At 41.7% G+C, this 72,089-nt stretch overlaps 1 protein-coding gene across 1 annotated transcript; it reads left to right on the top strand.

Moving 5' to 3' along the window:
- Window positions 1–14,017: 14,017 nt before the first annotated feature.
- On the top strand, window positions 14,018–26,419 carry CCR3 (C-C motif chemokine receptor 3). The gene is made up of 2 exons (XM_057705988.1): window positions 14,018–14,067; window positions 24,953–26,419. Exon 2 carries the CDS (start codon window positions 24,964–24,966, stop codon window positions 26,035–26,037), a length of 1,074 nt encoding a protein of 357 aa, XP_057561971.1. The 5' UTR covers window positions 14,018–14,067; window positions 24,953–24,963; the 3' UTR covers window positions 26,038–26,419.
- The last annotated feature ends 45,670 nt before the right edge of the window (window positions 26,420–72,089 follow it).

The following is a 72,089-nucleotide window of genomic DNA, read 5'->3' as shown; positions in this document are numbered from 1 at the left end:
TGAAATTTTAAAATTTGTCAGTTTTAATTTTTACTGCAGTAAACATTAGTCATCCACAAAAACAAAAGCTCTTTGATGTCTGCAATCACACCTTAGAGGATAAAAATTCCTGAGGAAAAGCTTGAGAACTCCTGATCTAGGGCAGACCAATTCTAATTTACTTCAAATTCCTGTTTCCCCCAATTAGTAGCTCATGACCCAGGGTAAATTAACTGTTTTTCTGAGCCTCGCTTTTCTCATCCATGGACATGAATACAATGATGCACATAAAGCACTGAGCACATAAGGTAAACAACACAATGGCTACTGAACCCTGCAGTAGACTCAGGCTCCCCAACTCCACCTTCACCTTCGGTGCTGTGAAGTCTGCAGCTTGAACTCGGCCACGGGGAGAGAGTTTATACCAGGGAAATTGAAATCAGCAAATACAACCTGTCGATGACTTTTTTTCTTTTTTTCCCTAGTGGACTGTTAAACATTTACCAGCACATTACTGCTACCTACAGGCCATGAACGTACAGGAAAGATGTTTGCATCTCTTTCATCTTAAAACTGCAAGAGCAAAGCGATCTGATAACATAACAGGTTTTACATCTCAGTCCACAAATCTCTGGTTTGGGCAGAAACTGGCTTTTATTTAAGTGTCTGCCTTCATACAGCTAGCTGGGGCTCAATTCCCTATTTGCAGGGGAATTCCTTACATTAGAGATGTACCAGCTCACAAGACCACCAGCAGACCAGTTCTCTTCCTGGAGGGAGGTGTAGGTCTTGCCCCACAGTCATCTTGGGTGGGCTCTGCTTCATGCCACACAAACAGAAGTTCAAACCACAGGTTTGTGCCTAGGGGTGAGGCACCTTGAACCCAGTTCATACTTCCCTTTTCTGGACTTTCTAGTCTCGTTACTGTCTTCCTTTTCCCTCTGTGGGTTTTTTGGGGGGCAGAGAGGTGGGGTTGGAGGTATTTTGTTCTGTTTTCTAGACTTTTTTTTTTAATTGAAGTATAGTTGATTTACACTGTGACATTAGTTTCTGCTGTACAGCAAAGTGATTGTTTTATATATATATATATATTCTTTTTCATATTCCTTTCCATTATGGTTTATTACAGAATATTGAATATAGTTCCCTGCGCTATATGGTAGGACTTTATTGTTTATTTCATACATAGTAGTGTATATCTGCTAATTCTAAACTCCTAATTTATCCTTCCCACTCTTACCCTTTGGGAACCAAAGGTTTGTTTTCTACCTCCGTGAGTCTGCTTCTCTTTTGCAAATAAGTTCATTTGTATCACATTTTAGATTCCACATATAAGTGATATTTGTCTTTCTCTGTCTGACTTACTTCACTTAGTATGATCACCTCTAGGTCCATCCATGTTGCTGCAAATGGGCCTTCATTTTCAATGTTTACTTTCTGCCAAGCACCCCCTGGCAGTTCCCGTCATTGAAGTGCATGTTCAAATTTTCACGCGATTATCTTCTGTCCCTTTCCCCTTGCAGACCAGACCTACCCAAGGCCACTGAAGACAAGGAGGGGGTGGATCCACAAAGGGATGTGTCTTCTGGGGGCCCGACCTCTGTCCCGTGCTTAATTCTGCCAGCTTTTCCTCCTGCACTTCCCTCCCACCACCATGTGCCCCCCACTCTCCTCCAGTGCCTCCCCCTCCCTCCCTCTTCACTGCTCTGCAGACAGTGCTCCTTTCTCATCTTTAATTCCCATTTTTGAGCATCCTTTTCCTGATGCTTCCAGTCATGCCTGTTCCACGATGATGCTGCTGTAAAGGGGACGCTACAAAGGCCTTTACAAAAATGGTCATTTCGGGGCCTCTGTGGGTTGGGGTAAACTTGAAGTCAATTGAGCCTCCTCACCCTCAGCTTTTAGTTTTCAGTGGCTTTAGTTAAACAGAGGACTGGGGAGGGATGATTCCTGGGAGAAGGGACAAAGCGCTCTGATCTTTCTTCCACAAGCTCCAGGAGGGAGGCCTGTCAGTACGGCCCATGGAGTCCAACCACTTAACAAATTACAGCACGAGGGAGAGACAGAGTCAGTGGGCTGCCCCTCCCAGAGCTGTGCAACAGAGCAGAAAGGACCAGGGCTCCAGGTTCCAAGGCCCAGGACGCGCCCTCTGGAACGACTTGGGCTCTGGCAAAGGCTGCCTCCAGGTCCTGACCCTGAAGACTCCTCCTGGGTCTGAGCAGTGTCCAGATACACAGGGCCTCCTAGGCGGCCCCCGCTCTGGGGGATGGGGGTTGGCAGTCTCCAGCTCAAAGGGCCGACGTCTGAATTCCCGTTTCGGAACAATGAGATGAGAGGAAGGAGAGCCGCGTGCCACACGCCACTGCCAGTCCACAGCAGCCCAGCGGCCACGGCTCCACTCCCCACGGCTCCACAGGATGGCACGGCTAAGACACTCCTGGATGGGCACTGTGGAGGTGGGCAGAGGGGGATTTCACGAGACAGAGGGACGTCCCGCCAAACTGGGCACGTGAGGGATCAAGCATTAGAACTGGGAAGTTACAGGCAGGGGGGCTGACAGAAAGCCTGGCTGTGTTACCTTCTCTCATCTCATTTGCTTCCCTCTTGCTCCTGCCTTGCTATCCAAAGCCACCTGTCAGGCAGCCTTAGGCCTCCCTTGAAGGGTCTGTCCCTTCTACTGGGCCGTGCCTCAGAGACCTGGTACCCCAGGGCCTGGGCTTCAATCTCTGACACTGTGAATGGTCAGGCCCACTGTTGCCTTCCCCTTGTCCAAGCCACAGGCAATGGCAGTGTCTCACAACAAGCAACAAGCACCCCAGCATGTCAGACCTATTTGAATTATGGCTCCATCAGATGCCACGTTTTTTCTTTACCACATGCTTTCCCCAAGTGTAAAACAGGAGCAATAATATTCCCTTCTCAGAATTATGGCAAGAATTAAATTGATTTACTACGTGCCTGGTACTTGGTAGGTGTTCAGCTGATGCGAGCTATGTAGCTATCTATTTCTTCAATCCAAGTCTCAACCAAATCAGCCAACATGCGTTGAATGTCTCCTATGTACAAAAAAGCTGTCCAAGAAACCCCCTCCCCCACACCCATGTTGAAAAGGGGAAGGAGAGAGTATCTCAAGGAAGTGCTCTAAAAACTTCTCGTCCAGGGCCAGCCTGAATTAGCACTTATGGTCTTGCATACCCATGCTCTTTGATTCTGAAGTTAATGTACTATCTGATATGCACTATTTTATTATATCACATAAGCTGTATTACATCTTTTCCCTCCAACTCAATTGTTGGCTTCGCAACAGCTGGACCCATGTCCAGTCCTTCTTTGTGGGTTTTCCACAGTGCCCAGCACTGAACTGCATGCGTAAGATGCAGCTGATATGAAGCCTTGTTGATTAAGTTTGATACCTTGATGTGTGTGTGTAACCACAGGTAAGAGTATAATTTGACATTTTTTATTCAGAGCGACATTATCATGTATCTGCCTGAATAAATCTGTTTCCCCTTTTCATCCTGCCTCAGTGAACAAGAAATCTTCCTGCTCCTGAGAAGTAAGTGAAAGCTGAAGGGACCAATGAGAGATTGGTTTTGTATCCTATGGCTGGCCCAGAATCTGGGCAGGGGCAGGCAGTGTGCTAGTGTGAGACTGAGACAGTGATGGAGGTACTGGAGAATGGTTGGTGACTCCAGCAGGATTTGGAAACTTAAGCCTAGAAATGTTTGCAAACAGAATCTCTATCAGGAATGACAGGGGTGGGGGGGAGGCAGGAGCTGCCAGAAGTGCCTATAGCCAGAAATAGGTCAGAGACACCTCTCCTGGATAGAGAACTCATATACAGAATAGATCACAAACTCCTACAAGTCAGTATGAAAATGACAAACAACCTGATTATTTCTAGATCAGCAAAAGATTTGACTAGGCACCTCACAGAAAGTGATAACCAAATAACCAACACATATGTAAAACGGTGATCAATACCACTAATCATTTGAGAAATGCAAATTAAAACCACAAAGAGATAGCAGCACATACCCACCACAGGAGCTAAAGTGTAAAAGGAAAAAAAAGCAAAAGCTCTAACAAGAGACAATACCAAGGGTTACCAAGAATGGGGATCAACTTCAACTCTCATACATTGCTGGTGGAAGCATAAACTGGTACAACCACTTAGAAAACTGTTTAATGGTACGTAAAGCTAAACATATGCCTTTTCTATGACCCAAAATTTTACTTCAAGGTATATACTCCAGAGAAAGAAGTGTTATATGAACCCAAAAGATATGCACAAGAATGTAGCTAGTAATTTTATTCACCAACAGTCTCAAACTGAAAATCCCAGATTTTAATCAACAATAAGTTGGGTAAATTATAGTATCTTCATGCAAGAAAATACTATACAACAAAATAAAAGAACAATCTACTACTACAACATACTGGTCGACTTCATATATATTGAGTTCCAGAACAGTCAAAACTAATCTATAGTGACAGAAACAAAATAACAATTACTCTGTGAATACAGACTGGGAAGAAGCACTAAGGAATGGTCTGGGGTTCTGGCAATGTCCTCACTGGTGGTTACATGGATGTACACACATGCAAAAACTTAAGACTACTGTACTTCAGGCATTTTAACATATGTATGCTACACTTCAACTTCAAAATCTTACAATTTTAAAAATTTTGAGATTAAGTGCTCAAGAATGTGATTGCTGGATTATACTGTAAGCACATGTTTTGGTTTTATAAGAAACTGCCATACTCTTTTCCAGAGTGGCTGTACTATTTTATATCCCCAACATCAATGTAGGAGTGACCCAGTTTCTCCCTATCCTTGTCAGCATTTAGTATTGTCACTACTTTTTATTTCAGTCATTCTGAAAGGTGTGTCGTAACATCTCATGGTAATTTTAATTTGCATCTCCTAACATCTAACGATATCAAACGTCTTCACGTGCTTAGTTGCTATCTGTATGTCCTCTTCAGTGAAATATCTGTTCGTGTCTTTGCCCATTGTTTCTTTTTTCTTTTAAATCATCTGAAGATTCCTTTATTCATTTGAGATAAGTCCTTTTAAAATTTCTTCCTTGTTGGAAAAAAAAATCTTTGCCCATTTTCTAATCAGATTTTTGTTTTAAAATTTTAAGAGTTCTTTATACTTTAGACAAATATTTTATCAGATACGCTGTTTAAAAATATTTTCTCTGAGACTCTGGCTTATATCTTCATCTGCTTACTGGAGTCTTTCACAGAGAGAAGTTTTTAATTTTGATGAAGCCAAATTTATCAATTCTTCTTTTTATGGGTGGCACTTTTGGCATGAAGTCTAAGAACACTTCCCCAAATTTTAGATCCCAAAGATTTCTCCTGTTATCTTCTAATGTTTTATAGTTTTACATTTAACAATTAAGTCTGTGATAAACTGTGTTTATTTTTGTATAAGATGTGGGGTTTTTAAGTTTTATTTTCATTGAAGTATAATTGATATTTATTTAAAAATTTTATTGAAGTATAGTTGATAAGACATGAAGTCCAGGTTGAGACTGATTTTTTTTTTTTTTTCTGTCTATGGACATCTAATTGTTCCAGCACTATTTGTGGAAAAGGCTACTGTTCTTCTGTTGAATGGCACTGTGCCTTTGTCAGAAAACAACTGGATATATTCATGAGTTTAGTTTTATAATACTCTATTTTGTTCCATTAATCTATGTGTCTACCCCTCTGCCAAAACCATACTGTCTAGATTACTGTAGCTATAAAGTAAGTCCTGAAATCAGATAAAATGATTCCTCCTACTTTATTTTTTCTTCAGCTATTCGAAGTCCTGTGACTTTGCATATAAATTTAAGAATAACAAGCTTATCTATAGCTACAAAAAATCCTGGATGGGATTTTCATATAAACTGCCTTAAACCTACAGATCAATTTGGGGAAAAACAGACATCTCTACTATGTTGAGTCTTCTAATCCATGAACACAGTACATTTATTTAGGTCTTCTTTCATTTCTTTCATTTTGTAGCTGTTAACATATAAGTCCTGCCCATTTTTGCTAGATTTATACCTAGGTATAATCTAAAAGCTTTTGGGAGCAACTGTAAATGGTATTTTGGTTTTAATTTTGGTTTTTAAGTGTTCACTGAGACATAAAGATGTGACTGATCTTTGTTGGTTTTTTTCCTGCAACCTAAACTTGCTGGTTCTAAGAGTTTTGGGGTGGATCCCTTGGGATTTTCTCTGTGGACAACGTCTTCCTCAAATAGGGACAGTTTGTTTCCTCCTTTCCAATCTGTATGCTTTTTATTTTGTTTTCTTTCTCATTGCACTAGCTAGGACTTACGGGTGGATAGGAGTGGTTAAACGGACATCCTTGCTTTGTTCATGATCTTCGAGGAAAGCATTCATCTCTCACTGTTAAGTATGATGCCATCTCTAGGCTCCTTGCAGATGCTGTTTATCAAGTTATCAGTTTGCTGAGCATTTTTTATCATGAGTGGGTAAAAAATTTTGTGAAATATCTTATCTGTGTTAATAATCAACAAATTGGTGTATTTCTTTTAAATTGTTGCACTGAGGGGCATAAAGTTGTTCACGGTATTCTCTTATTCTCCCTTTTAATGGTGGAAGAATCTGTAGTGATATCCCATTTCATTCCTGACATTTCTGATTTGTCACTCTCTCTCTCTCAGGTCTTGCTAGAGGTTTATCACTCACTTTTAATGACTTTTCAAAGAACCAGCTTTTTGTTTCATTACCTTGCTCTATTGTTTGTGTTTTAAGTGTTATTAACGTGTACTCTTAGCTTTGCTTTTCCTTCTCTCCGCTTAATTTGGGTTTATTTTGCCCTTTCTCAGTTCTAGAGGAAGAAACTTAGATTACTGATTTGAGTCTGTTCTTTTCTAATGCAAGCATTCAGGGTGGCAGTATTTTCCTCTCAGAACTGCCTCAGTTGCACCCCACATACCTTGATATATTATGTTTTTGTTTTCACTTAGTTCAAAGTCTTTTTTATTTCCTTTGAGACTTCCTCTTTGACCCATGGATTATTTAGAAGCATTTCATATTTTTCACTGGTTTAAGTGTTTTTTACCTTTCTGTGCTTAATTTTTAGTTGACTGCATTTTGGTCTCAGAACACATTCTGTATAATTTAAATTTTAAAAACTTTTTGAGGATCTGGATATGGTTTCTCTTGGTGAATGTTCCATAAGCACTTGAAAACATTTACCAGTTGTTAAGACATTGGGATCCTATGCTAATTCCCTTCCTGCTCAGAAGCCTTTTTCATGACCAAACCCTAACTGATATAGGAACCTTACATCGCACACTACACAGCAACCCATCCTGAAATCCTGCTTAACTTTCTGTCTTCTTTTCCTAAATCCTTTCTCATCTGCTGCCCCCCTTGCTGGGTGTCTTCCTTTCTTCCTTCTGGCCTCACACAGGCATTCCAGTCTCCCTGGTGCCAGCCTCATGTTTCTTCCCAGATCTCCCGTCACACCCACTTCCCATCACTCTCTTTTCTTCCGTAGGGAATAGTTTTTTTGTTTGTTTGTATTTTCTCTCTCAAATTAAAAAATGTGGCTCTTCCCTGTACCACTGCCATCATCTCATTAAGAGTTTTCTTTGTGATTCACCCACCTAAAAATGCAGAGGGGATGGTAAATAGAAAATAACTTTCTTGCTCTCCTAGGGCTGAATTTGACCCCACCCTTGTATCTGTGGTGCAGGTGTCTTGCTGGCCATCTGTCCTGAGGTCTAAGTTGTGGGAAGCTTATTCACTGGTCTTTCTAGAATCTCTGAATAACGACAGATTCTTGATATTCTTGATGCCCTGGCTAATGCTGAAATCTGCTGCTGATAACTCGAAGCTCTCATCAAAGTGGGAAAATGCTGTAACTGATTTGTTCTACCTCATGCTAATCACAGAACCTCAGGAGTCAAGAAAAACTTGCACACAAATTTATCCTCTGCTGTTCAGTCTGTGGCCATTTGGCAATCATAGTGGGTCATATAACCTCCCACTGCTTTAATCCTCATCTGGAAATTGCACACCTATAGCACTGTGAGGCTAAACATGAGAAAGCACTTGGTATGAAACTTCTCAGAAGATGACAGTTACTCTTCTAGTGTGTAATTTTGTTGTTATGTTGCTGTTGCTGATGAAAATGGCATTATATGTCAGTATCTCTTCTTTCTTCTGCTTTTGAGCTTTTACTTTTGTGGTCAGATAGCTATACACACACCGTGAGCATCAGTAATTTCTGGACACACAGACAGACTACATTCCAGCCTCTTTTGCATTTATGCATGGCCACATGACTGAGTTCTAACTGACGGAACGTGGACGGAAATGATGAGAGCGATTTCTCCACCAGCTCACTCACAAAACCCTTCCACGAGCATTCCTTCACACTCTGCCCCTTCCTCTCGGGTGATGCAGCCGTATACATCTGCATCTTGAATGCCAACTTTAGGGACAGCAGACACAGTATGTAGGTGCCTAGGCCCCTGAATGAATGCCTGGAGACAGACTGCCATGAATTAATAATCCTGATTAGCTGTATGTGATCAAGAAATACACTTCTACATGTTAAAGCTCATTGTACATTCTACTCTGTGTGTTAGTAGCTAGCATTTTCTAAACTAACAGAGAAACTGGCACCCTGAAGTAGTGCCATACAAAACTCTAAGATATATATATATATAGCACTGGCTTTATGTCCAGGTAGTGGGCTGCAAAGAAACTGATCTTAAGAACTGGAAAGATGTGGCTGCCTGGAGTGGGGGCTGGAGGGAGGCATGGATTTCAAAGGGGCACAAGGAATCTCTTGGAGGGGATGGAAACATTCATATCTTGACTATGGGAGTTGTAACCCAGATGTAAAAGACTGTCAAAATTCCTCAGATTGTGGACATTACGTGGATATACTTCATTGTTCAAAAATTATATCTTAATAAGCTGTTGGGAAAAAAAACAACTCCCGTCTGTGTTAAACGCCCTATCTCATAAGCATCAAGTTCCCAGACCCTGAGGCGAGGATTCCTCCGTGAGTGCCCTCAGAAGACACCAGCAAGGGAGTGAGGAGCAGGACAAGGAGGGAGGAAGCAGCAGAAGGGTGGTCTCAGGCAGAGTCCCCCCAGGGGCGCCCGCCTAATTGTGAGGAGGGCTCTGGGGCATGAGCCTTACAGTGCTTCCTGCCCCAAGACAGGGCAGGAGGAGGGGTTCTCCCTGGCTCTGTGACGGGGGGCAAACGGCTTCCGCCGCCGGAGGACAGTCCTCCACAGCAGCTCACACGTGCAGAGGTGGGAAACAAAAGAGCACAGAAGCTGGGGAAGGAGAGCCGGAAACAGGAGAGGGACTCAAGGGGATCCAGCAGAGCACTGCCAATATGCATTACCCACTCCTGGAAGGAGAACTTGTTCCTTCTTGTAATGAAGTATAACATGCCTGCTTGCTTTAGGTTTTTTCCTAAATGCTGAACTAAAGCAAAGGTGTTCTGACATGAAAATCATGTGCTCAGTCTTGGGCATGGACCACAGCAGTGGGAAGAAGGGCCAGCACAACGGACCCACTGCAGCAGCCCAGCCCCTCGTGCCACATCCACAGACCCCCAGGGACAAAGGAGACACAGTGGCCGGGGGAGGGGGCTGGAAGCAGACACACAGGGCCTCCAGGACGAGCCCCACCATTTGCTGGTGGTGTGATCCTGCACTGTTGCTCAACCTGCTCGCCTCAGTTCCTCCTCGGAGAAATGGTCAAAACAAACTCATTTACCTCAAAGGCTCACCGAGAGGTTTAAAGAGACAAAACACGTAAGGCCCTTAGCAGATCCCTGGGGTGACATCTCACACAAGCGCTGAGGAAAAGCTGTTTATATTATTGAACAATAATCTCTCTCCTCCCCCCACACCTTCCCTGCCGTCCACGGCAGCCCCCACCCGGTCACTCCTGGTCACCGTCTGAGTCCACGGATGCCGTCTGGCTCTCAGGACTGACACATCTTTCCTCCAACCCCCTCGCTAGCTCTTCTATCTTTTCCAGAGCAGAGGCTCTGGCACATTTTAAGATTCATTCAGAATTTGCACAGCTCAAAACAGAGGCTTGACACGTTTAGAAAGTACCCAGATTAATCTTGGGGGTGGGATGCAAAACACACCCCAAAGCAAAACTAACCGTCCAGTCCTCCCCACCCCAAGCTACACCTCGAGGTGTCCTTCTAGCCACTGGGGTTTACAGAAACCTCCAAAATACCACATTACTTAGTTGTGAACAAAGCAGAAATTAAATTTTCTCATTTGGTGGAAACATTTCTGGCTGACATTTGGAACAAAGGAAGAGATTAGCTTAAAGATCTATTATCTCTCCATCCATCCATCCGTCATATTTTCTGTTTCTCTTGTCTGTTTACCTATCCTTTCTCTTCCTTGTTCTCCTCTCTTACCTATCCAAGGGCCCATCTCATAGTCTGAGATACCAAAGAAGAAAAGACATCCCTTATTCTACCTGACAGATATTAGGCAGGTTTCCCCAGTTTATGCAGAAGTACTTCCCACACCTTGGGGAGAAAACTGTACTTTCTGCATCACTTCTAGACCCATCGTTCAGTTTTCTCTTCATCATTATATTTATTTGCTAGTTTTGATACCACGTGTAGATTTTTTTTTTTTTCGATATTGACATAAAAGAAGGCAACAGAGCAAAACGAAACACACAGGGGAGTTAGATCAACAACAGTAACAACTGAATTTCTCATGGAAATGGCCTAAAGGGACCTATTTTGAAGCTAGTCTGAATATGCACGTTGTATTAGTCCAGACCTCTGAAAAGCAGACAACCAGCAGGTTCTACACCTTTAAGAGAGGAGGCACCTGTGAGGGAAAATGGGCAAGTGCTCGTCAGACCCTAAGTGAAGTAGGGAGCAAGGGAAGGCTGGAGGAAGACTCCCAGCCTGTTGTGCAGACTAAGGGGGCTTTGGCATGTCCACCGGGGAGTGCTGGAGCTAAAGTCAGCCATCAGAGGAGGCCACGTCTCCCAGGAATGGGCCTGTCTCAGTTTCCCTGTGGGCTGGATCAGGGTGGTGCAGGCCATAGGAAGCATGGCCTTGAGGCAAGCAGAGCATTGGTTTCAGAGCCCAGCAGCAGGACTTGGTCAACCAAACACCCTGCAGCTGGAGGGATGCCAGGTGCATGCTCACGGCAGTCTGGTGGGTGGTTCAGTGCATCCTTGATTTAATACTAGATTTGAGTTGGAGGCCAATATTGAATCTAGACTCTGCTCTTCTGTTCAAGTCTTGAGGCATCCACTACCTTCCCAAATAACACAGCTTCCACGTGGTCACTCCAATCTGTCTTGTAGAAGAGTGTATGACAGGGGAACGTTCTTTTTGTAAAGGCTTGTTTCCGTTGGTTTTGGGGTTTACAGAAGGGCAGGGTGCTGTCGATGGAGGGGACTCAGAAACACCCTCGACCACCCTGTGCCAGAGGCAGGCACCACTGGCTGCATGAATCCTTTCCTTCACTCCGCTGGCAACATGTCAGTAAGAGGAGGTCAATGGCTGGAGCCCACCTTCCTGCCCCAGGTACCTGCACCCTGCAGCTGGTGACCAAGACGAGGGTAATTAAAGGAAGCAGTGTACTTCCCCCTGCTGCTCTGGCAATCACTTCCTTTCACACGCTCAAGGCCAGGCTTGACGTGAGGCCTCCTGCAAGAAAGCTCTGGCCCTTTCACAGCTTCTGAACATCTTTTGTTTGTTTGTTTGTTTTCCACTCAGATGCTCCTATGTTCCTAAGCTTCTCCGTTTGGTAGGTGTTGCTGCTGTTTTGGCTGTTTCTCCTCCAAAATGTTTCTGCTTTCGTTTATGTGCACTGGTCTGAAAGACCAGAGGTATTAGTGTTTGGCATCAGGTCTTCCTGTATACCTTGTGAGCCTGTGAGCTCAGTGCCTCGAGCAGCCTGAAAGAAGCACCCAGAATCTCCTGTCCATCCTGGGAAGGGCCAGACAGAACAAGCCACTCTGGACCGGGGGAAATCACTCTGGGTTCTGCCTTTACGTTCTGCCATCCTCATCCGCAGCTGAAGGCAGCGCTCCTTCAGATGGCGGGACAGCGCAGGATGAGCACCAGTGAGCAGTCTAAACTCTGGGGTGGAGACCAGCTCTGCCCTTGGGCCTCTCTGTGGTGTCTGCCAAGTCCCTTGTTGAATCTCGTTGCCTCATCTACAACATGGGATAATAAGAGCATCCCCGCCAACCTCGAGGGGCTGCTATGGAGACGCCTGTCAAAATGAGAGGATGGGCTAGGACTGGAAACTGTACTGTGCTGTGCCCACATGCCGACCAGTCATCAGACCAGCACCCTCCAGAGTTCTCCTACCCAATCCTAGCCCTGAGGGATGATAACAGGTGTTATTTGGGGGAAAAAAAATGTTTTTCTCGACCTTAAAACTAAGTTTGAGGAATGCAAGGTTTACAACGTTTAAACCTGTTCCTAAGACTTTAATGTCCTGTGACTCTCCATGAGTGTTTCCACACAGTGTCTGAGTGGATCTGCTTTCTGTGCGATCCTGTGGGCTTCCACACCACACCCTTTGTTGGAAATGCCACATTAGATAACATGAGATAACATGATGGTCCCCAAGTGGAAGACACAGGTGTCGGAGTTGGTGCCAGCTTCCATGCTGATGCTTGGATCATGAGAGACTTGAAAGGCACCTGAGTTCATTTAACCAATGGAGAGTTGATGAGGGGCCACAACCTGGAAGACCGAATGCTCTTGATACCAAACAAAGCCCAAGAGAAATCCCTGATGTGCGTGACGAACCTGACCAAGATCTCCCAGAGTCACCAGTGTCCTTGCAGAGTCCACAGAGGCTCCTGAGTCACATTTCTAACAACAGTCTTATGGGATTGTGATTCTCGGGGAAGAACTTGCCATGGGAAAGGCCAATCTATAATAACAAAAAGCAACTGAAGACTTCTTATTTTCTTTCTCTTACTCAGAGCAGAGGCTTCCAGTTCTACTAACTCTTCTCTGACAAGGGTTCTACTGACCACCTGAGGTAGAATGCTGGCTGTGAAGCTTCCTCAAACTGGGGTCTTCAGAATGCCTGTGAGCCCTCCCAGCAGTCTTTGTCTTTTCTTCATCATTTGAAGCATACAGCACAGTCCTGCATATATAGCAGATGTTTGATAAACACTTGGTGAATTTCACTGTCTTGTCCACTTAGCCAGTGTATCACAGATCACACCATCCATGGTCAGACTTCTTCCCACAAATATTGGGTGAGCACCTGCTCTGTGCCCATGGCCATCCTAGGTCTTGTGGACACATCAGCACATAGAGCACGCACACGGCTCTGCCCTGTGAGGCTTATGTCACAGTGGTGTTCTACCACCCCTTACGCTTGCTTAGCTGTGGAGAGTCCACGGAGCCTTTTTACATATTTATCTTAGTTAGTTCCATGGCAACCCTATGATGTAGTTATTATTATTCCCAGCTGACAGATGAGAAAGCTTAGGTCCAGGAAGATTAAAGGATTAACCCAAGGTCATGCAGCTGTGGGCACCCCAATGAAATTCAAGTTCAGGTCTTCTTGGATTATCTAAACCTGTACTACAGCTTGCCTCATCGAAGTCTCCCAATGAGCTCTGCAGAATAATTAGGTGATTCCATAGTCATCAGTCTTTCTTTACAAGGAAATCCCAATTTCATTTTTTATCCTGTCTCCTCTAAGGTCAAAGCCACGCTTATTCAAAAATTATTCCCCCTTCCAAAACAATAGGCAATTCCAAGGGAAGGCAGAAACCCTAAAATAGCTGCTAAACATCAACAGCGTTCATCTCAAGGATTACTCAACTGAGTGCTTAGTGTGTGATCTCAATCATAGAAAAGAAGAACTGCCCTTAAGCTCGATTATCTTTTTAAAAATTTGCAAAACCGGAGAAGTAAGCCTATTTGAAACAGGAAGCTGTGCTGCTTCCTTACTTACTAATGTCTCTGGTGGTATCAGATGGTATCTCCGTTTCATGAGTGGCAAGACCTAAGCTATCACTGGACGCATAAAGGACTTTGCTAAATTAGCAGGTACCACTGTCTTCTTTCTGTTCTCATCTGGGCGAGAACTTATTAAATGCAACAGAAGTTGTTTATTCAGGAGAGGTTTCCAGGTAGATTGTCAGCTTCCTAGGAAAAAGGAGATGGAGTGGGGGGTCTAGGCAGGTGGAAGCAATACCTCGCAGGAGTGCTCCTGGATAGAGGAGGTAGAGAAGGAGGCCCGCTGCAATACAGTGGGTAGTATGGGGCCAAAGTGGGAGAGTAGATTGTGAAATATGTCCATTTTAATTCCTGCTTTCTCCCATTCTGCCTTTCTCTCACCTGTACCATGATGCGTTTGCCTCTTCCACTCATCCAAACTTGGCCTTTTATCCTCTTCAGTCAACATGTGCACGACTGTGTCCATGTTGCCTACCCTGTGCTTTCATAAATTCTCAACTATTGAGAGGATGACCACTCCGAAAGGTTTACATTTAGTAGTTTTGTGTTACTGATATTGATTTGTAAGAAACATTCAGTGAAAGTATAATTGACATATGTGTGTGTGTACATATTTGTTTTGTATATATACATCTATATTTCAATTTTTCATTGAAATCCACTGTCAGGCTATTAGATGAATCAGCTGTTCAGCTGATTTAGTGTCTTTTTATCTGGATCTACAGAGTTGACTGTTAGCTTTTCTTGGATCTATATTAGCGGGTAGGAATAGAAAGCCTTCCTAATTTTCTGGAAAACCTTCGACTGGTTGGGGATGAAAGTTAACTGTTGTTTGACAAGTGTTTTGAGGGGAGGCGAGGGGAATATGGGGTCTTTCGTACATGGAAGTGATAAGCGTTGAAGTGTATCTGTAGCTCTTTTCAGAAAATGGTGATGATTACCATGAACTATGCAGACTGAGTTACTTCTCCTAGGGGAAGAACTGTATGACTTAATTAGAAAAAAGCAGATATACCCAGCAGAATAAAATGGGTAAAGGGCACAAACAGATAATTCACAGAAAAGGAAATACGAATGACTAATAATTGCAGCTAAGAAAAAACCCTCAGTAATTGTTAGTTACATAAATAATGACATCCTTGTTGCCAGTAAAATTGGCCAAGTAATTTTTTTCTTTTAGATCTCTGTATTATTAATGGATGCTTGCTGAGACTGGCACCATTACCTACTATTATATTTTTTGCTACACACCTTCTGGAAGCAATTTGGCAAAATGCATCAAGAGCCTTAGAAATATGACTAGAGGTAGAAATTGAGTTTTGGGAAATCTACTTTAAGGAAATAAAAAGTACAGACAAAGATGTTTACTGCAGTATTATTTGTAAAGGTGCAAATTGGAAACAATCACACAACAGTAAGACAACAATTAAATGATCATAAATATACAATATGTTGAAGCTGTCACAAATTATATTTTCAAATAATTTTTAGCCACATGGAACTAGCTGCAGGGTATAAAATTTTAAGTATTAGAATACAAACAAGCATACAAGTGTAATATCAACTGTAACAAACATGGGGCCTGGAAAAGAGGCAGCGGTTCTCTCTCCAAGGCACACGCGTAGGTGGAAATACCAGGGGCCAGGAAGCTGACCCTCTAGTATGCTGAACACCCCAACCATGTTATTTTGGTTGCACAGGCATAATTTCCCCATAAAACAATTCTTCATGATCATCTCTTTCAACTAAATAACATAGCCTGTATACAAACGCTAAAAATCAGCCACGTTGGAAACACCTGCTACAGGAATATAAAGAGTAAATCTAATCTTTGAACAGGGAAGTTGGTAAAAATATCCAAAGTCACTTGGCAGGTGGATGAAACCAAGTCACTTAACTGACTACACTCCAAGAATGGCGTGTAATCTTTGCTCTAATAACTAATAATAATGATTGGCAGCTGTGGAAGAGCCCACGTGCTGCTCTAAAATACAAAGGCTAGGAGATATCTGCAGCTGGGAAAAAGACTGCATTTATTCATGATTTCAACCTTGAGAGGTTCTTGTGTATTTCCAGGGAGGGGGCTTACTGGCTCACAAGGCAGTCCATTCCGTTCCTGCACAACTTCGTTCTCAGAAAGTTCTTCCCCATGTGTGACTGAATGTAGTTTCCTCCAACACCATCAAACTTCTGCTCTCTGGAGAGCCTACTCCCTCTTCTAAAGGAAAAGCTATCACATCATAGACTTTCCCATCTCAAAGGAACTCAAAACAGTGCTTAATTCAATTCTTTGATTTAAAAAAAAAAGATTAGAAAACTTTGGTCCAGATCAAATAGGTACTAATATTGGAATAAAAAGAAAAAGAAAAGAAACTAAAATAAATCTGAAGACTTTTATTTTTCATACAAAACATTCCAAGTTCTGCCAACTATGGCTGATGTTTCTGGACCTTTATCATCCTAGCCTGTCCTATGCTCCAGGTTGATATTAACCCTCTTAAAATGTGGTACCTGGGACAGAACCTAATATTTCAAATGTACAGTCTGAAAAGTGAAAAGCAAGGTAAAATAATTCTGTTCCATTCTTCTATTCATTTAAGAAGCATTTACTAAGCAGCCATTACTTGTCGGGCACTATATGGGGCATTTAGCCCTGCACTGTGCAATATGGTGACTACTTGCCACATGTGGCGATTCCAATTCAACTTAATTAAATTTAAATAAAATGAAAAGTTCAGTTCTTCAACAGCAGCAGCCACATTTCAAGTGCTCAAAAGACATATGGCGTGTATGTGCTTTATTGAACAGCACAGATACAGAACATTCGATCACTGTAGAAAAGTTCTATTGGGTAGTGCTGTACCTGATAATTATTTTTTCTGACTATCCCAGGTTCTTTGTGGAAAGAAGTGAAGTGGGGGGAGAGAACTGGCTTAAAACTGTGTACGTGGGAAGCTGTTTAAGGAGCTAGATGGATATGTAATTAGATGAATAAATGAAGGGACAGATGGAGAATCAGATGGGTATATTTCCTTTGTTCTGGATGATCTATTAATATAGACGAAGACTGAATTAGCTCTGGGGTTGGCTTCTAAAGAGGCTGCAATTGAGGATACTCTTAGTTCAACCCCTAAATTTCCTCTTTTCTTCTCACTTAAGCTTAAGGAAGTTGGAGGGATGTAACTCAGTAAACAGATTCAAAAAATTTAGGAGGGTGCAGCCTGCCTATCTACCTATCTACCTATCTATCTATCTATCTATCTATCTATCTATCTATTCCTGTCATCTTTGTGAAACATAATCTAACCTCGGCGATTCTTCATTGGGATGTCAGTAAGCAGTGGATTCATATACTCTTGGGTTCCTATTAGGTTATTTAATTTGGTTGAGATTCAAAACATTTGTAGAAATTCAAAGTTCTCATTTACTGTAACTAAATATTTTAATGAAAGCTGAAATGTCTTGTTAAAAGATTACTGGATACCAATCACTGCGTTTTCTATAACCTCGCTCCGTCACCTCCCTCAAGACTTTTCTCAAATGTCATTTTACAAGCTCCATGTTGACCCCCTCCAATTTAAAACTGTACTTCTCCAACTCCATCCTACTGCCTTCCCTCATCTTCTACTTTATCTCTCTCTGTAGCACTCATAACCACCTGAAACACTGTAGTTTTTAGTTATCTATTATTCCCCGACTAGAATATAAGCTTCATGAGGTTAAAGAGTTTTGTCTATTCTGTTCACTGATGTGCCTGTGTGCCTGGAACAGTGCCTGGCATAACAGGTGCTAATAAGTATTTGCTGAATGAATGACTGGAGAACCCCATGAGCTCTTCTTATCACCAGGTTACACATAAACATTCTAAGGCACAGAGAGGTTAACCTACTTGCTCTAGGTCACACGGTCATTTCTTCAGACTCAGGAACTGAATCATTATCCTAGACTTAGGAGGACCAAGGATATATAAGCAAGATAATCTTACGACTATGATTCCTTGGCACCAAGTACCCCTGAAACCAAAAGTATCTAGGTCCTTAGGCATGGAGACTGATCTTAACAGCAGGTGGTCCTGCAGGAATGATCACCATCAGGAGTCACCTGTGGGCAGAGCTCTTCCAGATGGACAGGCGGATTCAGGATGGTAAGCAGTGACTTCACCCTTGCTCTTTTCTCTATATTCTTTAGGTGATTTACCAAGTTCACCTGAGAGGCTGATCGCCTCAAAGAGATTAAGCACTTACACAGACACACACACACACACTCCACCCACCCACCAGATTAGTGACATTACTAAACTGGGATATCATTCAGCATGTGGCCTTCTATTGGACATGCCTGGTTTTAACCAAGCTCCCGCTACTGTCAGGGATCAGCACTCTTCATCACAGGCATGACAGTTTTTCACTTCAGCAAAGTTCTAGAATAAAATGAATTTCAAATTAATAGTATCTTTTTTGTACTTTGGGAACTTTGTAAGGTTGGGGGAGGATGTCCAATTATAATCAAGAACCAGACAAACATACTAACAGCACTATTATCCAACATCACTGTGGAAGTTCCAGTCAAAGCAGTAAGGTGAGAGAGACAAACGAGAAATAGCAGAAAGGAGGATATAATCTTATCACTACTTCGAAGATAATATGATTATCTATCTAGGAGTCCTAAAGGATAAAAATCAGTAAGGAAGGTAATCAGCTTAAAATATATAAAATAATTTTCTTTCATACTACCAACAATTGGTTAGAAAATTTGTTAGGGAAAAATATACCATTCACAGTAACCTCAGAATAAAGGTAGATAAAAATTTAAAAAGAAACATGCAAGACCAATAACTTAAAGCCCTATGGTTAAGCAGAGTAAGCAGACATAGCATGTTCCCAGATATAAAAGCTTGATATGTAAAGTTATCAACTCTTCCTAAACCTATTTACAAATATAAAAAAATTCCACTCAAAATTATGTTTTTGTAAGTAACTAACCAAGTGACCCAAAAGTTTATCTTACTGGGACAAATGGCTCTAACAGATAAGACATACTGGGAAATGAATAACGAAAGGAGGTTGTATAATTAGATAATTTATATAAATAATCTAATAAATCTACAGTAATTAAAAGAGTGTTTCTGGCACATAAATCAAAGATCAATGGCATGTAAAGCACACACGCAGAATCAGGAACATGAAGGAATATATGGCAAAGATGATGTTTCCAGCCCAAGGGGGAGAGAGAGTTATTCAACACACAGTGTCTTTAAATTGGTCAACCATTTTATAGAGAAATAAAACAGAAATGCACATCATGCCATATATCAAACCAAACTAAAATGTATTAGTGATGTGCATGTATAAAAATGGAACCATAAAGACACTAATATATATATAAACACTTATGTAATCCTGGGGTGTGGAGGCCCTTACTAAATGGAACCCTAAGGCAACAACAGTGGGGGCTCTGGAGACATAGAGTCCCACCCTTCCATGCATGAACGGAATAGTGACTGAACCTTGCTAAGCCTCTGTTTGCTCATCTATGAAATGGGGATATAGAAACTTTCCTTGCAAAGCTGTGAGGACAAGCAAGCCTGTATAAAGTGCTGGCCTAAGGAAGGCACAGTTATTACTGACTCATCTCATATTAGTTATGTGTAAAGAACGTAAACTTCCTGAACTCAGAGACGTTTTCTTCTCAGTATTTTTTCCTTCCCAGGTGGTTGTTGACAATAAGTGGGAAAAAAAAAAACCCGCATCATACAAAGAAAGCTTCTGATGATATCATGCATTATTTGATCCATGCTGAGAAATAAATATTTATTCTATTCAGAGGCACTGTGCTGGCTGGGGCTCAGGACCAAGGAGCTGGATGCCCAGTGCACTGATTTGATTTGGGGTGTCTTCAGAATTTAATAAGACTCTTTGAGTGGATTCTTATTAGAAGGGGTTCTGGCTTGCATTTGGGGAGGTGGTTGAGGGTCCAGAAAAATGGTCTCCACATCTTCAAAGATAGGAAGGTTTGAACTACTGTAAACCCCGGGGGGTGGCCTTCTGATGTTCACTCTGGATATTTAAGCACAGTGTCCAGCTACACAGGCTGAAAGGCTGGCCCAGCAAGAGAAGAGCAGGGGCCCTGTGAATATCCTCCAAGTACAGAATTTGCCAAAGGCACTAAGAATCGCTGAGTGGGAAGAAGAGGAAATGTGGGCGTAAGAGTATCACACAGCGAATGATTTGGAGGCATCCTGGGAGCTGGTGTCCTCGCAGCCCACCTGTCCACAGGAAGGCGCCCACCGTAGTCATCGGAAAGGCTGTCTCACTCTTCCTGTGGAGGCTGGCTGAGCCCCAGCCGACCTGTCTCAAGACCCTAAAAGACGCCTCCCCTCCCCCAGTCTGAGTGGTTGTATGTCAGTTCCACCCAAGATCAAAGGGGAGAACCTAGCTACTAAGATCTCTAAATTTCAAAACAAAATTCAAATGCTTTACCTAGTGTGCCCTCTTCAAGTTCTTAGATCTCAGTTTGTGGTTTCAAGTTCTAATGAGTTAACCACCCTTCATCTTGTAATTTGCCTAGGTTTTCAACCCAATTACCGTTAGAAAATGTGTCTGCCAAATCTTCCAGCAGTCCCTGCCTAAAAACACTAGCTTTCAATGACAGTGTATTTGATAAGGGACTATAGAAACATTTTTAAATTTTACAGCTTTAAAAATGATAATCCACCTACCTCCCACAACTATTTTGATTATTTGTCTGTTGCCTTTTTCTTTGCCTGTTGGCTTTTATATGTACACATAATTTCATGTTGTAATCTTCGTTTACACACTTTACATTCTCTTCATTTTATAAACATTTGTCTGTGATTCTATCTGGTATCCAAAACTAGTTTTAACGACTATATAATAATCTATAGTGTAAATGGACTACAATTTATTCAAAATATCCTTCATGTGTCAAACATTTAGATTGTTCCCATTTCTTGTTTTTCTACTATGAAAACAATGCCACAGTGAACATCTTTGTGCACATTATGTATTGGTTTAGTCAACCTTTTCCCCTTAGGGTACATTCCCAGGATTAGAACTATGGATCAAAGCCATGTGTCTTGATTGTCTCTGTTATATATAAAATTTATTAAAACAAGTTATATTGCATCAGCAGTGAATAACTACTCCAGCAATAAGGTTCACTGCAAACTTACCAGCATTGAGTATCATCATTACGTTTTTTTTGATAATTAAAATGGCATTTCAAACTTATAAATATATTTTCTAAAGAAGGGTCTCCAATTCTAAATACTTCTTTTCAATTCAACTTTGCAACATTCATTACAGTTTTACACTGGTGAATGTGAAATTATGAAATTACGAGGTATCTATTACCTCATACCACTTACCACAGTATAAATGAAGGCTGCATATACTTGTATATTTAGTTAGATCTGGTCAGACAAGAATGGCAGGGAGAGAGCTCCTCTCCTTCTGAGTCCAGGAGTTGTGAGAAAAGAGGCCATGGAAGGAAGCAGTCACATCTATGTGTCCCTATCTCTTCCCTCCAGGCTTTGACCAGAGTTGGGGGTGTGTGTGTGGAGGGCTGTCTGATAAATTGGGGGGACCCCAAGAGGATGTCTCTCTGCAAGGCACCTCTTACCCACATGAGGTGGCCAGCGCAGTTAAGTTGGTGGTCAGGCAGAAAATAGATCTGATTTGCAGTTTTGCGTGTCCCTTTGTTTGTACATGGCATAGACATGGAGTCAAGGAGGAGCATGCCTGCCTGGGTGCCTGCCAGTTCAGAAGAAAGAGCACAGCCTGGGCCAGAAACCTGATGGAGATGTGGTTCTTCATTACAGCCAAAGCTGAGGGAACACTCCATCACATGGGAGAGGTCACTGTGCCTGGGGAGGACTGAGAATGAATGGATCCTCAGGCCATTAGCTACAAATCACTGCAGCAGATGCCAGCACAAGGCTCAGGGTTGGGACTAGGTTGACTCCCCTCAGCAGACATCAGCAACATAAATCTAGTACCAACAGGAGACTAGGGTACCCCCTTCTCCCTCTGCCCATGCATCAAGTCATGCCAGCCCTTCCGCCATATCGACACTGCCATCTTAGAAAGGACCAATGAGAGAAGACAAGGAACTGAAATTATAAGCTGGCAACAGAGGATGAGTAAAAGCTAAAGTCATCATTCAAATGAATGGATGGATCAGACTAAATTTAAACCACTTGGGACTAAAATTTGTGAATACTTTTTCCTGCTACCCGGCAGGTGGGAAGCTAGTAACAGAGATCCAAATAGTTTTGGAGACTAAAGAAACTTCATTTACATGCATGGCTGAGTTGTACTATGAGCAATTTTAGTGAACCAGCCAAAGGAGTATCATCTCAATTTTTGTAAAACTTCGTGTCCATGTATGCGTATCTACATAGGGAAATGCTATTGGTGGTAAACTCATCATGGTGAGATCTGGGGTGATTCCTTCCTTCCTCCCTTCCCGCCTCCTTCCTCCCTTCCCGCCTCCCTCCTCCCCTCCTTTCTTTTCTTTTCTTTTATGTTGTTTATTATTACTGTATCATTTTTCCAAACTGCAAGGACTGTGATTAGAACTGCAGACAGGTAAAAACCCCGTATGTTTTCGTAACTCTGACCCTATGTAACTAATAATCAAGGGCTTGGCTTCTGACTCTACAGAACTTGCTTGCTTCCCTGCGCTTTGCAGCATAGCGCCACCCACCCCCACCCCCCCGCCCCGCAAGAGTCTATAACCTTATACTGATCATGTTGGATTTACGGAAGTGACACATGAATTAAAGATGATCCTCAAGTTGAACAAAACTTCAGTGAAATTTTTTTTAAAAGTTTGACATATTTTTAGATCCGTCTGGGAGAAAAGGAAAGAAAATACAAATAATTAATGGTGAGCAGAGGCTCTGTTCCCTTCCTGCTTTAGACATGAAGGTGTAGAGAGACACTGCCATGATTGAAAATGCGTAACAGACAAAGTGATGGGTATTTTTTCTCAGCTGCTGTGGATTACGCCACTAGGAATAAGAATGCTGATACGATCATACAAATCAGTTGTTCCTCAATTCCATTTTTCACCTCAAAAGCTTGAATGTGTCACTGATCAGTAGATGACGTACCAGGACAGAGCTATGAAAACAGATCAAGTTCTATCCAACGCACCTACTTTTTCCTGATTTCATATGAAAGGGCTCTTCATTGCCACTCTTTAACTTCTGCTTCTGACCAATTTTACAGTTTTTTTTTTCTAGTTTAAAATGTGATCTCATGTAGACGCTCTGATTTGATGCTCACCGCAACCTTGGGTACTATCATAATACTTATTTTGTAGATGAGTAAACGAGGCTCAGAGCTAAAGGCTTGTCCAAGTCCTATTGCTGGCAAGCAGAACGGCCAGGAATGGCTCCTGTGTCTCCCCACTCTCTACTCTCACTTGGATGACACAGAACCCTGACAGGTGCTGACCTTTGGGGTCCCAGGTATTCTCTTAAGAAGCAAAAACAATCCTTGCCGTTGACTCCGATTATTGAATTTCTAAGACTTGCCTTGAGAAATACCTGTTGACATACATTCATGACCTCACACTGTGCCTTCACAGAAAGGAGAAAGTTAGTAGGACTCCTTCTGAAGAGGCAGTGTGGGGATTAACTGTCCTTCGTGGACTCCTCCCTTGTCTGTTTTTCCTTCTTCTCCAGCCAAGTCTGTAATCTTAAGAAAAGCAGGCACTGGCCCTAGGGATCTTGTTCTAAAAAGCATCAGATCTAATAAGAAGTCCCATTAGCCTACACTCAGTTCCTTTATGAAGAAGAAGTTCTAAAGGGTCTGCTGTAGGCACATGGGGACTGGCTTATGTCCACATTGTCAGAACAGGAAAAGGGAATGCTGCTTATAGTTGTTACAATAGTTAGTAATTATTACAATAGCTACATCTTCAAAAGTTAGAAATCACTGCACTTGAGGGACTTCCTAGGTGGAGGAGTGGTTAAGAATCTGCCTGCCAATGCAGGGGGACACGGGTTCGATCCCTGCTCCAGGAAGATCCCACATGCCACGGAGCAACTAAGCCCATGCACCACAACTATTGAGCCCGTGTGCCACAACTATTGAGCCCATGTGCTGCAACTGCTGAAGCCCACGTGCCTAGAGCCCGTGCTCTGCAACAAGAGAAACCACTGCAATGAGGAGCCCGCGCCCCACAATGAAGAGCAGCTCCTGCTCGCTGCAACTAAAGAAAGCCCATGTGCAGCAACAAAGACCCAATGCAGCCAATAAATTAATTAAGTTAAAAAATCACTGCACTTGAATCTAGTGATGACAGAACTAGACACAGATACTGAAGATTTAGCCTGAACTTTTGCAATTACTTACTAGAGGATTTAACGCTAACTATTAAATTTTTTCAAGGTTCAATTTCCCCATTAGCTATGATGAACAGCACACTGTTATGGAGCCATGGAGAGGAGGCAGTTATTTCTAATGATAATGACCATTATTATCATTATTACTACTCCTATTACTATTATTAGCATTTGGTTTTTAAATAGGTAAGATGATCTTGAAAGTTATATATAAACCATAAAACATAAAATGCAAAATGCCTTAAAAGATAAAGTAATAATAAAACGATGATAATATCATTGTTACCATTACCCAACCTGTCTCTTCCTGTTTTGTATTTCTTCTTTCAAATGCTTTCAGAAATCAACATTCTCACTCTTCACCACCACCCACAATGTTTCTGTTTCCTTTCCCATGCTGACTTTCAAAACATTAGATCTTTCATTCCTGACGTCTCTCCCCATAGCATCTCTGATACACCTTTGGAAACACACACTAAAGAATGTATAGGCTGTTCATCCTGTGTGGTTTTACTGAGTAAATGAATAAACCAACTGGTGTGGGTCACAAGGAGTGGTCATGGCTAATTGTGGGGTTGCTTCTTCCTTCTTCTACCACAGGGACAAGGAAAATGGCAACCTCACTCAGTGGGATTGAGCCTGGGAGTGAAGCTGCTGTGACCACACCCTATGACTATGAGGAGGCACTGCCATGTGAAAAAAGCAACATCAAGGAGCTGGGGGCCCAGTTCCTGCCCCCACTGTATTCCCTGGTGTTCACGGTTGGTCTGCTGGGCAATGTAGTGGTGGTGGTGATCCTCACAAAATACAAGAGGCTCCGCATTATGACCAACATTTACCTGCTCAATTTGGCCATTTCTGACTTGCTCTTCCTATTTACTCTGCCGTTCTGGATTCACTATGTCGGGCTGAATGAGTGGGTTTTTGGCCACCACATGTGTAAGCTGCTCTCTGGGCTCTACTACATGGGCTTGTACAGCGAGATCTTCTTCATCATCCTCCTGACCATCGACCGGTACCTGGCCATCGTCCACGCTGTGTTTGCCCTTCGAGCCCGGACGGTCACTTTTGGCATCGTCACCAGCGTCTTCACCTGGGGCCTGGCAGGGCTAGCAGCCCTCCCTGAATTTATCTTCCATGAGCCCCAAGAGCAGTTTGGACAGACTTTCTGCAGTCCTCTTTACCCGAAGGACAGAGAAAATGCCTGGAAGCGTTTCCATGCTCTGAGGATGAATATCCTTGGTCTCGCTCTGCCTCTGCTCGTTATGGCCATCTGCTACTCAGGAATCATTAAAACACTGCTGAGATGCCCCAGCAGAAAAAAATACAAGGCCATCCGGCTCATTTTTGTCATCATGGTGGTCTTCTTTATTTTCTGGACACCCTACAATCTGGTTATCCTACTTTCTGCTTTTCAAATACACTTGGAGACGGACTGTGAGCAGAGCAGACAGCTGGACCTGGCCATGCTGGTGACGGAGGTGATCGCCTACACGCACTGCTGTGTCAACCCTGTGATCTACGCCTTTGTTGGCGAAAGGTTCCGGAAGCATCTTCGCCACTTTTTCCACAGGCATATGGCCATCTACCTGAGCAAATTCATCCCATTTCTTCCTAGCGAAAAACTGGAAAGAACCAGCTCTGTCTCCCCATCAACAGAGCAGGAACTCTCTGCTGTATTTTAGGTCAGATGCAGAGCATTGCCTAAAGAAGATGCACAGGACAGAAGAAGCAAACACACTGACCTCTGCACCAGTCCTTCGAACTTTCAGCGCAACACTGAAGCTCTTAAAGACATTAAAATATATACACAATGATGGCAGTATAACCATGCACCCCAAAGTCATTACCCAAGTCAATGGCTGGGCAGTGACTTGCTGTCAACCCTGAGAAGCAGAGCTTTGCTTAATTCTCCCAAGAGTTACATAAATTTTAATGCACCTGAATGTTACATAGTTACTATATGCAGCTACACACAGGTAAAGCTTTTTATATCTTAAAACTTAACTTCAGCCAGTTATTGTATAAATGAAACATACTTCACAAAATACAATAAATCAATTACATTACTTCCTAACGTGCCTAGCTCTTTCCTTCCTTGATGAAAAGACTTGTAAAAAATTTATGCATATGTACTGCCAAGTACTGTAATGGCATGTCACACTTGTTTTGAATATTCTTAATAATGAACAGATCTCCTGTTCACACTGAATGATCACATTTCCCACGAGCAACTCAACAGAAGAGCAATTTGGTATTTTCAGTATACAGAATAAAGGCCCTGCTCACAGAAACTTCCCAGAGTCCTGAAATGTGCATACACTGTCCTCTTTTATGCTAGTCTCACTGTTCATCCAGTAATTGTGTGTTAGGTGATACAAACAGGATACACAAACACTGCCTTAGGTTAAGTGAAGGATGCAAAATTGTGTAAGACAAACACAATCCTCACCCCCATGAAACTTTCCCTATAGTAGAGGATGTTTATTTAAGACAGAAACAAATAACTCGATGCTACACCTGGGCCAGGAGGAAAGAGACCATTTCCAGCTGGAATCTGACAGAGGAAGACTTCATGGAGGAAGTGGCTTTTGAGTAGGTCTCTGAAGGAGAGGCAGGATTTAGAAAGGGAGAGGGTTAGGGGAAGGGACCCTAAGCCAGTGTAACACCCAATACAAAGGTGAGAGGGGAAGGCACGAATGTGTGGATAGCAGGATGAGGTGGGAAGGTTGGGATGGGGGATGATTTTCAGGCAGAGCATCTTAAGCTTTATTGGGAAGCCTCTTAAGGGGAACAAAGCAATCAAAATGGTGTGTCAGGAAGACAAATCTGGTATCACATAGAGGACAGAGTAGAGGCCCCAGAACCATGCAGGGAGGTAAGTTAGGAGACAAGTGCAAGTGTGGAGGCAAGGAAAGATCAGTGGCTGACCGAGAGAGGTGCCAAGAGCACGCAGAGAAGAATTTTGCCAAGAGACAGTGTGAAGGAAGAGTTAAAGCACCAGGGACAGTAAATGGTTCACTGAAATAAAAACAAAAGGCAAAACAGAAAGTATGTCAAAAAAAAAAAACAACAAAACAAATTTTTCATCGTGCTTAGATGCACTGACCATCCTCTTAAAGGATACAAAAGAAAGCAGTAACAGAGATCATCTTTAGGGAGGGGCACATGTAGAGAACAGGAGAAGGAGGGTGCTTTCTCTGAATACCCTCCTGCATCTTTTGGATTTTGAAACATGGGAACACATTTTTCAAAAAACAAACAACAATATAGAATTATATAAAAAAATAAAAGCCTAGACTACTATTCAGATGTGATATCCATTCTACTAGCCATAAAGAGATTAGAAGCCCTCTGCCATGAAACAGACATTTCTCCAAAGAAGATATACAAATGGCCAAAAAGCACATGAAAAGATGCTCAATATTGCTAATTAGTAGAGAAATGCAAATCAAAACTACAATGAGGTATCACCTCACACCAGTCAGAATGACCACTATCAAAACATCTACAAATAAATGCTAGAGAGGGTATGGAGGAAGGGGAACCCTCCTACACTGTTGGTAGGAATGTAAATTGGTACAACCACTATAGAAAACATAATGGAGGCTCCTTTAAAAACCAAAAATAGAATTGCCATATGATCCAGCAATCCTACTCATGGGCATATATCTGGAGAAAATCATAATTCGAAAAGATACATGCATCCCAGTGTTCACTGCAGCACTATTTACGATGCCAAGACTTTGAAACAACCTAAATGTCCATCAACAAAGGAATGCATAAAGAAGATATGGTATGTATGTGCAATGGAATATTACTCACCCATAAAAAAGGCTGAAATAATGCCATTTGCAGCAACATGGATGGACCTAGAGATTATCATACTAAGCAAAGTAAGTCAGAGAAACAAATATGATATCACTTATATGTAGAATCTAAAAAAAAAATGATGTAAATGAACTTATTTACAAAACAGAAACAGACTCACAGATTTTGAAAAATTTGTGGTTACCAAAGGGGAAATGTGGTGGGAAGGGATAAATTACGAGCTTGGGATTAACATACATGCACTACTATACATAAAATAGATAACCAACAAGGATCTACTATATAGCACAGGGAACTCTACTCAATATTCTGTAATAACCTATATGGGAAAGGAATCTGAAAAAGAATGGATATATATGTATGTTTGTATAACTGAATCACTTTGCTGCATACCTGAAACTAACACAACATTGTAAATCAACTATACTCCAAAATAAAATAAAAATTAAATTAAAAAAGAAAAAAAATAAAGAAGCCCTCTGCCATGAATTAACTCTGTGACCTGGTTAGATTATCTCTAAGCCCCCTTATAGCCCAAGTAAATTCTGATCTTGCTAAAGTTTTAGGAGCTGGATGCTCAAAGTCTACAAAGTACATTGTGAAAAAAAAGGATGTTGGAGCCTGGTGGACAATTCCACAGCATCACCTCCTACTGGCCATGAGAACAAGTGCATTTCCCATCGTTCACTAAGGTATACTCAAGTTTCATGTGTTCATTCATTTATCTGGTCACTTATCATTCATTCATTTGGTAAACATTTGCAGAGCACCTGCCATGTTCTCAGTTAAGTCCCTCGGGAGGCTCACTGTCAGATTGAATTGGACACTGTTCTATCCTACACTGTCCAAGATCAAAAACATGTCTTAAAAAGAAAGCTGCCAATACTTAAACTCAACCCAAATGAGAGAGACTTCCACTGTAAGACCAGAAAACATTCCATTTCCAGAACATTTCACATCCTAATCAAATGGTTAGAGAAGGGATGTACATGCTCTTGGCCACCCATGCCATCAGGCCTCGACCGCTGGTGACTGGCCTTGATTTTTCTTACCTTCACCCCTGTCTGAAAGGTCCTACCTCAATTCAACCCTACATGAGCAGCACAGGATGTGAACTTTGGAACACTAAACCACGCAACACGAGTCTCAATTTGGCTAGGAAACTTTGAAGTTACTTTTTGTCTTTTTTGTGGTTCAGGCAAAATGTAAATAAAGCAATCATTTAAAAACTATACATCACTGGTTCTCTCTTTCATTGTGAAGTACAGTATTTGCCCTTAGGTAACCACACATGCAGGATATAGGTGCTAGTTCATACCCCACTGATCCCTGAAAGCTTTAGGAGCTATGTGACCGACACAAAACTGCATGGAACCAAATCACGGATTCAGTGTGTTCCCCAGCCCCATGCTGTCCGATGGAAGCATTTACAATAACAGAAAAGTTCTATATTTATGCTGTCCAATATAATCACCACTGATCACATGCCACTATTGAGCACCTGAAATGTGGCTAGTGAGATTGAGGAACTGAATTTTTCACTTTCAATTTTAATTGAAATAGCCAACATGTGGCTAGTGGCTACTACATGTGGTTAGTGGTGCAGCACTAGCCCCTTCAAACTTGCCTCTTCATATCTATTCTGCCTATGCACCAAGCTTCCTATATTCAGCAATCACGTCTCGAAAACTGTGTGACAGGCTGTGGAAAATGCCAGTGACGCAAAGATAAATAAGATTCATTTCTAGAAAATTCACCATTCAGTGGAAAAGACCCATCTGACTCAAATGACTATAATGAAATGTGATAGGTGCCCAAAGGCCCCTGCAGCAGAAAGCAGAATGGAGTCATTGAAGAAAGGTACACAGAGAAAGTGATATTCTGTGCTTAGGCTGGGTTCCCCCAAAGCAGTTCCTGAGCAAGAAGTGGAAAGCAAAGAGTTTATTTGAAAGGAAACTCCAGGAGGGAGTGGGGAAGTACCACAGAAGAGGAAGATGCCAACAAAGGGTACGTTACAAAGTACCTTCCACTAAGGGGTGACTGGAGCTCAAAACCACTAGACAACTCTGGGAAACAGTGTAACTCACACTCCTCAGCTATCTCATTGGAGGGGGGAAGACAGTTGGGGTATTAACACTCCACTCCTGTTGGTCACTGGCTAATTGCTGCTAATTCCTCAGGACTTCCAGCCTGCCTGGCTCTCAAGAGGCCTTCCCAGCTTTGGGGAAAGCTCCTGGGCAACAAGATGCAGATACTAGATACTGGAAGCCAGCTGGGCACACTCAGTTAAGGCTCGAGGGATAAAGCATTTGCTACATACTTGAACGACTTTTTCATGAACCAAAGGGTGGAAGTGAGAGCAGTGTCCAGGCAGGTACGTCAATGTGTTGGCAGCCACAGTGGTACAAAAGTGCACTAGTGAGAGCCTGCTGTGGTGAAGACTAGGGTGACCTTGACAATGGCAGGTGACCTTGAACATGCCTCAGTGTTGACTTCCCTGCTGCTCCTCTTTTTTGTTGAGCATCATAATCTGCTGGTTTAAAAAATATGATCCTTTTCCATCTTGAGTTTCTGAGGTTTTCTTCAAATTCCAGAGCAAAAATTCTAAAGTATTCACATCTTCTGAACAAAGCAGGTTTATGTTCCATGGACTTGCAATCACTGAGGTTTTCTTCCCTTTCTGCCCATATAAATCCCCCGTATAGTTAAGGTCACCATTTCTCTTTCTCTATTCACGGATCTAATCCAGGGATTGGTGAACTGTGACCCATGGGCCAAACGCAGCCCACTGCCTGCTCTGTAAAGAGAGTTTCACTGGAGCACTGCCATGCTCATTTGTTAATGAATTGTCTGGCTGCTTTTGTGCTACCACAGCAAGTTGAGTAATTGCAACAGAGACTGTACAGCCCACAAATCCTAAAGTATTTACTTTCTTATCTTTACATAAGAAGTTTCCTGATCCCCGATAATCCATGCCCCACAGGATCTGGGGCTTTGACATGCACAGCCATGATGAGGGAGACCAGATTTTTTTTGGGGGGATGGGGGTGGGTACTCAGGATGTGAGATCTGTGGACAAGCTGCTTAAATCCCCAGGTTAGTTCCAGTTTGACCCTGGATGCAGTTCTAAACAATCAAAATAGGGTTAGATTGTGTAGTAGTCAAATGCTGCTCACTAATGCAAAATGCTAATAGTCTGTACCAAGAAAGTACATTGGAAGTTTTAACTGGGGCAGCCGGACCCCACACATGACGCATTTCAAAGTAAGCTATACGCAGAATTGACACAGGAATTGTTAAAACACATTTCACAATTCTTGAGACCCTTCACCTCTACTGGTGACAAAGAGATCAGATTGATGACAATTAGGGAGATACTTGAAAAGGAGCTCTTTGTCGAGGGCTGCTGGTGCCACCTCTACACCAGGGATGGGGAGGAAGGAAGGCATGGTGGGTGCTGTCCCTCACTTCAAGTCTAATAAGAGTGATGCCATGGGACCAAGAGCTTGATACAAGTCACTGAGGTTAAAGAAGATCTGACTCTTATCCAGGAAACTGGGAGAACAGAGATAGGCCAGCCAGCTGCTTTGCGGGGTAGAGTAGAGAAAAACTGCCACTACTCTGGGACAGATCTATGCTTTCAGAGTTGATTCTGGCAAAGAACGTGGGATTCTACTCCATAAACCCGATGAGAAAAAGCTGACTGGAGGATTTCTACTCTTGCCCAAGAAGATTGCCTGGATGGAGCTTATCTGTAGGACGAGAAAAATGTGTGCAGTGGACTGCCGCAACAGCAGGGTATCCCTGTTATGCTGAATATGAATATTCCCAGGGATGTCTTCAATGACTCTACAAAATCAGTGCATGAGAGAAAGAATCAACTTTCACACCTGCCAGTCCCAGGAGGGGAGCTGGGGGTGAAGTCATCATCTTACGACAGGGCCAGTCAAGCAAAAACTTCCCTTCCTTTCCCAGTGCTCAGCAGTCGGGGGACTAGAAACCATGCTTAGCAAGCAGGAGAAGGAGTAGAAATGCCAGGGAAGGAGAGAGACAAGTAGGACAGCACCACCATTCCTCTATCCTGAACATGGTTCATCCCTCAGCCAGCTGGAAGCTGGGGGCAAGATTTAAATGTCAAATCAAGTTTTGATACTCATATGGGAATCAACCCTTCAATTTCTGAATTGAAACTCTCTCCTTTTGGTGAATTCAAATGATCACGGGGGCTTCCTAGGTGGTGCAGTGATTGAGAATCTGCCTGTCAATGCAGGGGACACGTGTTCGATCCCTGCTCCAGGAAGATCCCACATGTCGCGGGGCAACTAAGCCCGTGCGCCACAACTACTAAGCCTGCGCTTTAGAGCCTGTGAGCCACAACTACTGAGCCCGTGTGCTGCAACTACTGAAGCCCATGCACCTAGAGCCCATGCTCCACAAGAGAAGCCACGGCAATGAGGAGCCCGCGCACCACAACGAAGAGTCGCCCCCACTCACCGCAACTAGAAAGAAAGCCCACGCACAGCAAAAAAGACCCAACACAGCCAACAAAATTTTAAAAAAATTAATTAAAAAAAATGATCAAGGGACTTTTCTGTACCTAAGCGTGACAGCAGAAGTCATAGGACTTCCCAACTTTTCACTGGGGCTGGAAGAACTTCCGCCTATAATTCAATTTAAAGAAATGTGAGACACAAAAGTAGATTTTTTTCTGTTCATACCTCATAAGCCCTGTTGGTTCAACGTACTGGTGCCAAACTCAAAGCCCCAAAATTTCAGCTCCTGAGGTCCACAGAAGGCTTACATGAATTTGCAGGACTGTCCTGCAATACTTAAATGGATATTAGAGCCTCAGATGTTGGCTGAGAAATAAGGCAGAGGGGAAAAAAGCAAAACATTTAATATCTATATAGATATAGATATACATATGGATATTAATATGGGCTTGAATAGAGAAATACTTATTAATACCTGTAAAATTCTATATACCTAGATCTTGCCTATTTTCAAAGTTAACCTTTCCTGGCTAAGCAAGTCCACTGGCCACTGCCCAAGAGTGGTTGCCTCTTGCAATCTAGACTTTCTGAACTGAGGAAAGCCTCTCAGTTTTCAGATAGCACAGTATTCTTCCTGGCTTAGTTTGGGTCCTGGGAAATTGACCCCAAGCCTCAGACTGTTCCTTGCTAATGACTGCTTCAGTTAAGGTTGCAGTGGGAAATGTGAACACTAGGGGGCCTTCGCGAATGCCAGAGCTGCAGCTAGCCGTGTGCAGTCACTCAAGAAAATAGTGAAGCAGAAAATATGCCCATACGCAAGGTGGGAGGTGAAGTTTTGATGATATCACAGCAAGAAACTCAGGAATGCCTACATCTGATCTTGTCCAACTGAGTTGCAAAACTCTAGGGAATGCCATTTATATCCCTAGGAATTGTGCAATGCAGTGGCCACAGCCGGGAGGAACAGAGGATAGGAAATGCGGTTTCACTTTGTTATTACCAGGGCTAATTTCTAGTTCCCTGGTGTAGGGGCTTTGGTAAAGCTGGTTATAGTTCACAGCCTACGAAATTACACTTTCTCACTTTAAACAAAAATTCAAATCTAATTCCAGAGGGTCACACCCAAGCAATGGGTAGGCTGAAAACATGTGCGATCAGAGGAGAGAAGCAGGATGGCAGAACCTGACTCCATGGGGCCCACCCTGATTCCACATACTGCTGCTTGGAGGGTGGAAGTAGAATAGACTTGCTAGGGCATGTATGAGAACTTTTAATAGACAAAAGCCCCAATTGCTAGTAAGCGTGGCCCAATCCATATTCTGAAATCTGTAAATCAGAACAGCAACTCCTTTGACCCAGGACAAGTGAGAGTGGACAGATGGACAGATGTTCTGCTCATCCTACTGTTGTTCAATCACGATGCTGTTCATCAGTCAAACCCCAACTTGTCACATTTACTGAACATCTATAACTGTCCTAGTCTTTATGCAGGCAGGTAAAGGGGATGGTAAAAGAAAAACATGGTTGCTGGCCTCAAGAAGATGAGAATTTATCAAATTAGGGAGTGTGTGGGATATTCTGTTGCCCCACCCAGATTCACTATCCACCCTGCTCTGCCCTGCTCTGTGCCTGAAAAGCTGCCCTCTATGGACCACACACCAGTTTTCTCCCTTGCTCTCTGGATTAGGTCCATGAGGAACACCTGCAGGAGGTTGGAAGAAGGGAGGAGAATGAGATCAGAGTATTTATTCCCTCAGCCCCCTCCCTGCAGCAGCACTGGGGGCTAGTGGAATAGCAGGTCCCATCTCTCAGTTCTGGACATCACCAGATCATCCCACCCCTTGCCCCTTTCGACCCAGGGCTGGTAATAAACTCTGCTGTTACTCATCTCAGGGGGCTGCATTCTCCCTCTACTCTGCTGTCGCCTTTGTAAATGGTTCCTTGATTAAACTCTCCTCAAATTGCCTGATCTGAGTGTGTGTTTCCTGCTGGGACCCTGAGCGACATGAGGAGACAATATATGGCACAGGGAAACAGGTTGGCAACAAAAGAAAAAATATGGAAATTGTCAAGTAAGTGTTCAGGAAAGGCTTCCTGAAAAAGGAGGGGTGAGGATGGGTCCTCAGGACAGGAAACTACACCTCTGAGGAAACCTGCAGGAAGAGGTTATACAAAGGCAGAGTTGAGAATGAACTGAGGACGTTCAGGGAATAGAGACTAACAGTTGATGTGGATGGGAGAAATCGGCAGGTGAGGAAGCAAGGGCACTTTGATGCCTGAATTAAGAACATGCCAAGGGTTTGGATGTACCTTACTGGCAATGAGGAGTGACACTGCTACAGATACAAACTGCAGGGAGGGGGTGGTTGCTTGGTTTGTAATGATTCCCACAGTGACCATCACCAGGCTCCTCCCAGGTTCTCCTTGACTTGTTTGATCCAAGAGTGATAGATCCTAGCCTGACCTAAGCTAGGCCAACTGGAATTTGAAAATGCAAATGAAGACACATAGAGATGGGTAGCAGTGATTGATCCTGTGGTCGTGGCCTAAAGAGAGGCTCTATGATCTCCTCCTGAAGTCCTTCTTGCATCCCGTGAGCTGTCCAAACCACGTGCATATAGTCGTTCTTGGCTGAAGTTGGGGTTGTTTATAAATCAAGATAAACTGATGTGGAAATGAGTGCTGGAAAGCAGGCTGAAGGCATTAGACTTACAGAGAGACGAGACTGACATCCTCATCCCAGAATGGGAAAATGGCAGCCCATGGGATAGAGTGATCAAACATTTAGTCAGGCTATCACCTTGCACTATGTGCCCAATAAGGACAGAGCCTGGCCAGGGGTGGGGGCAGGTGCCAGGAAGGTGCTGCCAGTCACCAACCTAAAAGGATGAGTAGGGATGCAGAACCAGATGGTACGATGGCTGCTTCCAAAGGCACTGAGCAACTTAAAGCAAGAAAGAAAAAAACACTCAAATACTGAGGTTTTCATCTTGAACTTAGAGTGAAAAAGAGCTTTTCTGTGACCATGCTGGGAAAAAACAAACAAAAAACTCTTATTACTTAAGTTGCCAGGTTATGACTTGGAAACCAATTCAGAGCCCGAACTGGCAGGTGTCTTAATTATACTATGAGTTTAATTCACCCATTTGCCAAAAAGCATGTATGACTGTGAAGGCATTAATTGAGACAGACCAAGAACCAGTGGGAATGGGACTAACTGGATGGATGCAGAGGACCTGGGAAACCCTGGTCACCACTGTCCTCTGGCACACTCTCATCTACACCTTTCTTTCTGAAGAAAGCGACTTTTCCTTAGCATGACAAAGTTAACAGTTCACCCCATGTCCTACTCTTCAAGGTTGCCCACCTAATAAATAGGATTCGAATTCAACACGATCCAGAGGATAAACACAGAATCAGAGCAGGGAAGAAAATTCCATAAGGAATTACAGAAATTGTTCAACACATACTATCAAAAATCTGAGTTTGGGTTTTGAGAGTGCTTAATAAAAGTGAGCAGAATAGAATTTTGGATTGGGCTGAATTTACTGATAATTTACTGACACGCATCAGAATTACTGAACTCGATGGCTGAGGTCTATGAGTTTGCTGATTGGGCAAATACAGGCTTAGACCAAATGCTCATTGATGCTAGGTGAGGGTGACGAGCCAGGGATCCCTTGGAATAACACAGAGTAAGCCTGATCCTGTGGCTGTAGACTAAAGAGGGGCTACCTCTATCATGTGGGTTGTGACTAGTCTACCTCACTCTCTTTCTCTCTAGAGCAGAGAAGACCCTTCTCTCTTTTGTCTTGAAGACACGATTGGAGAGGGAAGGTCATCTGGAATGGTGGTGGGAGGGGCTATAACTGAAATACAATCCTTGACCTCAATGAGGAATGGAGTATGTTAAGTGTGGATGTTTTACCTGCCAGATACAACGTAAGTGTGGCCACTGTGGAAGCCAACAGGAAAAGGATGGTGATCTGGGCCCAAGGAGTGATCTGACATCCAGAAAACTCTGTGTGCATTCATCATGGGGATCCCAGGAACTAAATCATGTCTTGCTCAAGAAAATTTTAAGTCTGGCAAAAATCAGACCTGTCCTAATTGCTCTAGTTGAGAATGTGGCCTCTGTCCAAATTCTCGGAAGTGAGTCATTTCACAAAATCAGGGCCTCTTGAATGATAAGGAAATCACACATCTTTTTTTTTTTTTTTAAGAACTTTTATTGAGAGACAGTTAACAGACAATAAACAGCATATTTAAAGTGTACAATCTGGTATCCCAATCTCCCAATTCATTCCCCCCCAACCCTCCCCGCTTTCCCCACTTGGTGTCCATATGTTTGTTCTCTACCTCTGTGTCTCTATTTCTGCCTTGCATTTCCTCTTTCATAGTTGTTAGCATTTGCCTTATGTGTTGAGGTGCTCCTATATTGGATGCATATATATTTATAATTGTTATCTCCTCTTCTTGGATTGATCCCTCGATCTTTCTGTAATGTCCTTTCTTGTCTCTTGTAACATTTTTTATTTTAAAGTCTATTTTATCTGATATGAGTATCGCTACTCCAGCTTTCTTTTGATTTTCATTTGCATGGAATATCTTTTTCCATGCCCTCACTTCAGTCTGTATGTGTCCCTAGGCCTGAAGTGGGTCTCTTAGAGACAGCATATATATGGGTCTTGTTTCTGTATCCATTCAGCCAGTCTGTGTCTTTTGGTTGGTGCATTTAGTCCACTTACATTCAAGGTAGTTATTAATATGTATGTTCCTATTACCATTTTCTTAATTGTTTTGTGTTTGTTTTTGTAGGTCCTTTTCTTCTCTTATGTTTCTCGCTTAGAGAAGTTCCTTTAGCATTTGTTGTAGGGCTGGTTTGGTGGTGCTGAACTCTCTTAGCTGTTGCTTGTCTGTAAAGCTTTTGATTTCTCCATCGAATCTGAATGAGATCCTTGCTGGGTAGAGTATTCTTGGTTGTAGGTTCTTCCCTTTCATCACTTGAAATATATCATGCCACTCCCTTCTGGCTTGCAGAGTTTCTGCTGAGAAATCAGCTGTTACCCTTATGGAGTTCCCTTGTATGTTATTTGTCGTTTTTCCCTTGTTGATTTTAATAACTTTTCTCTGTCTTTAATTTCTGTCAGTTTGACTACTCTATGTCTTGGCATGTTTCTCCTTGGGTTTATCCTGCCTGGGACTCTCTGCGCTTCCTGGACATGGGTAGCTATTTCCTTTCCCATGTTAGGGAAGTATTCACTATAATCTCTTCCAATATTTTCTCGGGTACTTTCTCTCTCTCTCTCTTCTCCTTCTGGGACCCCTATAATGTGAATTTTGGTGCATTTAACATTGTCCCAGAGGTCTCTTAGGCTGTCTTCAGTTCTTTTCATTCTTTTTTCTTTATTCTTTTCCGCATCAGTGATTATCACCATTTTGTCTTCCAGGTCACTTATTTGCCCTTCTGCCTCAGTTAATCTGCTATTGGTTCCTTCTAGTGTATTTTTCATTTCAGTTCTTGTGTTGCATATCTCTGTTTGTTTGCTCTTTAATTCTTCTAGGTCTTTGGTGAACTTTTCAATCTTTGTATCCAGTCTTTTTTTCAAAGTCCTAGATCATCTTCACCATCATTATTCTGAATTCTTTTTCTGGAAGGGTGCCTATCTCCTCTTCATTTAGTTGTTTTTCTGGGGTTTTATCGTGTCCCTTCATCTGGTACACAGTCCTCTGCTTTTTCATTTTCTCCATCTTTCTGTGGCTGTGGTTTTCAGTTCCACAAGACAAAATACTGCTGATACTGCTTGATACTGCTGTCTGCCCACTTGTGGAGGAAGCTATCTAGGAGGCTCGTGGGTTCTTCCTGGTGAGAGGGACTGAAATCACACATCTTTAAGGAAGAGCTTTAAAATTATTGCCACTCATGAAAACCTTCGCCCTAGCCTTTCCCAAGTGGACCCAAAGCCAATTTTGCTGGAATAATAGGCACTGGGAAAAGAAATACACTTTTTAGTGGATGCCAGTTGTAAACTACAGTAATTCCAAAGACCCAAGGAATCACTGAGGTCAGCCTCAGAGTAGGTGCTCATGAGAGTCAGGTGATAGAGTTTTGATGTGATTTTGTATTGTTGTGGACTAGATAGGGCCCTGAACCTACCTTGTGATTTTTTTCACCAGACCTCAAGTGCAGTGCAGGAAGAGATATACTCAGCAAAGGGTGGGATTCCCACAATGGCTTTCAGACAGTAGAGAAAGTTTACTATGAGAGGAAGGTCCAAGTGGAAGCCATTGCAGGCATCCTGTCCTCCCAATCAAGACCAGAACACTACCCTATGAGGAAAACAGCAGAAATCAGTGTCCCATCACAGATAAGAAAGGTGCAGACATATCGATTCCTATGATGGTACCTCCTTATAATTTTCCAGTTGGCCAATGTAAAAAACTGATGGGTCTTAGAGAAGAACAGTAGGATATTACAACTAAATCAGATAATGCCTTTAATTGTATGTGTTCTTTTAAGTTTGGTTCTGTTGCTGAAGCAAATCATTACAGTCCTGGTAATTAGCATGTAGATATTCATCTAGAATAGGGGTTATCAAATACTTCTGAAGGACAAGTTGCTGTACTGTGTTGGTTATCTATGGCTGCATAACAAATTATCCCAAAACACAATGGCTTAAAACAATAGCACTCATTTATTATTTCAGGGTCAGGAATTCGAACCGGGCACAATGGGAACACCTTGTGTCTGCTCCATAATGTCTGGGTCCTCAGTCAGAAGACTCAAAGGCTATAGCTGGAATCATCTGCAGGCTCATTCACTCATATGTCTGGCAGCTGATGGTGGCTTCCGTTGGCTTAAGGTCTAACTGGAACTGTTGGCCAGAACACCCACATGTGCTCTTTCCATGTGACTTGTGTTTCCTCACAACATGGTGTCTAGATTCCAAAGGCAGACATTCCAGGAGAGAGTGAGCCAGGCAGAAGCTGTCCCCTCTTTCTAAACTGGTCTCATAAGTCACAAAGCATCACTTCCAGCCCACATTCTAGGGGAGGATGATTAGACTTGAAAGGAAGTATGTTAAAGAAAGTGTAGATACATTTTCAAACTGCCACATACATCTTATATTCCACCAGTAAAGGCATATCAATAACTTAGGGGTCTTTTGGATGATGGAACAGCATATATCATATTTGTGTGTTCTGCTCTACCCAATTACTGGGTTACCCCTAAAACTTCCATTTTGGGGGTCCAGAGCAAGAGAAAGTTCTAAAGATAACCAGGGGTATAAGTCTAGTGGCTCTGTCACCACTGTGACAACCCATCAGGTGAAATGCCGTGGGTAGTGCACAGAGCATATCAGATGCTGTGTGGAGCCTGCAGCCAGCTTTGAATGAACATGGCAGCAGCCCCGAGGAGAGTGGAGTAAGGCCATGTCCCCATCTGCAAGAAAGAACTCCTGGACTGCTACTGGACTAACAGCAGGGGAGACTAAGAGTTTCACTACAGGACACCAGGTTACCATGACACTCAAGTTGTTTCTTTCGAACTCTCATCTGACCTACTTAGCAACATGGTAGGGAGATCTATGAACAGTGCGCCATAAAGTGGAAGTGATGTATACAGGATCTAATCCAAGCAGGCTCTGAAGGAAGTATGGGCAGGTTGCTCACACCCACAGCATCCCTAATCTCAACAATCTGCCACCACCGTCCCTCAATCTGGACCTGTGATCTCACAGGAAGTCCCCTCTGACTGGCTGACTTAGGATGGAAACCCTTACGTTTGGCCCAGGAATAGATGGCTCTGCACTTCACTTGAATGAGCATGAAGTAAACTGTGTCAGTCACAGGCCCTCTCAGGCTGTCCCTAAAGGACAGTAAAGAAGATGCCTCCCAGGTGGTAGAATTCAATGAGTCTATGATATCACCCACTTTGCCTGGAAGGAAAGATTATCTAGGGTCAGAATCTACACCTATTCCTAGATAGTAGCTTACGATCTGGCCAAATGTTGAAAAAGGAAGGAATAAGATTTGAAAATTCTGATCAAGAAAGGATGGAGGGCCATGTCAATGGATGTCTTGGAATGAGCCCCAAACCTAAAAATATGCATGTCTCATAGAAACACTCAACAAAACGCTCCCACAGTGATAATATGATATGCTGGCTGCCCTCCCTATAGCAGCTAAATGATTTATCATGGGCTCATGAACAAAGCAAACAATGGTACAGGGAAGGAGACAAAGCACAGACTTAAAAGCATGGACTTCTTACTTGTTGAAGCTATCTTGGTTTCTACCATGGCTGTATGCCAATTTTTCTTCAGGAAAAATCAACCTAAAACTCCAATGTGGCACCATGCTCACAGCACACCAGCCAGCTTCTATCTGCATCAAGGAGGGAGATAGGATTTGTCCTCAGTGGACTAAATATTCTATAATTGAATTGTTTCTCTTACTCATCGTGCCTCTGCTAACTCCATCTATCCCCACATCTCCTGAAGGCCTTGTACATCATCACAGTACCCTAACTGCAGGCAAGGAGTTTATTTCACAGCATAAGGTGGAGGGTTTAGGCTGATGGCCAATGTGGCCTCTTGGTCTTGGTTCTGGTATAAACCCACATTCATTTAGAATCAATTGGACCTGCAGAATGGTGGGAAGGCCTACTGAAGAATTTGCTAAGCACAATGAGAAGCAAGCCAGTTGAGCCCTTCAGGACTTCAGCCATTTTTGAGACTCAGGGGTACCAAGTATTGTGGAAGCTAAGACTGAATCTCAAGGCTGAAAACAGGGCAGTTAGTTAGAAGTTTACAAAAGGAGTAGTTAGATGCCCCACACCCTTCTCCACCTTGCACATGCCAGGTGACTATCCTACCCATCCCCACAGGAGACCCTCATGTGTCCCAGAGTAAATAAACCCAAGGTTCTCCACACTCAGAGGCACCAGTGGAGGGCAGGAGTGAGTGCTGGACTCAAACTAAATGGATCAGCATGCTCTCTTGTGCCAAATCCTCAGACTGCTAGCCCCACTTCAAAAACACCACTTTCAAAAACTCTGCAGCCAGGCAGAGCAGGAGATGAGAAGACTCTTCTCTGCCAAAACAAATGACCCCAGAGAAAGACACTTACAGGTTCCGCAGTTCAGGGGTCCCTTGACATAAGGACAAGCTCACTACCTAAACACCTATGACAAGCCATCAATGGACAAACCCTGCCCACTCAGTGCTTCCTATCAGCTTTGGTATCTCACTCTTAAATATAAATGGAATGCCAAGGACTGCCAGACACTGAGGACAACTGCCTACATGGAAGACAGTGTCTGGAATGAACATCAAGGAGAAAAGGAACTCAGAGGCAAGAGAAATATGGGGGCATGAAACACACACACACACACACACACACACACACACACACACACACACCCTAAACATATAATCAATTCTCAGATAAAGAAAACTATGGCTCCCGGAGGCAAGGAGAAAATGGAAAGAGAGAGGAAACACTCAGAGAAGAGGAAAAAACTCTTGGAAATTAAAAATAAAAGTTTTAAAGAAAAGTTAACAGAGGGTTTGAAAGATAAAGGTGAATAAAAAACTAATAGGAAGTAGACCATAATACAATTTTTTATTATTTTCCCAGGAGCTCATGTAAGAGTTTTATATATATTAACTCATTTAATCCTCATAACAATCCTCTTATGTAGATATCCTCTCTAGAGCACAACCTTATGAACTTTCAGAACTGCAGGGATAAATAAGTATATTGAGAGCTTTCAAGGAGAAAAAAAATGGGCAAAAGAAAGGAAACAAATGGACCAAACATCGACACAACACTGACTGATAAAAGACAATGGGGCAGCAGCTGTACAGTTTTGAGAAAACACTTTCAACCTGGAATTCTGTACAGAACCAGAGTTTTGACCAAGTGTGAAGGTATAATACAGGTACTTTCAGGCATGTGAAGACTTCAAAATTTCCCTCCAATTTACCCATTCTCACAAAGAGACAAAAGATGTGTTTCAGCAAAATGAGGGGTAAGCAAGAAAGAGGGGGTCCTAGTACCCTAAAAACAGAATTTAATACAGGCGAGCAGCAAAGGGAACTCCAAGACCCCCCAGAGACAGTCCAGACTGGTCTTGAGGACAAAACATAGAATGTGTGGGTTTTGAACATGAAAAATTATTGTTGGGCAATAACTGACTGGTCAAACTGGAGCATTTTGGAAAACTGGTGACAGATGTAAAAACCACTAAGCGGACGGAGGGGGTGGGGAGCCAATCACCTGCAGGAACACAACACATTGACGCCACAGTAAACACTATTCACGCAGTTATCATGGCCTGAACACTGACTACTGACTTAACCAGACACCAGAAAACAACCAGACTGAGAAGATGTAGAGAAGGGAACCAAGTGTGAGCGAGTCAGTCCTCACCTACAAGAACAGGAAATCAATAAATAATGCCTAAAACTGATACACCGTGAAGTAGCTACATAAGCATGTTACTTAACAACACGTAGGTAAGCAGCAGGAGAAATGGCCAAGAGAAATGAAAGTGGCTGCCTGAGAGGAGCGGGCAGAGGCAGGAAGAGGTGGAGCAGGAGATGCTTTCTCTAATTTTTTTTTCTGTCCTCTGTAGGCCAGGATCTGATTATCTTAACTATGCACTATTATAACCTTCATAAAAATAAACCTGAATTATATGAGTCAATAAGTGCAAAAAGAAAATAAGAATAAGAGAGTTAAGATTAAGCCACACAGAATCCCTTACTGCATATGCTCTAGGGCTCTGACAACTGGAAGAGTTGAGCTCAAACCTGACCATGTGCTCACTTCTTAGTAACCCAGACGACAAACAAAACACTGTCCAAAACAGTAACTAAAACATAATTAGATCATCAGAACAATATTAAATTAGAAGCTAATCAATTACGCATTTTTGGTAAATACTGAATGGCCCAATGTTAGCTAAAATGCCTGGCCACAGCTAAGTCCAAAACTGATGGTCACTATCACACACAAAAATTGCTGGGATTGATGTACAATCTGAAATCTTATTTTAAAATGTAATTATAATTGCCAATGTATTATTAAAGGTGAGTACTCTCATTTTTAAGGACTGACATCATGGTAAAGAAACAATCACTTTTCTGCACTGTCAGCATTCAGAGGCTCCTGTGGTTACCACGCAGCACACAGAAGATCCTACAACACAGGATTAATCTCCAAAATATATAGACAGTTCATGCAGCTCAATATCAAAAAAACAAACAACCCAATCAAAAAATGGGCAGATCTAAATAGGCATTTCCCCAAAGAAGACACATAGATGGCCAAGAGGCACATGAAAAGCTGCTCAACATCACTAATTATTAGAGAAATGCAAATCAAAACTATACTGAGGTATCACCTAACACCAGTCAGAATGGGCATCATCAGAAAATCTAGAAACAATAAATGCTGGAGAGGCTGTGCAGAAAAGGATACCCTCTTGCACTGCTGGTGGGAATGCAAATTGATGCAGCCACTATGGAGAACAGTATGGAGGTTCCTTGAAAAATTAAAAATAGAATTACCATATGTCCCACCAATCCCACTACTGGCCATATACCCAGAGAACACCATAATTCAAAAAGATACATGCACTCCAGTGTTCACTGCAGCACTATTTACAATAGCCAGGACATGGAAGCAACCTAAATGTCCATCAACAGATGAGTGGATAAAGACGATATGGTACATATATACAACAGGATATTACTCAGCCGTAAAAAGGAAAGAAACTGGGACATTTGTAGTGAGGTGGATGGACCTAGAGACTGTCAAACAGAGCCAAGTAAGGCAGAAAGAGAAAAACAAATGTCGTATATTAACGCATATATGCGGAATATAGAAAAATGGTACAGATCAACTGGTTTGCAAGGCAGAAATAGAGACACAGATGTAGAGAACAAACATATGGACACCAAGCGGGGAAGAGGGGGGGATGAATTGGGAGATTGGGATTGCCATATATACATTACTAATAAGAAAAAAATATCAAATTGTACACTTTAAATATATGCAGTTTACTGTATGTCAATTATATCTCAATAAACGTTCTTAAAAACAAAACAAAAAAGGCAATTTTGGCACTACTAGGCTAAAATGGTAATCATTGAGTTGTTCTGCCAATTTTTAATTTTTAATGATTAGCTTGACAGTGAAATAAATGATTTGAAAAAAGTAAAAAAAAAAAAAAAAAAAAAAAAAATCCTACATAGTATGGCTCCCAGTCAAGGTTGGCGGAAGAGCAAGGTCTTGCACTCACTGCGCTAGTGTGGGGAAGTGCTCACAGTGACGTCACGGACTTACTAAGCTTTCCTTTCCTTATCTCTCAGGGTAACCAACTAAGGTGACAGTCTGTCTCCTATTCAACTCTCGGAATTAAAGATACTATCACTGGTTGATAATGCAATTTCACTATTAGTGCACTGCTTGAAGAGGATGCTTTCCTTCTGAAGAGCGTTCTTGAAAGCTGACTATCTGGACACCTTTCAGGAGCCACTTCTAAACCTCTCAGCCTTTTCTGTCGGGGCTCCAGTCAGCCTCACACAGGTGCAGCCTGACGGCACCTTGTCTGGGCCAGGACCATGCCTCTCATCACCTACCTGAGGACTTCTCCACTGACACTGGAAGTGCAAGCTGGAAGTGCAGGCGACTTGATGTCCAGTGCGGCAAGGCTCTGACCAATGGAATATAGGAAAATGTGTCTGCCTCCACCCCTCAGATGGACAATCCTGAGAAGCATCTCATAGCTTCCAGCACATGTGGTAGTGGCCACAATGCATCCCTGTACTAGCTCTTACTCTTTCCCTGCTTTACTACCCCATCCTTCACCTCTGCTGCCTGAGATCACATACCCTGAAGAAGTTCTGGCACATAAACCTTGATCTTGATCTTGGGCTCTGCCTTCTGGGAAACCCAGGTGAAGACAAGGGATTATGATTATTGCCTTCACTTTCATTTTAAGTTTCTAACATTTTCCCATGCTTGTTCCATATATGCACTCGAAAAGGGGTTGTTCTTAAGCCCTTGAATCTAATAATGTGCCATAAGCAATCCGACTGGCATTAAATATTTAAAAAAACTGTTTCAGATTCCACCTGCATCTCAGCTCTCATCACAAGCACACCCCTGGAATGGAAGGACAGCAGGATCTTCACAGCAGTATCGGGTCAGAAATACTTGTGCTTTCAAGATGACTTCTTCAGCGCGTTCCAGTAAATCAGTTATTTTTTCCACAAGCAACTACTGGTTGTTACCAAGTTTTACTGGTCAGCTCTGTTATCTGTAAAGTGTATTAGTCCACTTTTTTTTGGTCAAGCAGCCTTTCTCACACATCATGGATGCTATGCCATTTGTGTGAGCATTTTGGAGAAATGTGCATCAAAGCAGTTTCACTATCTTGTACATGCCACATAGTTTACCTACGCCTAACACTGAATAATACTAGTGGCCGTCTACCTTTTTGCTTATGACCAGCATTTCTGCCACATTATGCAGTGCCGTAGGTACTTTCTGAAAACACAACTGAAAGGTGTGAACAAAACACTGCACGCTTGTGATCCCTAAATCACTCAGTCTCACCATGTGTTTTCCATTATCAATGACAATTACAGAACATTCTGCTTTGTTGATTTTCCATTCAATACATGTTTTTTCTTTCCCTCAGATTCACTAAGTTATCTGTATGGGACTCAGAAATCTCTTGACAAGCAAACAAAGCAGAAGCATAATAGAATTCCGTGTGATTACATGCTGCTCTCAAACTTAAAAAAAAAAAAAGATATCTGGTTGTCTCTGCATGTCCAAATATCAGGTGCATCGTTCACAAAACGAACACATTTAGGATTGTTGGTAATCCGTGTTTTCTACAAGGATCTCTGCATCTAGAATTCACAGCCTGAACAAATCTCAATCTCTTCAACTTTTGAAAATGGTTGGGAACCTCTAGCAATCTTTTTGACAAGGTTTTTGTTAAAATTTAGCCTCTGTTTTCAATTGTCTTTTGAAAGCAAAGATTGTGCGTTTGTAAAATATTCTTGTGAAGTAGCTTGTTTCAAAGCTTGATTAATGAAATAAAATGTATCCCTTTCCCCCAACATTTTCTTTTTTTAAAACATCTCATATTCTTTTTTTTATGTCTGGATCAAAGAAAATTTACCATGGATATTTTCATATATTCTTCTGAAATCGTTTTGGGAAACTTTAAGGTGAAAATCTTCACATTTTGCTTTAAATTCATCTTCACAGGATGAGAAGAATTTTCAAATAGAAAACCTTATGGAAAGATTCCTGCCTGAAACTGAATTAACTAAACTATGAATCAATTACATTTCTTAAAGGTTATTTTGTTTAATTTTGTGACTAATTAGTCAAACAACTACAAATATCAAAATTATATAATTGACTCTCCACAATCTCTATTCTTTTTTCTATTCTACCTTTTAATGTTATTTATATATTTATAAACATTTCTCAGCCTAAAATTGACACAATGTACTTCCTATAGTATCCTAATAAAACAAATTCTCTCTGATTTCTTGTTTTAACTCCAGTCTAATTTTCCTGTTTAACTATTTGAAATATCTTAAATTTTGTACATAAAATTAACAGTTTATTACCATCAGTTTTTGCAGCAGCTTACTCTTTTTTTTTTTATTGGAATATAATTGCGTCACACTCTTGTACCAGTTTTTGAGGTACACCAAGTTCAATCATCTGTATTTATACACATATCCATGTATTCCCTCCCTCCCTCGACTCCCCCCCCACCCTCCCCATCCCAGTCCTCTAAGCCATCATCCATCCTCGAGTTGATGCAGCATCTTACTCTTGCAATATTCAATGTATGTTTATATTTCAACTGGTTGACAGAATTTCAACATATAAAAGCACATAAGGAGATTTTTCACTTTAAGTTACTTCTAAATGTTTATGTATATTTGGAACTGAATTCAATTATTTATAATAAACTTGTGCTTGTATTTCATATATTTTTATGATGGGGCTCTGCACGATCATGACCATTTGATCATGCAGAAGTTCAGAAATCCCAAAACTAACACTGATGCAGGCAACTAGCTTTTTGCCCTTCCAATAACTAACGTCAAAGCTGAAGCCAAAATTAGACTCTTGTAACCATATTTCTTACCTGCTTCATATTACCTCAACCACATTTTTGAATGGCAATGAATTCTTACATCAACTATATCCATACTGGGTACTGGTCAAAAACCTATGTGTTTTGTCTCTCGTGACTCACAAGAAGTTAAAACAGAAAAAAAAGAGAGCAACATCTGTGTGGTTATTTCCAGAACTATAGATATTTCAGGAAGTCTTATAAGAAGCCTAAAGATACACTGGTGTAGTGCTTTTCTTTTTCTTACTGTGCCTGAAAAGTCAATAAATTCTTTTTAAATTATGTAAACATTTAACTAAGTTACCAGCTGAGACAGCATCTTGAAGACTGAGATGATCTAGCCTCTGAACCAGTGCCAGGAACAACAAGGTGAAGATGGGTGGGGAGATTCAAGAGGTTGTGACACATCTCATGTTTTTACCTAATGATCCACTCACAAATGTTGCTTCCTATCCTCACACCTTGAAGCTCCACTGGTCTCAAGGTTTTAGTGCCCAAGTGACAAATAAAAAAATTCTTAATTGGAAACTGAGAATGCCACCTGACCCCACTGTCATTTCCTTACACAATTAGAGAAATGGTGAACAAAAGAACAAAGAGAGAAATACATACATATAAATATATTCTGGAAGAGTATATATCATATATAAGGAGGTAGGGGAACGTTTTATGCATCGCCTTATACTGTTATACCCAAAAGTAGGAATTAACAGAAACTACCCCAGTCCTATGGATGTCTCAGGTGACTGAGGAATGACAGACTGGGCCACCTCAAAGGACTCCATCATGGAGGTGGTGGCCACAGGAAAGGGGAACCTGAAATAGTAGTAGAAAACGGGGGGCGGGGGCGGTCTTAAAAGCCAGTTGAAAAATATGTATTGTTTCTGCCTGTAATTCTCGTCCCTCTTTATTTTTCCATTATTGTGTATGAATTATGTTGGTTATGGTTAAGTTTAACATGTGGTTCTTAGGTTACAGCTTAAGTGAAACTCTAATAGAAACTGACATCACTGGGAGGGCAGGGGCTTGGATGACAGTGAACTCAAGAACTCATTTCTAGATGCAGCAGTTGTTTGTTGATGACTTCAGGCTATTCTCCAAAATACATATTAGCATACATAATTTTACAGTTGTGGAATCATATTATATATGTACATCTGAGGGTATCTTTTTCTTTTTAGTACAGTTTTTTGTTTCTCTCCCTTTTTTTCCTACTAGTCTTTCCATCTCCACTCTTTCCTCTTCTATCTGATATCCCCCAAGTCTCACAAGTGTCCCATATTTTCTGTCCTAATGTATCATATCCATACACAATTGTTTGGGTTTTTCTTTTTCACCATTGTTTACATTACACAATATACTGTTCTTTGCATCTTACTTTTGAATCCAACATTACTTTGTGGAATTTCTTCCTAATTAGGTAGTTTGCCTCTAATTCCTTCTTATTAATGGCATAATAATAGTCTAGGGTGTGGATGGGCCATAATTTATTGAACTTTTCTAGTACTTAGAATTAATTGTTTTTCAAGATTTTTCTTTTTTACTTACATATCCTTACATGCCAGTCACTGCTACTTTTATTTCTATGGCATTTGTTCCCTGGAGTGGGTTTGGTGGGACACAGGATACATGTTTTAAATTTGAAAGAACCTGGCAGATTTTCTAAAATAATAACAATAATTTACTTTTCCACAGACAGCATGTGAAGAAACCTCTCACTCCTCCCTACTCTTCACCAACTCATTATACTAGGCATTTCCACTCTTCCTAATGTGGTCTGTATGATGGATATAAAGTGATTTTTCACTTTGAATGTAATTTCTGTGTTTGTGCATATTTGTATATCTTTTAACCACTTGGATTTGCTCTTCTATGAGTTGCCCATCCATTAGATAAGAAAGGAGGCACACTCCCAAAGACATGAGGGGTGAACAATTATAGATGAATTCTACATACAGCACTATGGTAACTCACTGGAAAACCTTGAAGAAATGGGAGGATGCCTAGAAAAGTTTTATTTATCAAAATTCACTCAAAAAGAAGTGGAAAATACAAATACACTGATTAAACAAAGAAAAATTAGAAAGGTAAATTAATATCTACTTTTTAAAGATACCAGAACCAGATATTTTCATAGCTAGGTTCTACCTAACCTTTAAAGAAGAGATAATTTCTATGATATTTAAATTATCATAGCTCATAGAAAACTACGGAAAAATTCCCATTTAATTTTGTGAAGTCAGTCTATTTTTAAAGATGTTAGAGTGCAACTCTCACTTCCTTTTTTTTTTTTTATCTTTATTGGAGTATAATAGCTTTACACTGTTGTGCCAGTTTACACTGTACAACAAAGTGAATCAGCTGTATTTATACATATATTCCTATATACCCTCCCTCTTAAGCCTCCCTCCCGAGCCTCCCTCCCACCCTCGCTATCTCACCCCTCTAGGTCATCAGCAATCGAGTTCATCTCCCTGTATTAGGCAGTTGCTTCCCACTAGCTATCTATTTTACATTTGGTAGTACATAAATGTCAATACTACTCTTTCACTTTGTTCCAGCTTCTCCTTCCCCACCTCCCCATGTCCTCAAGTCTGTGCTCTACATCTGCGTATTTATTCTTCCTCTGCCACTGAGTTCATCGATACCATTCTTTCAGATTCCATATATATGTGTTAGTATACGATATTTGTTTTTTCTCTTTCTGACTTCACTCTGTGTGACAGACTCTAGGTCCATCCACCTCACTGTAAATAACTAAATTTCATTCCTTTTTATGCTGAGTAATATTCCATTGTATATTCCATTCTATATTCCACTCCACATCTTCTTTATCCATTCATCTGTCTATGGGCATTTAGGTTGCTTCCATGTCCTGGCTATTGTAAATAATGCTGCAATAAACACTGTGGTACATGCGTTTTTTTGGATTATGGTGTTCTCTGGGTATATGCCCAGGAGTGGGATTGCTGGGTCATATGGTAGTTCTATTTTTAGTTTTTTAAGGAACCTCCATACTGTTTTCCATAGTGGCTATACTAATTTACAGTCCCACCAACAGTGCAGGAGGGTTCCCTTTTCTGTGCACCCTCTCCAGCATTTATTGTTTCTAGATTTTTTTGATGATGGCCAATCTGGTATGAAGTGATGCCTCATTGTGGTTTTGATTTGCATTTCTCTAATGATTAGTGATGTTGAGCATCTTTTCATGTGTTTATTGGCCATCTGTATGTCTCCTTTCGAGAAATGTCTGTTTAGGTCTTCTGCCCGTTTTTGGATGGGGTTGTTTTTTTTGATATTGAGCTGCATGAATTGCTTATATATTTTGGAGATTAATCCTTGGTTAGTTGCTTCATTGGCAAATATTTTCTCCCACTCTGAGGGCTGTCTTTTCATCATATTTATGGTTTCCTTTGCTATGTAAAAACTTTTAAGTTTCATCAGGTCCCATTTGTTTTTGTTTTTACTTCCTTTACTCTAGAAGGTGGGTCAAGAAAGATCTTGCTGCAACCTTCACTTATAAATGTATCAATATCACATAAATTTATAAGTAAAAATCAAAACATTGGGGAATAAAATCTAGCAGTACCTCAAAAAAATAATATACTGTGATCAAGTGATGGTATCTAACACATGAAAAGATGGTTGAAATTAGGAGCTCTAGTCTCTTAATGTATTAGATCAATAAATTAAAGAGCAACAACCAAATGACTACATTAATAGATACTGAAAAATTATTTGAAAAAAGCTCAGCAATTATCTCCAAAATAGGGGAAACTGTGGAACTATTTGTGATGAAATCTGTTACCAAAAATCCTCAAAAAATATCACCCCAAATGGTGAAATATTAAAACTAAGCCAGGGCTTCCCTGGTCATGCAGTGTTTAAGAACTCACCTGCCAATGCAGAGGACACAGGTTCGATCCCTGGTCTGGGAAGATCCCACATGCTTCAGAGCAACTAAACCCATGCACCACAAGTACTGAGCCTGCACTCTAGAGCCTGTGAGCCACAACTATTGAGCCCATGTGCCAAAACTACTGAAGCCTGCGCCTAGAGCTCTGCAACAAGAGAAGCCACAGTAAAGAGAAGCCCGTGCACCACAACGAAGAGTAGCCCCTGCTCCCTGCAACTAGAGGAAGCCTGCACAGAGCAACAAAGACCCAATGCAGCCAATAAATAAATACATAAAAACTTTAAAAAAATAAAACAATAAAACTAAGCCAAATAAGTCAGGCATCAAAGCTGGCGCCACCATTATAATGTAATATCTTAGAGGGTCTAACAAACACAAAGAAAAAAAGTTGATAAAACTCTGCATGTTCATATATCCAGAAAATCAAAGAGAAAGAAACTTCTGGGACACACAAAAAGCAATAGCTTTTTCTTATATTAGTGATATGGCACAAGAATCCAGAAGCTATAAAAGAAAAGGTAAACATATTTGATTACATACATTTTTCAACTTTTTGTAGAACAGAATAGACCACAGCAAACCCAATGTAAAATTAATTGTTCGGAGAAAATACACTTGCAACAAAGATGATCAATAAAGTTTTGATATCTACAATACACAGAGTGCTTACACATTTGCAAGAAAAAGACAAACAACCCACTAGAAACAAGTGTTGAAAGTCACACCTTGCTGAGATAAGGAACTAGACATTTTACCACAGAGAGCAGGTTTCCCCTCAAAATGGTTGCTTCTAGGAAAGCAAACTGATTAACAATCAGATTGCCAACTCTGCTTTCGGCACGCTTTAAAAAATAATAATATAAAGGGGAAAGCATATGTACCTCCTTTCAAACGTCCTCGCACCACCACCACCTAAAATTGTACGCCCTCAAATTCTAGTCTTATACCTCATACCAGGCTGTCTTGGTTGTGGAGGACAGAGAAATACTTTAAGTGTTTAAGGCACTCTTTAAGTCTCTGGAGGAGTGATTTCTGACTCTGGCTTGATAGTACCCCTGTGAATTCTAGTTCACATATGTGGGGCCCTGAAATCCTGCCGAGCTGCAGAAGAGGTTCCCCCTTTGCCCTGGATGTCTTCAGCCTTCTTTATACTCCTGATCTGTAGTATGGCCCTGAAGGAAAGATCACTTGGATTCTGGATTTAGGTGGTACCTGCAGTTTTACCACCAGGCCCCACCCACTAGACTGGGCTGTCTGGATGGAATCAGGACCTTGGGTCAGGACACCTCATTAGACTCTGTGTAGGATGTGCCATAGGACTCTTCTTCAGGTGCAAAACAGCAGCCCATCCACTCCCCTGCCCATGGTCCAGGCCAGTCCCCACTCTCCTGTTATGAGTTGATCCACACGTGTCAGTTATGACAACTTGGACATTGCCCAGTGACCTGGGCTGAGCTGAACAGTAACGAATGAAATGGTCAGAGCCCACCAGTTTCTGAGCTGCCTCCTGGTCCCAGCCCATGTGAATAGCCTCCATGACCTGTGAATCATACCCTTTCTCCTGGAGATTGCGTGTGTCTTCTACAGAAAGCACAGCAATCCAAGAGTGACAGTGAAAAGGAGTACGTGGAAACGACGAAGAAGGGGTTAAGTGTGGATGGGTGAAGCATCAACAGTCTCTCTGCCCCAGAGAGAAGGGGGATATGACAAAAGCAAGGTGGGGAGTCTCTCAGGGAAACTGACAAAGCAACTGTGACACATCCCAGGAGTGAGTGGGCTTGGAGGTTAGCAGGGGACAGGGAAATGCAGACTCTCAAAAAGCATGGGGAGAGATGAGTCATGCAGATAATTCAAAACCTGCAAGAAGGAAATTACTCTAAACACTTAAAATCAAAGGCGGTTAGTTTCAATCCTTCTACAGAAGTTAAGACAAAAAGGCAAAAAAAAAAAAAAAAAAAGGTAAGGAGGCGGGATCTCAACACAGGAATCAAAACTGAGGCAGCCTGGGGCTGAGAGAAGGGCAAAGATGTTTTCTGCTAATGGCCCATGTCCTAGCTCCAATCCATGAAGAATCAGGTGGGTTTTTGTGATTTTCTGACAGCTCCCATGGTGCCCACACCAAACATTTAAGAAGCAGTGTTTGCGGATGGAGTACTGAGCTAAGAATCATAGGAGATACAGGGGAAATGTTGAGACCTGCTCTCCGTATCAACTACTGGAAGGCACTAAATAGCAGTGCTGACTGGTTTCATGTAGGGCCTTGCTCTTCAACATGAGGTTGGTAGATCAGCAACATCCGTATCACCTGGACGTTTATCAGAAAGGCCCAATATCAAGTCCCACCCCATTCCTTATTGAATCAGAATTTGCATTTTTAGCAAGATTCTCCAGAGGTCGTGTTTAAGAAACACTGATACAGGCAATGAGGCAGGATGGAGAGACTGCCTGGAGGCAGGGGTGCTATCCAAAGCTTCATGGACAAGTTGGGTCTTGGACAAACCTTGAGTATGGACGCTGAGTGGGCTGAGAAGTGCTGGGATGGAAGAACTGAAGGTATCCTTTAGGCCCATTTCAAATGCTTCACACATATGAACTCAGGAGGACACATCCATCCTGCCTGTCCTCTCCTCAGCAAACTTCCCTGGGATGTTTTAAGCCAGGAAATGGCCCTGGTTATCAGGTGTGAACTGACCCAGTCAAAGAAACTGGCCTGGGCTACCAAGGCCACTGTGACACTGCTTTTTGGCTTCACTCCAGAAGTGGGCTTGGGGTTTCTGCAAGGGACCGCAGAATGACCTTGCCACACCAGGCCTTTCTCGTCCTTACTCATGTGATGTTCCTGTTAGGGTAAATATGTGTTTAGATACACGTAACATACTTCCTCCCCATTACAGTGCCCACGACTGTAACTTTTGCTTTTAGGAAACTGATAAAAGGGAAATTTCAATTCAATCCAAAAGAAAGGAGTAGCTTATACATTAAGAATGGGAGTAGCGGGCTTCCTAGGTGGCGCAGCGGTTAAGAATCCGCCTGCCAATGCAGAGGTCATGGGTTCGATCCCAGCTCCAGGAAGATCCCACATGCCGCGGAGCAACTAAGCTCGTGTGCCACAAAAAAAAAAAAAAAAAAAAAAAAAAAAAGAATGGGAGTAGCTTATACATTAAGAATGCTAATCCCTTAGCAAAGGACTGTTCTCTAGGTCCAGAAAGGGGAGATTAATCCATGAACACTTATTGGATGCTTTGTATGAGGCAGATGCAGCCTTCCACACCCCACTTCCCGCCCCACCTCTTCCCGAACTGTGCTTCTGCAGCTGACCTACACTGAGGAGTGTTTCACTTTAAAAATGGCTCTTTGAAGCGCTCTGCTTTATCTACCCCGTGGATCTTGTTAAGGACACTGATTACCTTGCTCTAGTAGCTGCCATGGTGTGCTCTATGATACACCAGTCAACAGCTGTGAAAGAAAATCAGGAGCAAGAGAAAGAACAGTTGAAGATACTCTTCTGTGCTCCAGAGGCTCTGGAAGCTAGTCCCGTTCGCTGTGAAATTTACGGTGCCTGTAATACACTGACGTGGGGCTCTCCAAGGAAGTCTGACAGATGGGGCTTTCCAAACTTATTTAACCACCTTTTTCAAAATGGTCTTGTGTAAAATATTTTAGTACAGACTTCAACATGTCCATGTCTTCTCAAAACAGACCCGTGGAAGATACTTCTCTCCCTGAATCCAATACCACGAATGGCTATCAGAACTACCCCACCTGATTTTGTGAGTCCTAAGAACTTGAAACTAAATGTGTTTTATTCTTTTCATTGGCTGCTGGGCTGAGGGCAAGACGTTGCAAGGCCTCCAGCAAGTGTACTGAAACTTGGAGCATGCACACCCTCTGTGGCCTGACTCACTGGTGTCCACTTGCTTTCCTCCATTTCCTCAATAACTTATCTGAAATGTTTCTCTTAGCCTAGCTCTATTTGTAAGTCACATTAAATCTTTTTCCGAACAAAAATCCAGAGAGGCTAAGCAACTTGCCCAAAGTCACACAGCTTATCAGAGAGGAATCCAAGATTCAGCCTCAGTTATGCCTATCTTTGAGGTCTAAGCTCTCCCAGGCCATCTTCCTAGTCCTGTGTGGGCCCATAAAATTTCTAGGTGTGTTGGTGACACTGGGGGTTGGCAGGAAATGACCATTATTGAACAACAATGATTTGGCTAATCCTTCCTTCTGCCTTTGCTTGTTTCTTGCTGCCTAGCCTCCTCTATGCCCACTCTTTAGGACCCCTTCCCTATTTTCCAAGACTTTTCATCAGCTCCCCAAGTCCAAGACCCACAACCTATGACTCACAGCTCCAGCCCACATACTTCTAGATAACCAGATATAGAAGAACAATGTACCGAGTGGTCAGCACAGACACCAGCCATAATAACAGGCGTGACCATTCCAGCTGAGTCTCCCCCACCTGCACACAACAGAAACCAAGCCACAGGGGTGGCCTGACTAATTATGGCCTTGTCTGACACACACAAATACCCCAGCTGCTTCATCCAGCTCTCTACTCTGCACCCCCGGAGTGACGCTTTTTTCCCCCTGGTTGCCACATGGGCTCCAGATGGCTGGCCCTGTGCCAGCCTTGTATCTGCATTCTAAGCAGGAAGAAAAAAAGAAGAAATAAATTAAGAGAAGAGAGAAGGAGCACCAAGAATATGAGGGAAGAACAACTTCCCAGGAATCCCTAGCAGATTTCCCCTTTAGTCTCATTGGCCAGGACGGTGCCACATGGCCACCTCTAGCTAGAAGGGAGGCTGCCCTGAATGCAATCACCGTTAGAAAGGAAGGAAGAGACACGGGGTTGGGGCAATCAGCTGGTGTGATCTGCCACACCCGAGGCCACCCCAAATGCCTGAGTTGAGTACAAGATGCAGAACAGCAGGCAGCAGGGACTAGAAGGGAAGCACCAGGGCTGAGAGGGTGGGCAGAGTTATTTAGGGCATGCATCCAGGGTCCCTGCGCTGCACCCCAGGCTTCCCCCTTCAGATCTCAAGGGCTCCTTCCCGCTGGTGCTGGGAGTGCTGCTGACATAGCCACAGCTATCAGCCTCCTTTGGGCATCACCTCACATTCCCTTCCCAGGGCAGCCTTCATTCATTGCCTCATCTCTTCATAACTCTGCAGGGTCCTCCCAGCTGCAGAGCTCCCCAGGGAGTCAGCTGAGGCCTTTGTTTAGACTGCACACAGCCCAGGCCCTCCCTCTTCTCACCCTACTTCCTGCCTTTCCCTCCCACCTGAGTTAGCCAACCCTGCAGGCTGATTTCCCAGGGGCACAGCCTGCACCAAGGAATAAGGCACTTCTTTCTTTTTCAAGTTCAACCCAGGAGTGTCTGGTGAAATGAGTACGTCTGAAGCCCTGAGCCAGGTGCTGGGAATAGAGGGGCAGTGAATACAAACACGAGCAAGCCTCAGGCGCCACCTTTAAGGAGCTCACAGGCTTGTGCAATGGAGCTGGGAAAACAAGCAGCTAAGACACAAGACAAAATATAGTAAGGCAGATACAAAGTACAATGGATGCTCAGAGGAGGAGGATGTTCTCAACAGTCTGGACCATAGCAGTAGTAAGAGACTAGGAGATCTGTAGGAGCTTCACAGGAGAGGGAGCCTTTGAAATGGCCTCTGAGGATGACAGGGCAGAGCCCACAGCAGAGAAGCACTCCAGGCAGGGCCAGCATAAGCAAAGGCACAGAGGGATGGGTGTGGGCTGTGTCCAGAAAGTGGTAACACATCCAGTTTAGCCAGAATGGGAAGTGAAACTGAGCACTAGCTCCAAGTCAGACAGCCGGGGCTTGAGTCCCAGCTCTGCCTTCTCTGAAAGAGGAGGATCAAGCATATTCCTTAACCTCTCACAACCACAACTTTCTCATTGCACAATAGTAATTATACATCCCCTTTTCCCAAAAGGCTGTCATGGGGTTGGAGTAGCTAAGACATACAGAACACTACACAGACACTTGGAGACGCCTGAGGCTCAAGTGATACTCTAGTTGTTACCACACAAGCAGAGATACTGAGGAGACTGTTGTTTAAGGCAACGGTGCTCAAAGTTAGGTCCCCAGACTAGCCGCATCAGCAACATATTGTTGGAAAAGCAGTCTTGGGCCCCACTCACCCCAGACCTACTGATCCAGAAACTCTCTGCATGGGCCTGTCAATCTGTGCTTCAACAAAGACGAGCTGGAGAACCACTGTCAGGGAGGGCTTGGAAACAGTGCAAAAAGCGCATCTGGTGAGAGAGACGAATCATTTCCGTAACCTTGTCTTTCACTCCACTTCCTTAGACTCATAACGAAATAGGCAAAAGAGACATCAGAAGAAGAAACATCCAGGGCAGTGGCCCCTTCACTCTTCTTCCTTTAACGTGACGTACAGAGCAAGAGACAACTTTCCAAACTCCTCAGACCGTTACACCTGGGAAAGAGCCCGATATTCTCTTCTTCACTTTTGGAAAAACTGAGGTCCTGCAGGGTAACGGCCCGTGTCTCAGACTCATTGGCAGAGTCAGGACTGAAGTTCAGGCCTCCCAGCTTCAAACTATGATGATTAAAAAATGGAACTATTCTGGTCAAAGATGAAAGTAACTGAGAAAATAGATCAAAATGAAGCCATAACAGGCCTGTGTGAATAACCAAAAGCAACTCAAAACCAGTCAGGGGAGTCAGGGAGCAGAAGGGTTGCATCTACAGCATTATTTTTCAGAATCCCCAACCAAAATTATCAACGCAACATCCACTGTTAAGCCTCAAATCTCACCATTATAATTAAGAGCTTTTCATAAACGACAAACCAGGCAAGCCTAAACCCACTGCTACCTCAAAATTAGAATAACCATAAGGCTTTAATTATAAAAGGAAGGAAGAGGAGGAGAGGGAAGAAAGAAGCAAGAGACATCTTACAGTGCCGTATGAAAGAAAACTACAGCTCCTAAGTTCTTATATTTAAATGGATCTGTGAAGGGGAAAATAGAGAGTTGTAAAAATTATCTATTTTAAAGTCTGAACTTTGTAAAACAACCAAAAGAAAGATATTCTTGGCAGTTAATGTGTCAGCCTTAATAAAAGGAAGTGGTGAATCCAGCCTGAGTTAGGGCGGATCCATGTGGCCTCACTGTATAGGATGCAGAAAGAAGTGAGCAGAGGACAACAAAAAATTAACAAGGATTTAAAAAGAAGAGCCAGAGTGAACCAAACAAAGAGGTCTTTGGTTGCTCTTAGCTCTGGGTTTTATCAAGGTGTGACTGGAGGAGGGGTGAGCAAGGACGGTTTTGTACATTGTGCCCTAAACAAGCCTGCTGCTCCTGCCAATGGGGCAGGTGACAACTGAAATCCACATGGTGCTCTGCTCATCCAGCCATGCTCAGACCAGCACTGGGTGGCATGTGTTCCTTCCTAAGCTCATAAGACCAAATGACAGAATCATGCTGCTGGGTTGCCTTTTAATATTTGTACTTAAGTCTGCTCAAAGTAACTGCTTGGCAACCCATACCTTTAAATAAATGATGGATTCTTTTCAAATAATTCCTTTATTTTCTTTGTAAAGCCCCAAACTCAGGAGGTCCAACCAACCATTCAGAGTCAATATCTAGGCATTTAGACAGAACAATGTGAGAATCTCCCCTCAGAGAACAATGTGAGCAGATCTACTTTCAGGAAGAGGCATCGACCACAGTGCAGTCCTTCCTGCTTCTAGAGGCAGAGTCTTGTTTGTTTATGCAATGACTTTTCTCAAAATCTTAGTGATTGTGATGATATATTTGGGGATCTGCTTTCTTGCTTCATTCCATGACAGCTCCATGCTCTATGTGACTAGAATTTGTCAGACCGATTCACTTACAGAAATCCTTCCCACCCCCCCAAAAAAAAAAGAAATCCTTCCCCAACACCAACTCTTTAAAGGGTCAAAATTAAACAAGCAGTGGCCTTCTCACTTTCATAAGGAACGGGAAAGAAGTGCTACTCTCCTGGGGAGGAACTGGATTCCAACAAGCACAAACACAAAGGAGGTGCCTTGCTTGCTGTTGGAAGATTTCTAACCCACACAACTGGACAGTGGGGGGGGGGGGGGGGTGAGGCTGGTGCTACACGTGTGCTCAGCATCAGTCACGTGGCCCCAGGCTATTCAGAATCTGACCATCCATCGTCACCTCTACTGCTCCCGTCCTTAACAAGCCTCTGTCACGGGAACTTTGCCTAACTTGTTTCCCTGCCTCTGTCTGCCTTAACAAGCTGTGCTCCATACAGCTGCCAGAGCGATGTGATCCTGTAAAAATATCAGTCCCTCTGCTACCCACGGCCCTCCAATAGCTCCCCAGCTGGTGCCCACTAAAGGGCAAAGTCCTCCCCAAGGCCTGCCAGCCCCACACAATATGGCTCCCAACTACCTCTCCGCCCTGGGTCCCTACACATTCCCCCTCCACTCCCTCTGCTCCAGCTACTCTGGCCCTCTTGCTGTTTCTTTGTGCAAAAGTATTGAAATTTCTTCAGGCCAGATATATATCTAAAAATGGAACTGCTGAATCAGAGCATCTCTACATTTTCTAGATGGGTTTGCCAATTTACATTCCTACCCACAATATGGGAGAGGGCTGGTTTCTCCACGTCCTCAGCAACACTGGCATTTTCATCTTTACTAATCAAATGGGTGGGAATGGTTAGCCCAATACTGTTTCAGTTTGCATTTTCTTGATTATGATGGAAATTCAGCATATTTTCCTGTTTATTGGCCATTTGTATTTCTTATTCTGAAAAGCTGCTGGGGGTGAGAGATTTTAATAACTGAATTTCTTAGAAAATTTTATTCAGTTCTATTTTTCATGAGTCAATTTCACCAATGTATAATTTTCTAGGAAATTATCCATTTTGTCCAAACTTCCAAATGTATTGGCATAAAGCTGCTGCAGGCGTTCTCTTATGATGGTTATTCTCTGTCCTATTTAGTTTAGTCTTTTGTTGCTGTTGTTGCTAATATTGCTTATTTGTGCCTTTTCTCATTTTTTTCCTTCATCCCTTTTGTTAGACCCGGGATCACTAAGAGCGTGAACGGTCTCAGGGCAGGTTTCGACACCAAATGAGTTATGAATAAAAATTTCAGTTTTCAGAATCCTTTAGATTTCAGACTTGTGGACTAGATTATGGATAGATGCTTTCATTTTCATTCAGTTCTAACTACTTTGTAATCTTTGTTCTGCTTTCATTATTAACTCATAAGGCATTTAGAAATTTATTTTTTAGTTTTCACCTTTTTTTTACATAATTTACACAAAGACGATTTTTAATAAATTGTGGTCAGAGAACATGGTCTGTGTGATACCCTTTCTTTCTTATGTGCTAATAACTCTATTATGAACTCGGATCTGGTCAGTGTTTATCAAAATTCTCTATATAGTCTCGGTTCCAGAGCTGCTCCACTGGTGACTCACGAATGGACTGTGCGTGTTGTAACATATTGATTTCTTCAGCCCTCAGGACAGCTGGGCAGGGCCTTCTCATAAACAACCTCATTTGGGTTTCCTGGAAGACAGCCCCTTGCCCAGGAAGCTCATGCAGTAGTCCTCATGGGCAGTAATTTCACGACCTCCACCCAGCCCCTGTGCTCTATGGTAATGTGCTAAGAGCCCAGACAAGGGGACATCCACATCACCAGCCAGCTGCAGAGCTCATGGCTGCCCAGCAAGGACAAAGGGTCTGTGGAATTGACGTTCACATTCCAGGTGCCCAGGGAATGGAGCACAGCCAAGGCCTCTGGTAGAGATTGGGGGCCAGGGAGGCTCACTGGGGCTTCCAGCTGACGCAGCTTTAGGCAGCAGCGTCAACTCTCTGCTTTACGTATTTCAGTCACTTCTGTCCATTTGTGCCTGATTTACCCATTTAGTGGCATCCAAACCAGCTGCAGCGGTGACTGTTCTAACAATATATGTGTGCTTTGTAAAGCAGAGCTGCATCATTTTTTAAACTCTTAACACATTTGATTGCCCTTGATACTCACTTGATTTCAACATTATAAGAAACTTCAATATTACATTTGTTAATGAAAAGAGAAAGAACTATTAGATTCTTCAAATATAATTTCAACTGTTGCAAAACTTTGTATGGTTGTAAAGACTGTTTAAATTTTGACTTAAAAATTACTGTTTATGTGAATAAAGCTTTTCATTTATTGTGATTATCAAGAATTTTGTTGGTTTTTTCAGTGGTTAAGAATCTGCCTGCCAATGCAGGGGACATGGGTTCGATCCCTGGTCTGGTTAGATTCCACATGTCACAGAGAAACTAAGGCCATGTGCTCCAGAGCCTGCAAGCCACAACTACTGAGCCTGTGTGCTACAACTACCGAAGCCTGCAAACCTAAGGCCCATGCTCCACAAGAGAAGCCACCACAATGAGAAGCCCAGACACTGTAACCAAGAGTACCCCCCTCGCCACTACTAGAGAAAGCCCTCATGTCGCAATGAAGACCGAATGCAGCCAATAAATAAATAAATTTATTTAAAAGAAAAAAAAATAATTTTGTTGGTTTTTTTACTGTTGAGTTTTTGAGAGTTCTTTATACTTTCTAGATGCTAGTCCTTTAGTTGGATATGTGGTTGCAAATATTGTCTCCACTCTGTAGCTTGCCTTTTTACCTTCTTAAGAGAATATTTTGCAAACCAAAAGCTTTTACTTTAAGGTTCAATTTATCTTTTCTTTTATGGACCATGTTTTTGGTGTCAAGTCTAAGATCTCTGCCTAATGCTAGATCCCAAAGGTGTTTTTTTGTTTTTGTTTTTTTTACAAAAGATGTAAAAAACATTGAATACTTTAACATTTAAGTCCATGATCCATTTTGAGTTGATTTTTGTATTTTTTTTTCTTTCCTAGGGTTACTACTCGCTTGAGCACCATTTATTGAAAAGTTTATTCTTCCTCCAATTAATCACTTTTGTGCCTTTGTCAACAATCAGTTGGTCATATTTACATGGGTCTATTTCTGGATTCTCTATCCTGTTCCACTTATCTATGTGAATATATCTCCACTAATTTCACATATTGATTACTGTAGCTATATATGAGTAATAAGTCTTAAAATCTAGTAGACTAATTCCTCTCACTCTGTTCTTCATTTCCAAGATTGTTATAGCTATTCTAGTTCCTTTGCCTTTCCATATAAACTATAGAATAATCTTTTTTATATCTACAAATAATTTTGCTGAGATTTTGAAATGAATTGCATTAAACCTGTATTATTAGTTTGGGGATAACTGACAACATTACTATGCTGAGCCTTCTAATTCATGAACGTGGTAAGTCTCTTCATTTAGAAAGATCTTTGATTTCTTTCATCACTGTTTTGCAGTTTTCAGCACAGTCATCCTGTACATGTTTTGCAGGAGCTATACCTAAATACTTCATTTTTTGAGCAACTATAAATTGTGTTGTATTTTTAACTTTTCTGCCCATGTTCATTGCTAGTATATAAAAACACAATTGATTTTTATTTGCTTATCTTGTAGGCTGCAACTTCATCAAACTCATTGTTTCTAGGAGTTTTCTTTGTAGACTCCTTGAAATCTCCTATGTAGACAATTATAGTATCTGCAAATAGGGACAGTTTATTTCTTACTTTTGGATCTGTATAATTTTCTTTTCTTTTCTTCCCTACTTCACTGGGCAAAAAACTCAGTATGATGGTGAATAAGAGAGGTAAAAGTGGGCATTCTTGCCTCTTTCCTGACTTTATGAGGAAAGCATTAAGTCATTCACCATTAAGCATAATGCTAGCTGCAGGTTTTTTTGTAGTAGACAGTTTTGCTTTATTCCTGGTTTTCTGATATTTTTTCATGAATGCATGTTGAATTTTGTCAAATGCTTTTCTGCATCAATTGATATAGTCATGTGATTTTCTTTAGCCTTTTAATGTAGTGGATTATATTAACTGATTTTCAAATATTAAGCCAGCCTTGCATTCCTGGAACAAACCCCACTAGGTCATACTGTATAATTGTTTTTAAATATTGATGAATTCTACTTGTTAATATTTTCTTAAGGATTTTTATGTCTGTAATCATGTGGGATATTGGTCTGTAGTTATCCTTTATATATTAACTTTTCCTGGTTTTGGTAAAAAGGTAGTTCTAGTTAAATTATGAGTGTTCCCTCCACTTCTACTTTCTGGGAGATACTGCATAGAATTGGTCTTAATTCTCCAGTGAAACCATATGGACCTGGAAATTTCTTTTTGGGGAATGTTTTAAGTTATTAATTTAATTTCCTTAATAGTTACAGGAAAATTCAAACTATCTGTTTCATACTGGGTGAGCTGTAGTTTGTGCTTTTGAAGAAACTGGTGCATTTCAACTAAGTTATAAAATTTTGGTTTGTAGAATTGTATCATTTTTCCTCTTTTTTGTCAACATTACTGATCTTTTAGAAGAAGTATCTTTTGTTTCAACAATTTCCTTTATTGTTTTTCTCTTTTCAATTTCATTAATTTCTGCTCTTATTTTTAGTATTTCCTTATTTCTTCTTGCTTTGGGTTTATTTAGCTCTTCTTTTTCTAGCTTTTGGCAGTAGAAGATTAGACAATTGATATGAAATTTCTATTCTTTTCTAATGTAAGATTTAGTGCTATAAATTTCCCTCTTGGCACTGCTTTAGCAGTGTCCCACAGATTTTGATATATTGTATTCTCTTTTTAATTTAGTTGAATGTATTTTTTATTTCTTTTGAGACTTCCTTTTTGATGCACGGATTATTTAGAAGTATATAGCTTAATTTCCAAATGTTTGATTTTCCTGTTATCTGTTATTAATTTCCATTTTGATTCCATGGTGGTCTGAGAACACACTTTGTATTATTTCAATTTTTAAATTTGTTGAAGTTTGTTTTATGGCCTAGGACATAGTCTATCTTCATATGTGCCTTGTGAGTGCTTAAAAAGAATGTGTATTCTACAGTTGTTCAGTGAAGTGTTCTTTAAATGTCAGATCCTGTTAATGGGTGGTGTTATTAAATTCGTCTGTAACCTTGATGATTTTCTGTCTGATTGTTCTATCAGTTGTTGACAAAAGGATGCTGAAGTCTCCAACTATAACTGTACATTTATCTATTTTTCCTTTCAGTTCTTTCAGTCTTTGCTTCACTTACTCTGCAGTTCTGCTGCTTTGGTGCATACACATTTAGGATCATATGTCTTCTTGGTAGAGTGTCCCTTTTATTATTAGGTCCTCTCTGTCCCTTTCTATCCTGGTTAATGTCCCTAATAACATCCCTCTCTGTGCCTGTTAATTTTCTCTGCTCTGAATTCTGATATTAAGAGCCACTATTGCTTCTTTTTTTTTTTTTTAATGTCAGTCTTTAGTGGTGATGAGGTTTTTTTTAAATATAAACTTACTGATTTATTTTTTGGCTGTGTTGGGTCTTTGTAGCTGCACACGGACCTTCCTAGTTGCAGTGAGCGGGGGCTACTCTTTGTTGTGGTGCCCAGGCTTCTCACTGTGGCAGTCTCTCTTGCTGCAGAGCATGGGCTCTAGGCACTTGGCCTTCAGTAGTTGGGGCATGAGGGCTCAGGAGTTGTGGCTTGCGGGCCCCAGAGCACAGGCTCACTAGTCGTGGTGCATGGGCTTAGTTGCTTTGCCACATGTGGGATCTTCCCAGACCAGGGCTCAAACCACGGTCCCCTGCACTGGCAGGCAGATTCTTAACCATTGAGCCACCAGGGAAGTCCCCACTACTGCTTCTTTTGATTGCTGTTGGTATGATATATATATTTCCATCTTTTTACTTTCAATCTACATGTATTATATAATTTGAAGTAAGAGTCTTGTAGACCCCATATAGTTGGGACATTTTTTTTAACCCATCCTGCATATATTTGTGTTTTAAAAGATATATTTAGACCATTTATATTTAATGTTATTATTGACCATATTAGGGCTTGAGTCTGCCACTTATTTTTTAATCTCTATTTGTTCTGTTTTTCATTTCTCTGTTTTCTTTTCCTGCCCTTCTGTGGGGTACTTGAACATTTTTTTAGAATTCTATTTTGATTCAGCCATAGTGTTTTTGAGTGTTTCTCTCTGTATAATTTTTTTTGGTGGTGGTGGTCATTCTAGATATTACATGACATATACATAACATCACAGTTTACTGGTAATGACATTTCACCAGTTTAAATGACATATAGAAACCTTACCTCCTTCTACTTCTCTTTATCCTTCCTCTTTTATATTTTAATTGTCTTAAAATATTTCCTCCACATATATTTCAAACCACATCAAACAGTGTTACAATTTCTGCTTCAATCATCAAAAGTCATTTATGAAACTCAAAATCAGCAGGAAGATCGGCTGTTCTTAACCCATATTTTTACTCTTTCCATTGTTCTTGCCCTCTTACTGATGTTCTAAGATTTCTTAATTTTATTATTTCCTTTCCGTTTAGGGAATTTCCTTTAGCCATTCCCTCATGAGACAAGAGAGATAACAAATGCTCTCTTTTCTCTAATCTGATGTCATGATTTTCTTTTCACTCCTGCAGGATATTTTCACTGGATATAGGATTCTGGATCAAATAGTTTTTTTTTTCAGCACTTAAAATATCATGCCACTAACTTTGAGCCTTTATGATTTCTGACGAGAAATTCACTGTCATACTAATTGTTTGCCCCCTATAGGTAATGTGTTTTAAACCGCTTTCAAGGTTTTTTAATTTGTCCTCAGGTTTCAGAAGTTTTGATAATGATGTGTGTTGGTGTGGATTTTATCTTTTGCTAAATTTATAAAATTTTCATCAGTTATTTCTTTGAGTACTTTTTCACATTCATTCCCTTTCTCCTCTCCTTCTGGGAGTTTGATGAATGAATGTTGGCTTCTTTTGTTATACTTCCTCAGATTCCTGTCCTTTTCTTTCTTCCTCAGTCTTTTTTCTCTCTGTTGTTCAGTATAGGTCATTTCCATTGTTCAATTTTTAAATTCACTGATATTTTTTCTCTGTCACTTCCACTTCTGCTGTTGAGCCGATGCAGCGATTTTTTTGTTGTTTTTATTGTTGTTGTATTTTTCAGTTCTATAATCTCCATGTGGCTCTTCTTTATATCTTTTATTTCTTTTCTGAGACTTTCTATTTCTTTGCTGAGATGTTCAATTTATTCATATGTTTCAAATGTGTTTATAATTGCTCACTGAAGCCTTTATATGATGGCTGCTTTTAATTACTTATATTTCTAACATCTCTATCATCTCAGTGTTGGGAGCTATAGATTGTCTCCATTCTTTCAATTTGACTTTTTTTGCTTCTTGCTGTGACAAGTGACTTTCTACTGAAACCTGGACATTTTGAGTAGTGTAATATAGGACTCTGGATCTTATTTAAACACTCTGCTTTAGTTGGCTTCCTCTGACACTGCTCAATAGTAGGGGGAAGGGTGGTACTGTCTTGTTAGTACCACATAGGGGTAGATGTCCAGATTTTTCCACTTGGTCTTCATTCACGACCAAGGGGGAGAAGGGGATCTCATTACTGCTAGATGGAAGTGATAGTACCCACCAGGTTTCTGCTACTACCATTCTGGATGGGGGAGGTGGGAGTGCCTCATTACTGTTCTTCCATGTGGCCTCCAGTGACACCACATTACCACTGGACCTTGTTAATTAGTGCTAGTAAAAATCCTGCCTTCCCACTAGCTTTCCTCTGACATCACCCTACTGGGGAGTAGGAGGATCCTTTTTTACTGCTGGGTGGGGATTGTAGTCCAGCTCCTCACATAGTCTCCACTGACAATGAAGGGAGGAAGGGGTGAGCCTCACTACCTGGTGAAGATGAAAGTCCCTGCTCCATACCTGGCTTTCTCGACACCATTCTGCCATGGGAGGAGGGGAGAAGTCTGGGCAGTCTCATTAAAGCCTATGCTCACCACTGGCCTTTGACAGCCTGGATGGGGTTGGGGCCACAGTTCCCTCTGAGGCATCTGGCTGGAGTAGAGCGTTTAATGTCTGAAAGTTTTCTGTCTTTCTAGTCCTTGGGCCAGAGAGAGCAGGATTTCATTGGAGCTATTTTTTGTCTGTAATATTGTCAGTTCCAGGTTCCTAGCTTTTCCAGAACCCAGCCTGGGATACATGAGATGCAAAGAAAACCCAGGGAACTCACCACCATGTTATACCTTGGGTCCTGAGGTCTCTAGCCAGTTTGCCACTTTCTCTCCATCTTTCAGAGTTTTCTTATGTTTGTTTTATAAACGATGATCAAGGATTTTAGTTGTATTTAGTGGGAAGAGTAGGGGAAAGTACTATTACTCCATCTTCCTGGACATTCCTATTTGCTTATTTTTATGACCTTATCCCACAGCTAGACTGTATGAGTCATGTCTGTTTTGTTTACCATAGCAAGTCCAGGAACCAGTACAATGTCCAGGTGATTGTGGGTGCTTGATAATGAATGCAGGAAGAGAAAAGTACTAAAAGGAGATAGAATTCTATCTTTACAGTGTAGACTTCTGATGGTGGAGTTATCGTGATTTCCACCCCCCACCAATATACGTTGATCAATTTTTCTAAAATTAGCATGTATCACCTTTACAATGGAAGAAATGAGCTTTTTAATAGAAGAAACTGAAGCCCAAGTTAGGTGAAGATATATTGAGAGCATCCATTTTTTTCCAAAAGAGATTTACTCTCCAGATTCAGATAAGTCATACTAGAGGTCCAGGAAGAATCCACAGGTATAACTAGAAAATTGTTGTCAATAATATTCAGAGAGAAAGAGAGGAGGCAAAAGACTGGAGTTGGGAAGGTATCCTTGCTTCACTTATATGAAAGGAGAGATTCTGGAGTATTTATTTAAATTAAATTGGTACTGAACCTTCACAACTGCTGGGCAGAATAATTAGATGCTAGTTCATAAATATTAAAAAACACTAACTATGAGGAGCCTGCCAAGGGAGAGGCGGTAAGGTTAATAAGCCCCCCAACATGATAGGAATGAGAGGTAGGGATGAAGAAGTAGAGGGGAATTTACAAAACAAATACTTACTTACTTGCTCTGGTAAACTCAATGTCCAAAGTTCATGAACTTCTTGAATATCACTCTTTCACTTCCATCCCCAACTTCTGACCTAAATTTCCCTGCAATTAGTCCACCATGTTTATGAACTTCTGGTTTAGCCCCTCTTGTGCATGATTAAGCAACAACTTCTCAGTTCCACCCTGCTTGCCCACCCCTAGTTTTTTTGTTGCTTAATCCCTTGGCCTAGTGCCACCCTACTCCCCTGGCAAAGCAACCAACTCTTCCACTATAGGACAACATACATCTACTAATAACAATTCCTGGCATTCCAACTACACTTCCCTCTTTAACGAAGTTATTCAATTGGTAAATCCAGGAATGCCAATGAACCTCACTGACAAACAAGATTTTCGGCAGACTCTCTACTGCCTAGTACCTTTCTTGGCACTTGGAGTTCAAATAATGAGAAAGAGGTTTCATTGGATTGGATTGGATTGAATAGAGACCCATGGCATAGCTTAGTCAAAGGAGAAATGAAGACAGGTTCAATCATGTTATCTAACAATAGCTGATTAATGGGTTAATATTATCCTCAAAGAAGGTCTTTAGGGGTAAGCTAAATGTATCACAGTGAAGTATTTTCTAGTCAATGATTTAGCAATTACTTGAATGAGGTCACTAAAGCCATACCTTATTGGAATGACAACTGGCACAAAGTTGGGAATGACAGCTAATGACAAATAACAGAATCAAATTTCAAAAATATCTTGACAGCTTGTGCTTAGTTAAAACTAAGAAAATAAAATTTAATAGGAATAAATATAAAGTCTCATTTTTAGATGCGTTAAAAACCTCTTAAAAATGTCAAATGATAATAGCTAAAGTATGTAAGTTTGTAGTGAACATGATCCATTTATATTTTATAAGTTGGCATAATATCATTGGAAAGTAATTGGGCAAATCTTTGAACAGTCATAAACTATTTTTTTCTCTTTGACACAGTAACTCTATTCCTGGGGATTTACACTGAAAAAAATAATCTAAAAAGAAGAAAATGCCAAATGCAAAAAGAAGCTCATTACAGTGTTACTTAGTAGTAGTAAAAACCTGGAGACAAATGTACAATAATTAATAATAATGCTTAGTAATTTGATATCAACCACATTATGTACCTTAAAAAAGGGAGATTTTAAAAGGAAGGGATGTTATTCTAAAGACAATATAGCACCAGAAACAAATCATATAGTATGTGGTAAAAACAAAATTATTTCCCATTCTATGAATACAACTGCAAAATTATATGTGTTTATGTACATTCTGAACAAGAATTATGAACAATAATTGTATAAAAACAAAAAATGAAAGCAAACTCTATTAGAATATTGTGTGATTTTTTTCTCCTCTAATATCTATTATTTTAATAGCATATAAATTAACGAATTTTTAGCTGCACAAGACATGATGAGAAAGATCTAACCTTCTATCAGTTTATGCTCATAAAATACCCAATAGTTTTCATTAGGGGCAAAGCTCATGTTTAAATGAAAGAAGAGTAATGTCTCCAAAGAAAGAGTTAACCAGAAACCTATACAAACAGAAATCAGAAATCTGAGCAAATGAGGTAAAAATACCTCCTTCTGCTTTCCCTTGGTCATGTCTGGAATATTTCATGGAAGCCTAGGGGCCATCATAAGATGGAGCACATCTCTAGAGGACTAAGCCTTGATGACATTTCATAACAGGTGTGGCTTCTCTCTTCTGCGCACTCTGGAACCAGAATCTGACTGCCAGGACTAGTTCAGCCCACCCCAAATTATAACAGTACAAGGGTATTTTTCTACTATATATTGAAACACCACAGTTATTTTTTTTAAACTATGGTGTTGGTACAAAAGTGGACAAATATATATATCAATAGAACAGAATATAAAGTACAGTAACAGATTCATAAATATAAGAAAATTTAATATATGATAAATGTGGCATTGTAAATCAGTGGGGGAAAGATGGATACTTTTTTGGAATGAGGCTCTTAACTAAAGTCTTCTCAAGTTAACTAACCCCAGGAGGGTATGTTCTTGATTGAGGTATTTCAAATGTTAACTAGTGCCCCTAGGATATGGATTAAAACTAAATAACAATACAGAAAAAGATGGCAGCGAAGTAGAAGGACGTGGAGTGCATCTCTCTCCACAGATGCATCAGGAATACATCAAAAGATGCAATAATTCCCACAGAAAACTGACTGAACACTAGCAGAAGAACTTGGACACCAGAAAGGACTGCAAAGATCCCGACATAACTAGTAGGATGGGGGGGGGGGGGAGCAGAAAGAGGAGGAGAAGAAAGGAAAGGGACAGGTCCTACACCCTGGGGCAGGGGGAGCTGAAACAGAGACAAGATTGCCAAATTCGAGGAAACCCCTCTTATCTGATGGGGAAACCCCCTCTCCAATGCAATTTGATGGGGGTCAGAAGGGAGGCATTAGAGACTGTCCAAAGAGGGTGAAGCGGCCAATCTGTGGCAGACAGGAAAGAGTGAGAAACACACAGAGGGTCCGCACCACAGCTCTGTGTGTCCCAGACTGAGATATGGGTTCACAGCTGTACCAGGGGTCTGGGAACTGGAACGAGGGAACCAGAGAACTGGTTCAGGGTGAGAAACATTGTTGGCTATGGGGAGACAGACTGAGGGGACAGGAGGGAAGAAATCTGCAGCGGAGAAAGCCTACCACGAAAAGTTGGGCAGCCATGGTGGCGGGGCGCTACTGCTGAGTCACACGCAGGGGGGGAGGAGTCACTGTTGTAGCCTCTCTTTTGGCGCCTGCGACGCACAAAGAGAGACCCCCTCTGGGCCTGGCTATCACAGTTGACAAGGGATAGAAAAAGCCCCCTGGCGGGGCTGGCCAGGTGTACCCGTGGCTGAGAGCCAGAAGAAGTCCACAGAGAAGGACATCTCTGGAGACATTCCTATTATAACCAAGCCAAGCGGCTTCCCTCTGCAACTGGCACCACCACCGCCAGGGCTCCTGTGAGCCAAGCAGGGCACTATGGCTGACTCACATGCAGGTGAAGGAGCCACGGTTGTAGCCTCTCTCTTGGCACCTGCAATGAAGAAAGGGAGGCCCCTCTCTGGGCCTGGCTGTCGCAATTAGGGATAGAAAAAGCCCCCTGGGGGTGGGATGGACCTCGTGTGCCTGCTGTTGAGAGCCAGAAGTCTGCAGAGAAGGACATCTCTGGAGACATTCCTATTACACCCCAGCCCACCAGCTTTCCTCTGCAATTGGT

Source organism: Hippopotamus amphibius, chromosome 13, assembly GCF_030028045.1.
Source record: "Hippopotamus amphibius kiboko isolate mHipAmp2 chromosome 13, mHipAmp2.hap2, whole genome shotgun sequence".
NCBI lineage: Eukaryota > Metazoa > Chordata > Mammalia > Artiodactyla > Hippopotamidae > Hippopotamus > Hippopotamus amphibius.
The sequence above is the reverse complement of the archived record's forward strand: the minus strand, read 5'-3'. Positions and strand labels throughout refer to the sequence as shown.

Bases quoted from the DNA above. Each gene is read 5' to 3' on its own strand.
- CCR3 (XM_057705988.1), top strand. From the start codon at position 24,964: ATGGCAACCTCACTCAGTGGGATTGAGCCTGGGAGTGAAGCTGCTGTG.